This window comes from Globicephala melas, chromosome 21 (assembly GCF_963455315.2).
Source record: "Globicephala melas chromosome 21, mGloMel1.2, whole genome shotgun sequence".
Taxonomy (NCBI): Eukaryota; Metazoa; Chordata; class Mammalia; order Artiodactyla; family Delphinidae; genus Globicephala; species Globicephala melas.
In genome coordinates, this window is record NC_083334.1 from 16,293,524 (window position 1) to 16,365,612 (window position 72,089).

A 72,089-nucleotide genomic window follows, 5' to 3' on the forward strand; every position below is an offset into this window, starting at 1 on the left:
TTTAACTACCACACTACCACCAGTAACAAATTTTAGGTCTTTGAAAGCAGAACCTAATTTCTTATTCACTAGGTAGAACTGTGCCTGAAACATAATAGACTATCAATAAATACTTGAATACATATAGACAAAATCAAGAAGGCAGTGGAATTTACTTCAGTGCCCATCCAATCTTTCTTCAGATCCTCGAGTCCTTGTTCTGGATCATCCTAATCCTCACTAAGAGATAATCAGGATTATTTTAAGGTGTCTGCTCCTAAGTGTATTAGAATTTTAGGAGGAGGTTACCTCTGAAAGGCCTTGCAACCAGAGCTCGGGAGGGGCTGGCTGGGGACAGCCAGGCAGAATCACCATTACCTACAGAGTATCACTAACTAACAAGTACTAAATCTCTCACTTTCCCTCTCCTCCTTTCCCAGTACTCTCCCAGTTGTATTGACAGTGAATCTGGGTCTTGTGTCAGAACCAGAAGAAGTGGGAGCACAAACAAGGGAAAAAAAGCTCTCATGAAAATATGACTCTTTGTGTTTCATGAGAAAGTATAAATTTATGTATAAATAAACACTGCTTTATTTGTACATAAATCCCTTAAACATAAGGTATATTTTCTTATATTAGCAAGGAATGTCTGTTAACCAGGCAGTTGAAGAATCCCAATGCAGATTGTGGAATTTATTGAGATTCAGAAATGATGCTTTCCTGTATTTTCCAGTAAAAATAACATTAGGTTTTTTAAAAAGTACCCTTTTCACCAGAATATAACCCTTTATCCTTATTGGGGTAAGGGAACATTCAATTTCTTCATTTAGAAACAGTCTTACTCTCCCCTCTGAGCAGTATAATCTAGTTTTTAAAAGCTGGCCTAACCCTTGAATGGAATATGCAAAGATAGAGTGCATAGGAAGATGAGAGTCTTAAAGGGGGCAGAATAAAGACGACAAAAGGTCATTCAGAAAAATCACCTTTAACACTTAGGAGTCAGGCTGCAGGTGATCAGAGTGCCATGTGTGAAACAGCTCCTCAGGGCAGAGCAATAAAATCCTGCTCTAAAGAGAAATGTCACAAACGTTTTACACAAATAGACGCTATTTTTTTGGTCTCTTCTTCCCTATCTCCTTTCTTTCATATCTTCTTCATTTTCACTAGACTGATCCCCCCCTTACTTTCATTCTGAATTTAAATAGTCACTTAAAGATCTGTAATGAAGGGCTGCCCATCCCTGGGGCAATGTGCCATCTTATGCCTAGCTGAAATATTTGATGTTGTTCAGATATGACCCTACTATTCAATTTTTACAGATTCTTTTTTATCAAGATTATAATAATGAGTTCCATTCCAGGGCAAGCAAATAATTTGTCAGAGAGCATACTTTATTCCTCCAAGGAATAAACTCTTCCAAGCAAATGGGATCTCATTAACTAACTTAACTGAGAACACATATGCATAATGGCATTAGGCATTTCAAATGGCAAGGTGCCAATTCTGGATCCCAGAAGAATCTAAGAAATAGCACATTAGCCTCTCTGCCAAATTTAAACCACATACACTATAAAATAAGAACACAGAATACAACGGCTATGACATTTTAGTTAGTATGATGGCTAATTTTGTATCAATTTAACTGGGCCATGGAGTGTCCAGATATTTATATTTGGCCAAACATTATTCTGTTTGTTTCTGTGGGGACTTTTTGGATGAGATTAATACTTGAATAGGTAGACTGAGTACAGCAGATTGCCCTCCATAATGGGGGTGGGCCTCATCCAATCAGTTGAAGGCCTGAATAGATCAAAAGGTTGACCCTCACCTGAGTAAGACAGAATTCTCCTGCCTAATGGCCTTCAAACTAGGACACCATCTTTTCCTGATTCCTGGCTGTAACTAAGACATCAGGTCTTCCTGGATCTCCCACCTGTCAACCTTCAGACTGCAGCTACACCATTGGCTCTCCTGGGTCTCCAGCTCACTGACTCACCCAGGAGATTGTGGGATTTGTCATATATATATATTATATATATATATATATAAAATACACACACATCCTATTGGTTCTGTTTCTCTGGAGAACCCTGATCAATACAGAGGGATAGAGTAAGTTATATTACAAAACACAAATCTTTTACTTCTATTTAGATTTTCAAAAGATGGGGTAAATTTTACTTGGTAGTCAGTTTTGCTGAAGTTTCTGGATCCTCCTCTTTCTGTAATACCCCCTTCAATTTCTAATAGGTAATAGTTTAATATTTAGATATTACATTTTTTAAGGAAAAGTGAATATCCTCCTGGTCAATAGAGTATTAACAGTATCATTTCCTGACTCATAGAATTTTAGTTGGAATGAACTTAAAAGAGAAGCTGATCCACAGCTTCTGTGTTTGGAAAAGAAAAGGGGCACCAAAAAGGTGAATATGTCTTCTAGGCAATACAGCTCATCAGAGGTGATCCTCAGACTCAAATGCACTATGTTAATTCAAATCGGAATTGTGCTGCTACTATGCACAGTTTGATGTTTGATACATCCAAATAAAATTTACAAACCCATCTGAACTCTACCCCATTTCAGAGTTCCATGACCATAAATGAGAGAAAAAAATAAAATTACAAAGAGAAATTCTCCCTTGGAACCTTTCAAATCCTCCCTGTCAGCAAAGCAAGGCACATACCTTGAGCAGCATCAGACATTGTCTCTGAAGTTGGTTAGAAATCTGTTGATAATCTTTCATTACCTCACAAATGTGGAGAAACTGGATTCTTGTGGGTATTGATTCATTTACTTCACCTCCTCCTTTGCCCTTTTTCATTTGGCGGGATTGATTTCCTTTCTCCATATAATTACACTTGTCATATTCATGACTTGAGAATTGACCCTCTTCTCTTTGTACTTTCCTTTATGAGCCATATTTTTTTCTCTTAAACAATTGAAATGCACATTAATAAAAATTATTGAAGATGGCATTTATGAAAATGCTTGCATTGGATTATTTTTTCTTACTAACATGAATTGCTGTACTTCCTACACCTATGAAGAAATATCAAATTAACACCAGCACTTAAATAGTGAAACAAAAATTCATGAGGTGTCCAACTCTAGCCCCATCTTATACACACCCCAGCAGCAAATTTAATCTTTAGCTCTCTTTTTTCCTACAGAGGAAAGAAATGGGCTCTTTGCCTCCCGGTTTCTAAGGCGATACCTAAGTTATTAAATTAAAAAACAAAACCTTAAAGCTCCCTTAAGAGCTGTAGGAAAATGACCCTTCTAAAATGCTGGCACACTGGAAGGACCCTGTTTTCTACCCTAACATGAAGATTGAGTCTTCTTGGACCTGAGTATGGTTGAAATAAACTCAGGTCCAAGTAAAGTTTGATGCTTATAAAATTTCCTTATGTCCAAATATTATTAGTGAATATTGTTCCAAACTAATGATGTAAGACCTGGGAATGTAAGGGCAGAGCCAGAGCATGAACCAAGCCTTCTGAGTTGGGCAAGCCTCTATCATGTGCAAATACTGACACTGGCCGTGTGCCCCATCACAGACTTTAGGGAACAAGGAAAGCTACACCGAGATTCACGGCTTTAGCTGTGATCATCGTCTTCTCTTTCTAATTTATCAGATTACTTTTTCTGGTATGGGAGTTCTGAGGTTTTTCTGAGGTAGACATTCCAGTTCCTGGCATCTACTGTCTTCAATTATTAAATAATTGAACAAATTTATTTCTCTCTTTCTTTCTTGGCATGAACATGAGAGCAATAAAAACCTAGGCAAAGCCACAGAGATCTTAATATTTTTCTAAATTGCCTCATGCAGACAAATCAACTGTCAAAAGCATAGTATTCCACTAAGTAAGAGTACAAGTGTACACAGTAATGAAGTATTTTTTAAATTTTATTTTCCAAGCCTTAAGTGACTTGAAGGCACATTACCTAAAGGAGGCTTGAACTATCAGGAAGAGGAAACACTGGTTTGACTGACCTAAAATTCAGGTTTAGTATGTATTTACTGTAATTTGCATAAGTTATTCAAGTATCTTGAGTATATTCAAGTATCTTGAAATATTCAAGTATATTTCTTCATTGGCAAAGTATAGAAATAATACCTACTCAGTAGACTTTCTGTGAGAATTAGAGAGAATGAACATAAGGTCTTAGCAAACTTCTAGACACTAAATGGAAACATAGTTTTCATTTTTAAGAATGTATTTGCAAAATTTGTAGAGAGAAGATCAGTGCAAGGCTTAGGATAGATTGAAGTTAGATATTGTACCTTTCTGGAATCTGAGAAGAATGGAAGACCTGGAGCCAGAACCAGATTTAAGGCAGATAAGAGACATGTTTGGATATTTAAACACTACAGAAGGTCAGCATTAAAAAGTACCAAATGATTTTTTGGTTAGATGGAAACATAAGAAAAAGCATTCAGTGTGGCTCCTAGGAGCCCAATGAAATGACAAAGTAAATATAAAAACTGGATAAAATGGGAATCTGTGCTGGGAAACCAGAAGAAATGCCAGCTATGTACCAGAAATATAAAAAAATTCCTGCTAGATATAGTGCAAACATTAAAAATAGAACAAGTTAGAAAAAGATATTCTTCCTGCCCTCATGAGAAAGCACAGCATTCTGGGAACTCCATATTGAACCTCCTGAACACCTGAAACCACACCTACCACCGGCAGTGAGAGGAGTTAGAAGTCCTGTTACCCCTAGTGCATTCAGAAATCACACCACTCAGAAACCTTGCTAATTATGAAGAGCAGCCAAAATCGCAAGCAGATGTACTCAGTGGGTCGGGTATCCACAACAGCACAGCCAGCAGGAATTTAGACCACTGGGGCCTCTCCATGGTGTAGACAACATAGGACATAGTATAGACAACAGTTTTTCAGGGCATAGCCACAACTTGTGCCCAGCTTAGAGAATTTATCTCTGGATTTACCAACATGGGAGTTTTTTGAGAACCTGATCAGAGCAATTTCATTAAAAATAATATCAGTATCTTTTTAAACTTAAAAAAAATAATTTTAAGACCATATTGAAGAACTTAATAATATCCCATGTTGGCAGTCTTGTTCATCAAATATAAAGAAGGAAAATTTTTGTGGAAGGCAATTTAGCCTAAAAACTCCATAAAATTTCAATAAATTGAAAGTTAGAAATCTCTCAAAGGAAAAAGATATGGATGCACACAAGAATTTATATCCAGGTCGTGTTCTTATTTGCCTGACTTAAAGTGGCAAAAAACAAATTGAATATTATCTGTTAGTCCCGTCCACATATTGCCACTCTATGTACTACTTTACCTGCCAAAACATCTTCTCCTCTCCTAACTTGGGCTTCTCCTTTCTGAGTCAGCTCATGCTTCACCTACTCTAGAACCTTTTCCTGACATCCCAGGCTGGATAAGAGGTTCCTCCTCTGAACTCCTATAGAGGTCTCTGCATATTTTTTCATCACTGTGCTTATCACATTACATTAAATCTGTCTGAGTGACTTTCTTCTATACCAAGCCACAAAATCCTGAAGTACTCAAAAACAGTTTTTGAATTGAACTGAAGTGAATTATATAACAGAATAGGGAATACAGAAGGGACAGTCTGGAGGAAGTCATGTGTTCACTTTTAGATATACTGAGTTTGCAGCAATGGTAGAATATTCAAATGGAGATTTCAAGAACTTCGGAAAACTGGCAGGTGGCAATTCACATCTGAGGATCAGGAAAGAGGCCAGGACAAGACATATTATACATGAACTCCAGTTATTTATTTACAGGTAACACTTTAAATATGGATGAGAATATCTATCTACCTACCTACCTATCTATCTATCTATCTATCTATCTATAAAGAATCAAGAAGGCAGCAGAAACTTTGTGAATGCCTGCACTTAACCAGTTGAAGGAGCAGCCAGAGGATTAGAAAGAAACTTGGAAAGGACAGTGTCACCAAGGCCAAATAACAGAGAGTCTCAAAGAAAAGTAATCCATTTGTCATTTTGTTGTTGTTGTCTATGGTTAGAGCAGTGCTTCTCAGCCTGGGATGATTCTGTCCCCAGGAAAACATTTGGCAATGTCTGAAGACATTTTTTGTTTGTCACAACTGGGAGAGTGGGGATGGAGGGCAGGGGATGCTACTGGAATCTAGTGGGTAAATGCAAGAGCTGCTCTTTCTATCACTTTGCTATGACTGCCATAACCAAATAGCACAGTCTGGGTGGCCTGAAGAACAGAAATTTATTTTCTCACAGTTCTGGAGGCTGGAAGTCCAAGATCGAGGTGCTGCGAGAGTGTAGTTTTCCCTACGGCCTCTCTCCTTGGCCTACAGATGGCTACCCTCTTGCTGTGTTCTCACATGGCCTTTTCTCTGTGTATGCACTGCCCCAGCATCTTTCTGTGTGTCTTAATCTCTTTTTATAAGAATACTAGTCAAATTGGATTAGGGACCACCCGAATGACCTCAGTTTAACATAATTTTTTTTTGCGGTACGCGGGCCTCTCACCGTTGTGGCCTCTCCCGTTGCGGAGCACAGGCTCCGGACGCACAGGCTCAGCAGCCATGGCTCACGGGCCCAGCCGCTCCGCGGCATGTGGGCTCTTCCCGGACCGGGGCACGAACCCGTGTCCCCTGCATCGGCAGGCGGACTCCCAACCACTGCGCCACCAGGGAAGCCCTAACATAATTATTTTTAAAGACCATCTGCAAATCTAGTCACAATCTGTGGTACTGGGGGTTAGGGTTAAACATATGAATTTGGAAGGGACACAATTTAGTTCATAACACTCTTTGGTCCCCTCAAATCCATGACCTTCTTACAAGCTAAATATATTCACTCCTATACCAAAAGCCCAGGTCTTAATCCATCCCAGCATCAACTCTAAATCCCAAATTTCAACTAAATATCATCTAAATAAAGTCTGGATGAGACTCAAGATATGATGTATCCTGAGGCAGAAATTCCTCTCCAGCTCTGATTCTGTGAAACCAGAGACGTAATATGCTTCCAAAATGTAATGAAGTGGCAGGCATAGGATAGGCTTTCCCAGTCCAAAAGGGAGACATCTGAAAGAAGAAAGAAGTCAGAGGTCCCAATCAAGTGTAAAACCTAGCAGGGAGAATTCCATTCAATTTTAAGGCTCAAGAATTATTTTCTTTGGCTTGATGCTCTGTCCTCTGGATGCACCAAGGTGACAGCCCCACCTTCCAGGCCCACTGGAGGGCAGTGCTGACCCCTGAAGCCCAGGGCAGTAGCATGGCCTGCTAAAATGGAGGAGGTCTGTGTTGGGAGTGACAGTCCGGCCAACCTCGCAATTGCCTTCGGGGTCATTATTCCTTTTTCTTGAAAAATAACTCCTGTTTTCAGTCAGATAGCTCTATTGGTCCACCCTGGAGTTCAACAGCCTTTCATTTTGTCCCACCTCTATTCCCTTTAGTCCAAGCTGGCAGTGTCTCTGCGGGCATAGTCCCATCTGTATTTCTGGCTCCTGCAGAGATGGCTGATTGGATCCATGGGTCACATTTGTAGTCTCCTTACGAAGTTCTTTCCGGAATATGCTTTTTCATTTTTTGCAATATGGATAGGCTAAGAATTTTCCGAATACTTAAGTTCTGGTTCCCTTTGGCTGAACAATTCCTTCAATTTAACTCTCTCCTCTCAAATTTTACTGTAAGCAGCAACGGGAAACCAGATTGACATTTCAGTGCTTTACTTCTATATCTCCTCAACTAAATATCCAAGTTCAACATTCACAAATTTTACCTTCTACAAAACATTAGAGCACAATTAAACAACGTTCTCTGCCACTTTATAACAAGGATCACTTTTCCTCCAACGTCTAATAACATGTTCCTCATTTCCATCCGAGGCCTCGCCAGAAACACCCTTACCATTAATATTTCTAATAACAATCTCTTGAATACAATCTATACTTTTTCTAACATGTACCTCAAAACTCTTCCAACCTCTACCCATCACCCAGCTCCAAAGCAACTTCCACTTTTAGGTATATGTTACAACAGCACTCCACTTCTTGGTACCAAATTTTATATATGTCAGCATTCTCCAGAGAAACAGAACCAACAGGATGTGTATACGTACATAGAGAAAGAGAGATTTAGGGAATGGCTCACAGAATTGTGGAAGCTTGGCAAGTCCAAAATATTTCAGATCCATAAGACAATTCTTTTCAGACTGGAGACTCGGTTGCGGTTCAAGTCCGAAAGCTATCTGCTGGCAAAATCCTTCTTGTACTCATGAGGTTGGTCTTTGTTCTGTTAAGACCTTCAACTGGCTGGATAAGGCCCACCCACATTATGAAGGACAATGTGCTTTACTCAAAGTCCACTGAGTTAAATGTTAATCTCATCCAAAAAATACATTTACAGAAACATCCAAATAATATTTGACCAAATATCTGGGCTCCATGGCCCAGCCAAGGTGACACATAAAATTAGCCATCATATGGCCTCATCCAACAATGCACAAGACAGTTACCTGCAACAAAGACTTAACTGGCCCAGAATGTCAATAGTACTGACACTGAGAAAGTCTGGTCTGGAAAGGTGAAGAGAATATTAGAATGGTCATGACATAAACAGCAAAGCCCGTAACAGAAAAAATAGAATTTAGACACCTTGAAGACAAAACTGTTGGTACATTCCCTTTTCAAGTTACTGCCACAAAGGTCTCAACAGAAGTGCTCACAGAATAGTGGGTAATCAAGAAATGTCACTGATTGACAATAAGTGGACTCCATGACTGGGAAAATAAGAGAAGAACTAACGCCAGTATAAATTTTATTTGGTTTCATAATATTCCATGGGAAAATTTTTTTCTTGGCCATGGGTTTAACATATTCATTTTAAAAGCTGACTGTTCAAATAACAGACTTAGCTTATTTTCAACCTTTTAGCCTATGCCACTTTATAGTGTGGTTTTTCGTCATTGTTTTAATCAGTCTTAGAATCTACTATTGCCTTAAAGCTAAATTAGGGGGTTTATATTTGGAAAAAGAATACTTTGGCCAAATATATATAAAACAACAATAACAATACCTATATAAAAACCAGACATTTTATAAATTTAAGAATTACTAGTCTTACAAACCAAGAAGATTCCTCTTTAAAAGGACTTGGGATTTAGTTTTCTGAACTAAAAAAAAAACTTAAAAAAAAATTAGTACAAAGCATGAGTTGGTGCTATTTATTTGGTTTTCTCCCATAATAGCACTGCTTTATAATGACTTAAATTAAAAAAGAAGTGTATCTATTATTCTAAAAATTTATAGCTTGAATATCTTAATTTCCCCTATACAAAAATTGAATAGCTCTTTCTGGTCATTTTTAGTAGATACAAATTGATTACTTTATGTAATCAAAGTCCTTCCACTAGGAAAAAAAAATATGTTGTGCTGCATTCTCTATATAGTCTTTCATAATTCATCCTGATCGATGTAGTAAGCAGAGCTGAGAGGATGCTGAGGCTTCACAAAGTAATCAATGAAGTACCAGTGATATATCAAAAATAGCTGCAAGGCTATCTGTGGTGCTTTATAGTTACAAATATGCTGTCAAAAAATAGATTCTTTTTTTCCCTGAGTATTAAGCACTTGTTTCTAGATATTTGACCCCTTAGTTCTGCATTCCGTAAGTTTCACTCACAGAGAAATTGTTCACTTTCTTTAAGGACCGACTGCTGGCCATACCTTAAGCTATCACTTCCTACTAAATATTTACTGCAATAATCCTCACATTCTTCCCTGAGTCATTCGTATACTTAAAGACAAATCCTAATTTCATAGAACATTACTCAGGCTGGTTAGTCATGCCTAAGTGGTTCTTCTTTGGGCTGAGCAGTGTGAGATGATCGTGGTTAGCATTTCCATATTTTTTAAATTAAAATAAAGTTGCATAAAGTGCACTGCTTTCCTTATAAACTTTGAGTCACGTACTTTTAGTTAAAGAAGACATAAGAAAAAACTATTTTATTTGGATCTTTTTTTTTTTTTTTTTTTAACAATCTTGCCTGGTTATCATTGATGTAACCTTAAGAGATAGGGAAGCAAAACAGTGTAAATTTATATTCAATTGAAGGTCAAGGAATACTCTAGGTGTCACTGACAGCACTGGTTAAGACCACCCACCTTAATCAACTACAAACCAGAGGGAAACTACTGGAGCTCTGAAACACAATGAAAACGCAAGTATGTGAACTTATTGTTTCAAATGTGACATTTGCCATATCAATGTTCCCCATTTGAAAGATTTCTTTTCCAGAAATGCTTGTTTCCATTTGTGAGATATTTAATGGCATAGTAGTCGTATTATTCAAAGAAATATTAAGTCTGACTCATAACAAAGAAGAAGTAAAATCTATACCTTTCTTTGAGTTGAACTGTGTTACTTTAATAAACTTTTTATTTTGGAATAATTTTTAGACTTACAGAAAGTTTGCAAATATAGTACCGAGAGTTCCTGTATACCCTGCATCTAGTGCCCCAATAATTAACATTTTACGTTGTCGTGGCACTTTATTCAAAACAAGAGGCTGACATTGGTATATTTATCAGTTTCCTAAGGTTGCTGTAGCAAGTTGCTACAACCTTGGTAGCTTAAAACACGTTTATTCTCTCACAGTTCTGGAGGCCAGAAGTCCAAAATCAAGACATCCCCAGGGCCATTCTTCCTCTAAAGGCTTTAAGGGAAATTTTGCTCTTTGCTTCTTCCGGTTTCTGGTAGTTGCTGAGATTTCTTGGATTTATGGCTCCAATCATCAATCCCTGTTCCATGATCACACTGCCTCCTCTTCTTCTGTCTCTCTGTGTTTCTCTTATAAGATCACTTGTCAATGGATTTAGAACTTCCCAGATAATTCGGAGTGATCTTATCTCAAGATTAATTACATGTGCAAAGATATTTCTTCCAAATGAGGTCACATGCACAGGCTCTGGGGATTAGGACAGGGACATATCTTTTGAAGGGGCCAACATTCAACCCACTACATTATATATTATTAACTAAACTCCAAAAAAATTGTTCCAATAATGTCATCTTCCTGTTCCAGGATCCAATCCAGAGCACCACAATGCATTTAGTTGTCGTATCTCCCTCATCTCCTCTTGTCTGTGACAGTTCCCTGGACTTTCCTTGTTTTTCATGACCTGGGGAGTCTGGAGGTGTACTGACCAGCTATCCAATAAACTGCCCCCCTCACCAATCACGGTTTATCTGATGTCTTTCTCATGAGTAGACTGGGTTTATAGGCTTGCGGGGAAGAATACCACAGAGATGAAATGCTTTTCTTGTCACATAATATCAGAGGTACATAATATCTACAAGACATCATTGAAGATGTTAACTTTCATCACTTGTTTAAGGTAGTTTTTGCAGGTTTTCTCACTCTAGCATTACTATGTTTTTTTCTTCCCCTATTCTATTCTATGGAATCAAGTCACTAAGTCTAGCCCATGGTGGTTAGGGGGACAGGGATTAAGCCTCACCTTTATAAAGTGAAATAACTACATATATTATTTGGAATTCTTCTGTAACTTCTCCCCCATTTATTTATTTTTAGTCATTTATTCATATAGTATAGATGTATATACATTTATTTTATACTTTGGGTTATAATCCAATATTATGTTACCTATTTTGTCACTTAAATTGTTCCAGCTATGGCCATTGGAAGTTCTTTCAGGTTGGCTCCTGTGTCCCTTTGACAGGCCCCAATCCTTTAGGTTTTATTGAACACTTCTTTACTTTCTGGTACTACAAGTTATCCCAGGCTTATCCTGTATTTGTGGTTTACTTTTTAAAGTCAAATAAAATATTAAATACTCAAGAGTTTAGTTGCTTATCTGGAATGAGGAAGGGCACTCGCCTTTTAATACCTCTTGGAATTGAGTAAGTAAAAACAGTGGCACAGTTTCATAAAGTGATGATTAAACAAACAGCCAAGTTAAAGAGTTATGTGAGATAAGTAACTGCTTTTCTTACAACTAAATGTTCATGCCTCAAGCAGAAGACAGGGATGAAACACTGACTTCTAATAACAGAGTGAGGAACTATGACTCCAGCACAACCTCAGCTGAGACTGTCAATTCCCTCGTGGTGCAAACCTCACTTGGCTGGAGACTTGGCACTCCCTCCTTACTTTCAACTTTCCTCAGTGTTTGTAAATGGAGCAATGGTGTTCTCTCATGAAATCACCAACTGAATAATACATTGTTTTCATATAAGAGTTTTGGCCCTGGAGAACCCAGAAAATTTTACAAAGTAGGTGTAGGTCATGTACCCCAGAAATGAAGTGAAACAGCACTGCCTGTGGAAGCTTATGAGTACACACTTGGAATAAACAGCACTAGACAGGATTTCAACTGTGTATTTGTTTATACTCTCCCTAGAAGAGGAAAGGGAAGAAATATCTCCCTGATTATTGTTGGACTTTCTGGGAGGCAGGCTATACTTACCTAACACTGCTTGGTCAACTGCACAATAAAACAGGCCACAATTAAGGTACTATATAGCAATAAGGATAACTTCAATAACATATGATATTTTACTATTTTCAAAACACACACACACACACACACACATATATTTCATCACCAAATAGCTCTGCCAGATGGGCAAGGAAACTATCCAATATATTATCTCCACTCTGGGAATGATAAAGCCTGCAGGAAGACAGGCTGAATTTCTTGGTGCAATCATAGTTATTTACTTCAGAACATGAGGATTCAGGAATGTCTTCTGAATCATTTTGTATTAACGATATATGCACAGAAAATCACAAAATGTGCTATATATCTAAAATGCTCTTTAATGTCCTTATGGAACATATGAAGTTAATCCCAATGAGAAATATAAAAACAGTTACTAAGCAGTCAACATTTCCTCTAAACACAAGTTGCATTTATGTGACCCAATGTACTTACAGCCTAATTAACCAGACAGTTTTCTAAAGTTTAGTCTGGCATAAATCCTTAAAACATCATTTCAAGGAAATTATGTGTGTATTAGTGTCAAGGTGGGAAAATATACTGTTTCTTCCTTTAAAACAAGAAGTTATTTCAATAATACATATTTTAGAAAATGTGCATTGTAAGATTTTAAATGAAGAGATTATGACATGTGCTCTTTTGTTTTTTGGCATGGAACATTTTAAAAATAGTGTATTTTGCCTTGTTATTTCTACAAAAGCACTTAGCAACCTTTCATACTTTCAACATCATTTCTTGACAAGACAAAGAGAACTGGAGTCTGTGGGTGGCACTCTGAAATAATAATCAGAGGATTGTCATAAGAAAGAACATCATGTCAGCTGTCAGAATGTTCGCCAACTATACTTCTTTGAGAATCAGAAGAAATGTCTTCATGATTATTTATGCTATAGAGTGATTTTACTTTTGATAAACAAATGAAGTTGTTAATTCTAAACGGTAGGGCTTCACGAATGGAGTCAGCTTTAAAAGAGTAAAGGAAGGAGGAAATTAAGCAGTCCGCTTACTTAGGATTTTTTTCCTCTGCTTGTCACTGGTCTTCTTTTATCTTCTCTTCAAGACAACTGTGATCTAAAATATCACTGAATATCAACTGTAGGTAACTCTCGGAAGAATTAATCAAACATATTTTGATGTTTGGTTTTTAAGTGCAGTTAGGAAATTACCATCCCCAAAACTGTTAATTAACGCTAAAACTGACAATTATTCCATTTCCTTTTCTCATCAAAGTGTGGGTGAATGCTTGATTCTCTTTGGAGTTTCAGAGGGTAAAAGCAACAGCATATAAATCTGACTTCACTTCTTTCACTTCTGCCATAGATGAAGCATAAGGGTTGTCATGGTACATCTTCCTGCTTCTTTTTACTTCTCACCTATTTGAGCCTTTATATTTAAAACAGGATTCAAGTAGACAACATAGTTGGGTCTTATGTTTTTATCCATTCTGATAATGTCTTTTCATTAGTGTATTTAGGCCATTCAAATTTAAAGTGAGTATTAATTGGATAAGTATCTACCATGTTTGAAACTGTCCTACTCCTTGCATTTGTTCTTTGTCTATTTTTGTTTCCCCTCTTTTTCTGCCTTCTCTCATTTTCATTGGGCATTTTATAGGATTCAAACTTACCTCCTCCACTAGCATATCAATTATACCTATTTTTAAAAATTTTAGTGGTTTCCTTAGAGCAATATATTTTTTAATTAAGCTAAGTTCACATTTTAAATACCATTCAAGGGCTTCCCTTGTGGCTCAGTGGTTGGGAGTCCGCCTGCCAATGCAGGGGACGCAGGTTCGTGCCCCAGTCCGGGAGGATCCCACATGCCACGGAGTGGCTGGGCCCGTGGGCCATGGCTACTGAGCCTGCGCGTCCGGAGCCTGTGCTCCGCAGCAGAAGGGGCCGCAATAGTGAGAGGCCCGCGTACCGCAAAAAAAAAAATAAATAAAAATAAATAAATACCATTCAAGTACCTTATAACAGAGTGTTCCCAATCGTTCCCTTTTATCCCTTATGACATTGCTATTGCAAAGCACTGAGTTGTATCTCCTTAAAATTCGTATATTGAAGCCCTAACCATCAATGTGATAGTATTTGGAGACAGGGCCTTTGGGTGATAGATTTAGAAGTCATGAGGGTATGGCCCTCATGATGGGGAAAAGAAGGAAGCTGGTAAAAGACCAGAGCTCTCTCTCTTTCACAACCATGTGAGGACACAGCAAGAAGGGAACTGTCTGCAAGCCAGGAAAAGGGTCCTCAACTAGAAACTAAACTGAACTGCACATTTGTCTTAAACTTACCAGCCTCTAGAACATGAGAAATAAATGTCTGTTGTTTAAGCCACCCAGTCTGAGCAGACTAATACACTATCATCTATTTCACTTAACTATATATATGCTATAATCATAGTGTTATTATTATTACTTTTAAAAATGTTATCTTTTAGATCAATTAAGAATAAGGGGCTTCCCTGGTGGCGCAGTGGTTGAGAGTCCGCCTGCCGATGCAGGGGACATGGGTTCGTGCCCTGGTCCGGGAAGATCCCACATGCCACAGAGCGGCTGGGCCGGTGAGCCATGGCCGCTGAGCCTGCACGTCCGGAGCCTGTGCTCCGCAACGGGAGAGGCCGCAACAGTGAGAGGCCCGTGTACCGCAAAAAAAAAAAAAAAAAAAAAAAGGCAAGGAGATCATCCAAAGGAAATTCTGGTTCTTACTGTAACACGAAGTATGAGGAAGAAAATGAATCGGTACTTTTAGAAATCAAGGTGGCATAACAAGAATCTTTCTAATAAGTTCTAATTCAAAAACTTATGAAAAAACAACAAAAAAAGTTATGAACAATAAATGAAAGATTTGCACATGACTAAGGACACATATGGAAGAAAAGGTATGAGTATCACTTAAGATATGCTAAAGCCAGAGAAAAGGAAAAATATAAAAACTAAAAAGTAAAGAGAGAAGGATTTTGGATTATACATATCTGAAGCAATCAGAAACATATGAAATAAACAGAGTTTAAGATCATGCATTAGCATACAGAGCTTAAGATATTCAATACCAGTAGCCACTAAGGAAATGCAAATTAAAAGCTCAATAAGATATTACTACATGCCCACTAGAATGGCTAAAAGAATAAGACTGTTGTCAGCAAGCACTGGTAAACTATGGAGCAACTGGACCTCTTATACATTGTTGGTGGGAATGTAAAATGGTACAACCACTTCGGAAAAACATTTGTCAGTTTCTAATAAAATTAAACATAAACTTACGTTACGACCCACTCCACAGCTGAGTATTTATATAAGAGAAACGAAAACTTATGTCTACAAAACGATTTGTTCCTGCTCTGGAACTTCCCAGCCTCCAGAAAATAAATTTCTGCTGTTTAAGCCACCTAGTTTGTAGCGTTTTGTTATGGCAACCTGAGCAGATTAATACAAAACGAAACTGCTTTATTAAAGCGTACCAGATTCCTTACAGAATCTCTGACAGGGCAAGGAAACCAACTGTGGTTGCCACTCAAGGATCTGCCACTTAAACCTCCTTCAGAACATCCCAGAGAAACCAAGTATCTCCAGCACGTTTTCCAGAGCCAGCCTTCCCTCCACGTGGTCACTGCCTCGGTTACCTCCTTTCATTCTTCCAAGTCTCCCATGGGGGTAGCTGCCTGGCAGAGCCCAGGTGGGCAAATCCACAGAATCCACCCCACCCATGTGCCCAGGTCCCTGTTGGTAAGACCTCTGAGCTGCTGTCAGGGCACTTCAAGCAGTTCTTCAAGGAAAAATTGAAGAAAACCTGAAAATATTCTATAGCTGAAAAAGGGACCAAAGAATCCCAGACCAGACCTGTGAGTCTAATGTTCCTTTACCAAATTTCAAAGAAGACTGATAAAAGGATGATTTTTGAGTCTTTAATGGAAAACAGTAATAATCACTGAAGACTATACAGTTTTATTACGAACTAGGTTTCTCAGAATGGTATGACTGATCTCAGAATGACATTCGAGAGTTTCCCATACTATAACTTGCACAGGATTAAGAAATGTGAAACAAGTTCAAAACGGAAAAGTAGTTAATTGACTGATAGCATCCTAAAAGGAAATTTCTAAGTACCTTCCAGGAGAAACATTTTTTAATATGAACACGAACACACACACACACAAACAGCTTGTCGAATTTGCAAATGACACAGTACAGAGCCACAGGTTAAAGAGAGAGCCTCTGACATTACATTTAATTTTTTTCCTGCTGCTTTTGCTGGTGGACTTCACTCTTGCTCCACTACTCCCCACACCTCCCACCTTGAAACTTGTTAAGAGTGCTGGGCTTGGATGAAAAGATCACTCCCACAATGTATCTGTTTGATCTTAACCAATTCATTTCATCTCTACAGACTTCTGGTTTATCATTCCAACACAAGGATCATTGCCAAGGACCACTGCAGCTCTCAATCCCCACGATTCTTATGAAACCTCTTGTGTTTGGCAGCACTTTTGTTCTTTTCTGAGAAAACAGTTTTTAATCTGCTCTTACCTATGAGTTTCATGAGGCTATCCTATTGATATGTTACTGAGTACTTGGAAATTGTTGGTTACAAAGGACAAATAAAGGATAAAGTATCTTTTCTGAAACATCTTTGTTCAAGACCCCAGCTCACGGCACTGGGCCTCTTAGTATACCCAGGGAATGATTTAAAAACAAACAAAATCAAACAAACAAAAAACTGGAGGAAGGAGAAAGAATGAGGGAGATTATAAATTGTGTTTGAAATCTTCTAGTGATTAGCCTACTCCTGGAACTTTTTAACAACAAGAATGATCTTTAAATTATATTGTGTGTTCAAATCCCCCTGACTGAAATACCAGAAGCTTAAGCTGAAATGAATCTAATGAGAGGGGAAGAAATTCTGGTAACCTCTCAGACTGTGTCCATGGCTGGTATGAGAAAGTGTCACCATGCAATTTTCCTTTCTTTCTCACTACAATCCTCATCACAGTAAGTTCTGCCTTGATATTTCACCGAAGTGCATATACTACACTGACATACTGGGCTCTCTGCAGTTGGACCAACTGGCTATTTTTATTACTTCATTTTATGGCTTTCAGAAAAACCAACTCACCTGAGACATGTGGAGTTTTGAAAGAAGTAAAGCAGTAGATCATATGGGAAGGGGCATTAGCCATGAGTAATTTACATCTTGATATCAGGTATACAACAATAATTAGAAAATTGTATTAGGGGTGATAGAAAGTGAGAACAGAGTTCTTTTGTTTTAGTTTCAGTTTCATTTCTTTCACAGATTCCAAATCTTGAGGTTCCAATAAACACTATTCCCTTTAGTCATCTCTGCACGAGCACAGTCATGCTAGTTCAAAGCTAATAAACACCTACAGTCTACGTAACTTGTTTAAATGATGCATTTATTCTCAGGCTCATTGTGAGATGTTGATAAGCCTCGTTTCATAACCCAAGAGTCTAGGCACTATGAGAAAATTAATCAGAACAAGTAGAAATGCCAAATTATCAAATTCATTTCCCAAATTAAAAATCATCTACCCACAATTTATATTCTATACATCTGTATACTTTCTGGCAAACTACTTTGTACCGTAGTCCCCCCTTATCCTTGGGCGATACATTTCAAGACCTCCAGCGGACGCCTGAAACTGTGAACAGTATCAAACCATATATACACTGTTTTCTCCTACACATACACATCTATGATAAAGCTTAATTTATAAATCAGGTACCATAAGAGATTAACAAGAATAAGTAATAATAATATAGATTACAACAATATCCTGTAATAAAAGTTATTTGAATGTGTGTAACCTAGCAGGACGCTGGGAGGCCTTCCCAGAATAGATCCCCACCCCTGTCCTCAGCCTGCCTTTTGTCTGTAGAAACACTTTAGTCAAAGAATAAATGCAATCAGGGAAATGAGAAAATACAGAAAGAAAACAGTCAAGCAAGACAAAATAATAATACTTTAGCCATTAAACAAAGTCAAGGACCTTTAGTTCCTCCTCAAGGACTATAGATACTGTTCTGAGCCGCGTCCTGTGAGCTGTTTGGTAGATACTAAAACCCCCGCCAGGTGGGAGAAATAAACTGCCGCCCACAAGCACGCAGACGCCAGACTGATTGGCACCAGGTTGATGGTGTTGACTCCTGATTACCTCACCACCAACTAATCAGAAGAACGTCCACGAGCTGATCACGCCCTGCTCCTTGAACACCGTAAGATTCCTCACTACCCCCTCCAGGGCAGGACACACAGTCTTGAGGGCATAATGCCCGCTGTGGCCCCCTTTGCCTGGCAAAGCAATCAAGCTATTCTTTTCTAACACTTCACCCAAAACTCTGTCTCTGCGTTTCTATTTGGCACCAGTGAACAGAGGCCGAGTTTCCGCAACATTTGATCTCTCTCAAAATATCTTATGGTACAAATTTAATGCTTTTTTCATCTTAACTAAGCACTTAAGCACTTGTCACATAACTTTTGCAGTCTGAGGTGTGACAACAAAACTAGCACAAATTTCTTTTACTTCACAATTTCAAGAATAGATTTGTTCTTACCGTAGGTCTTAGCAGCCTCGTCAGACGATTTCTTTTTCCTTACCAAGCCACCTTTTCACTTAAAGGAAGCACTTTACGACTTCTCTTTGGCATATCCGAATTACCAGAATCACTATTCTAGCGTTTTGGCGCTGTTATTAAGTAAATAAGGGTCACTTAACACAAGCGCTGCGACACCGTGCCGGCCGACCTGCTAACCAAGATGGCTGCTAAATGACTAAAGGTCCGGATTCCCCGGACAAAGGGATGATTCACGCAAGTCCGGGCGGGATCACGCGAGATTTCATCACACGAGATTTTATCATGCTACCCAGGTGGTGCAGTTTAAAAGGTATGAATTACTCATTAATGGAATATTCTATTTAAAAATTTTTGTACTGTGGTTGACTATGGGTAGCTGAAACTGTGGATAAGGAGGGACTACTGTAAAATAAATTCATAAGTAATGATCCCTGTGCAAAGGCTGGCAAAACTCTTTCCTGAGGCCATTTGATTTCTCAGATTTGCAGAGGGAAGAAATGATGGATATTAACAGAGAATTTCCAGATTTGGGGCACTGTGTTTGTGAAGAACCCCAATTCATATTTCCATAGAACCAATGAGCCCCTTTCCCACCAACATGTGATGCAGTGGGAACTGAGAACTCACCTTGAACACCAAGTTTGTTCTCTGAGAAGCATAAAAAGACCTTCAAATCCTTTTCCCCAGAATGCTGCACATTTTGATGTAAGACCTCTTCTTACTGAAGCTTGCTAAAACTGTCGAGTCCCTCGCTGTATGACCTGCTCTTCATATTCTACTGAGGCCAAAATGTGTCAAATGGACAGATTGCTCTGCCAAAGACAGTCAGATTTTGTCAAACTAAGAAAATTAAATCCAGGCCCTGCCGTAAAAACACAGCTTATGAATCTGCCGGACGCACCAGCAAAACTGGTCTCACTCACAGCTGCACTCCCTCTTTGCATTTCAACATTGGCCCAATGTTGATTCAAAGCATAACCGAATCAGAAATCTCTCAAGCAACCTCTGCTTCAGCTGACACAGCCGACTGCTTTTGGGTAAGTGGTGTTTGTTAACCCCCAGTCTGAATTGCTGACCATAAAACATGAGATAATAAACAAGAATTAGCTCCAGAAGAGAAGCTCCAATTGTCTGAATTTGTCTTTTCCTGTTTTTTGTCCCCTGGGAAAAATAGGAATTCTTCATCTTTCATCATGTTTTAGTATTTTAGGGGGGTCTATAGTCTCTAAATTGGTTTGGTTTTCAGGTAGGATTAGAATTCTAGTTGCATTATCATTAATAGTGTGATTCTGCAAGTTAATTTATGATGGTTAAGAACTCCCTACTGAAGAAAATAGTCAAAGATTAGATACATAGGAACACAGCCAGGTATTCAGGGGAGATATACCGTCTGGAGCACTTCCTTCTGGGGTGTTTCTGGTTTGCCTTTGTCCTGGGGTATCTAATGTCTGTCTGACGTGCTCTGAAGGCTTATGGGTGAGCTCTGGATGGATTCTAAAGTTTCTGCATAAATCTCAGAATTCTTCATTTCCTCCGCATAAATATTCCAAAGAACAGATGGCTTGGAAATTATTGCATCACAAAGTGAGATAGAAATAGGAATGACCTTTCTTGCTCAATTACTAATCATCATTTGATTCTGGCTAGTTTGAATGTAGCGAAATGGTTGCATCTACCTTTAGTCATAACTCAATTTCCAGACAAATTACATATTGCCAGAAAAGTAAAACCTACACTGATACTCCTGTATATGAGACAAAGGTTTTCTAGAAAGAAAAGAAATGGCCAGTTTTTTAAAGTATCATTTTAACTAATTCTACCTGTGTTTACCTTTTGCTTCCAACCAAAAGGTTAATTTGGATTCAATCTTCCAGAGCATTGAAAAATTGTGTTCATAATTATTATTTTATTCTTCCTGGTTTTAATGTGTCAACCCTAACCTCTACTCCCAATGAGGCTCAGTTATTTATTTATTAAGCAGTCAACTACTGGGATGGAGAAAGAATGGTCCTTACAGCCTGAAACTATGAATGCACTGCTTATTATAATTTGCTAGAATTTAGTATGAACACATATATATGCGTGTCAAATTAAACAGCTATAAAATTACTGTAGAGTTGGAATATGAAATGAAAAAACATACTTCAAGTATCTCTCAGAGTTCATTCTTCCAAGAATAATTCTCTTTAATTAATTGGTCAGGTGCTTACTTAAGTCATTTCTTTAAATCTCAGGGCAGAAGCAACAATCTATGTTTAATCTGTTTTCCCAAATGCAAGTGGACTTGAACTGAAAATTTAAAGGTGAAATAAAGCTGTCAAACCTATTTTATGATGATTTGCAATTAACAAATTAAATGAATACTACAGAACTTTGAGGTTCAGCTATGACTGAGACTTGTGTTATTCGTATGTTTGCTGATTTTCCTCGTTTCTAATCTTTAAATACTTTACTCTCTATCCTTTTCATCTTTTTTTCCGCCTGTTGAAATAAAACAGAAAATCTGTTTCAAAAACTTATTTGTTCTAAAATTAAAGCTACCCAGCTATTAAACAGTGCCTTTTGTGTACACTTTGCCTTTTAATTCTCTCAAGGCATCTAGGTAATTATTCATCTGACCTTGAAGTTTTGACAACTTTTATTTGTTATGAGCCTATGAATTCAAGATCTAGAAAGATGGTCATTACCCCTACATTACATTGAACCAAATTACAGAAACAGAAGTGGTAAATATAATACAGCAAAATATAAAACAGTGGTAAATATAATACAGCTTTCTACTGAACGGGCCCAGACAACATCAGGTAAAGCACAGGAAGGGAAAAGAACTTTAAAGTGGTCATAGGTGCAAAGAAAATATGTGAATGTAAGTTCTGATCTATGGAAGCTGAAGGAACTAGCAAGGACATAAACCTGATTTTATAGCTTGAGCATTTAAGGTATGGAAGATAAAGCAGAACTGTGATTTGTAGCTACCACAAAACATACCTTTGCTGCTAATATCTGGCATCTTAACTACCTTACTTGGAAAGCACTTTCTGTACTTCAGATTTTTTGTATTTCTATGCTAATTGACAATTGAGTGGAGTATCTATTAACCTCATAGGAAAAGGATCTAACCCAGTTGGTTTTTTTTAGTAAAATAACCGTTAAAGAAGTAACAAAGTGTTTTTATTTCTCTGGTTTACTTAAGAGTGAATGATTAAAATATTCATCTTAAAAAAGTATGTAAACCAATAGAACTCCAATCACCCTAGGCAATTTGGGTTGTGTTCTGTCTAGTTTTTAAACAAGTCTTTTAGCAGCTGAGCCTCTTCTTCAACTGAAATCACACACAGGGCTTTAGTTTGTAGAACTGATTAAAATAAGGTCAAGGCCTACCCCACTCTTCTCCAGGACTTGTAATGGACCACACACACACACACACACACACACACACACACACACACACACACACACAGAGTGAGTGTGGTCCCTGAGGAGATCCAAGGGGCCCACCCAATTTAGGGTGGTTATTTAGAAAATAACCCTACTAAATGGTCTCTCAAGATGTCTTCCAGCCATTGGTTAAATGGTTTTTTCCTAAAGTGCTGCTAGGGCTAAAAAAAATCATGTGGATGGACAGTACTTTTAAGTGTCATTTGTTATTGCCAATTTTAAGATTAAATGGACAGTACTTTTCAAGTGTCATTTGTTATTGCCAATTTTAATTTTCTCTCTAAAGACACAATCCCATGGTCCATACTCTGGAGTCAGACTGTCTGATTCCAAAACTTAACTGTGACATTTACTAACTGGATGACCTTGGAGAAGTTATTTAACTTCTCTGAGCCTGTATGTCCTCATGGATGAAGTGGTATAAGTGTAATTACCTTCTTAGAGTTTTTTTCTTTTTTTTTAATGAGTTAATCCATATGGAGCCTTTACAAAAGAGCCTGGCACATAGTCAGCACTAAGTATAGCCTACTATTATTCAGTTCAATAAACCAAGTACCTACAATGAACAAGGCACTAAGAGTTTTAAGACAATGAACAAGGCACTAAGAGTTCTAGGCAGTAATGAGAATTGGTAATACAAACTCCTAACCCACACTAAATTTCCAACATCCCTAGATAAGGATCCATGTGAGTGCTTAACTTATAAGCACTTATATAGCTAAAGAAGAGTTTCTAAGTCTTATGAGGCTCAAGATACCCAAAACATTCACCAATTTACTTGGACCAAGCTAAAAGAGAACAGATGCAAGATGCTAAATGTAATTCCAGGGTCCATTTCATTAACAATGACACGTAAGAGCTCAATTGCTCCTAGGCTGTGGACTCTCTGATACTCTAGAACATAGAATGGGAGCCCTCTGCCCTCCCTGCACAAGCCTATCAACAGGACCTGTATAAGCCCAGGCAGAGACGTTGCTGGCCCACTGTACCAAAGCATAGAGCAAGAAAAAAGAACAAACAAGTAGGTCCTGCCTGAAAAGTGTGTTTTAGCTGGTGAGAATGCAAAGTGGTGCAGTCTCTTTGGAAGACAGTTTGGTGCTTTCTTACAAAACTGAATGTACTCTTACCATACATTTCATCAATCACACTCAACAATAAAGTCTTAATTTTTTAAAAAATGAAAAAAAAGGATGAATGATTTAAGAAAAAGTGTTTTTATATATACAATGGAATATTATTCAGCCTTTAAAAAAAAAAAGGAAATCTTGCCACTTGCAACAACATGAATGAACCTGGAGAACATTATGCTAAGTGAAATAGTAAAATAAATCAGACAGAGAAAGACAAACACTGTATGATCTCACTTATATGTCTAATCTAAAAAAGTCAAGCTCATAGGACCAGAGAGTAAGTAGAACAGTGGTTGCCAGGGACTGGGGTTGGGGGGGTGGGGGGGTTGGCAGTAGACAGAAGTTGGTTAAAAGGTGTAATGTACAGTATAATAACTATAGTTAATAATACTGTATACTTGAAATTTGCTAAGAGTAAATCTTAAGTGTTCTCATTACCCACACACAATGGTAACTACGTGAGGTGATGGATGTTAATTAACATAATTGTGGTAATTATTTTGTAATGTACATGTATATTAAATCATCACATTGTATAGTCTAAATATATATATATAGTTTTTATTTGTCAATTATACCTCATTAAGATGGGGTGGGGGGAAAAAGTGAATTTTACCATCTCAACGCTGCCCATTAGAGAACCGTGGCTAATGAATGCTGGGCTGTCATCAGCCTCACCAGGTGATCAGTCCATCTCCCAAGAAGAGGAGCAAGTAAGGAGACTCAGTGGTTCTCAAGGGGGTCAGATAGCACCATTGGGGGAAAGAAAGGGTTTAAATAAAGGGAGTGTTTTGGGTTCACACAATCAACAATCGCAGGGAAGCTACACTGTCCTGAAATGAGAGTCACAGTTCTATACAATGAAGAATTGTCAAGCTCAATGCTCCTCCAATAAGAAATGGTAGAAAGGTAATAGAAACAGCTTCTCAACACTTCCACTATGGACTAAAGGTAATGGCAGAAAGTCCTTTCTCTGTGACCTTAGGAGGAAAGTAGGGAGAGGAGGAGAAGCATCCTCCATGCCACCTCTAACACACACACACAACAAAGGTGGCTTTCAGCTGGGATCACAGAAGTCTCCCCAGGAAAACGTTAAGTACCTAGAAGCACCAATTGTTTTTATAAATGTTGATATGCAAGAGGCAGAGGGTATAGCATGGAAGAGGAACAGGGACAGAAAAACAGAAAACAGTTGAGAAAGGGTAGATGGGAAATAATGTGTAAGTAGGTGCCAGAGCTGAAGAAGCACAGGGATCCTGGTGGGGTGGAGGGATAACCATTCTGTAAAGTTGAAACCCAGTCTGTAGGTAATGGAGAGCCACTGACCTCTTTGGGTTGGAGAAAGTATACACTCAGAGAAACAACAGATAAAATGGATTCAACAGGTAATAGCACAATTTGGAAGGTTACCCTAGCTGTCTCAACAGAAGGTATCACAGCCTTTCTTCCTTATCTGCCAACCCACATCTCCTGCATTCTGCAAGACTCAGAGCAACACACTTCTTCATAGTCGTTAGCATATAAATATACAATTTGCCTTATGATTTTCATAACCATATCGATCTGAAATTACTCTCAACCCTGAATTATAGAGCTGAAGCAAACCTTGGCAATTATTTGGTCCAACCCTCTCATTTCTCATAGGAGGGATCTGAAGATGAGAAAGTTGAAGGCATTTTTAACAAGGTCATACAACTTCATATGCATAATTTACTTCTCTAATTAGTTTAGTTCCTTGAAGACACATACTATACCTAGGGGTTCTAATATGTGGTTATTCAACTTTTTTAAACACCACTTAATCCAGTACTTTGAAAGTGACCAGTCTTCATGGGAATATGTGTTGCCCATATTGAATTTTGGTGAAGGACATCTAGTTAAAAAAAAAGTCAAAAAAAAAAATAAAAAAGATTCAGTATAACAGGATTCCAGTTCATTCTCAAAACTAATCCCTACAGAAAATTCTAAATTCTTGTGTTTTCTCTGTGAAAATGTTTATAGACACTTCCTAAACAGCCTAACTAGATTTTCATAGTCATGTAATAACAAAAAAGTCAACCTTCTTCCAGTCACAAAGATTTGCAACATCAAGAGAATATTTCACACAATTATAGAAAATATTGAATAGAAAAAATAAATTCGTGAACAGCAGCTATGGAGCTAGCATATTAAATCTAAGATATTTGGTTCTATTTGCAATACTTGCATTAGTGATGAACTACCATTTCTACCCTGGGTATAAGATTTCAGCCCTCCTTTCCTTCTGAAACCTCTGTATTACTAGTACTTAACTTTAAGAAGTCAATTCTTAGAATAAAAATATAACAATGAAATCTTCAGCCAACTTTGAAGAGCCTCTGGGAGATCTGCATACCTAAAAGTTACCAAGACTGCAGCTTCTAATTGCCAGATTATACCTTCTGCTGAATAGCCACACCTCTTCAAGAATAATCTCTGTAAACCATGACAGACACCTTGGAATGTGACTTTTAGATAAAGCTTAAATAGAAAGTTTCATTAATTAAGTATACAATGTGCTTTAAATATCTGTCTTGGTTTTATCCTACTTCCAAAGTGAACTCTAATCAAGCTTTAGTAAAAGTCTTTAAATGTTAATTATTTGATGCATGAATGCATTTAACTGGCTGCCATCCTGATTTGGCAAAGAAAGAAAATGTTTAGATGATTTTCTCTAACCTGTAGGAGAAAACCTCTTTTGCTCCTTCAATGTTTCTAAATTCTACATTTTGGTTTGAAGATGTTTTAGAATAACAATATCGTGGGGTTTTTTTTCTTTCTTTCTTTCTATTTATCTTGATTTAACTATTCAGAGGCAATATTTTGTATATTCCATGACTTTTCCTCAATTCTAATGATAGAGATGATGTCCCACTTCCAGAGGTTTCCCAAGAAGGGTGAAAAAACTTCTACCCCACTCCCAGCTGAGAAAAGTGTAGGAGGAACATTGCTTGTCTTTCTCAAACTTACTACTTTACCCCAAGGAAGCAGGAATGACTAATAACTAGGGCCCTGGAAAAGAAACTCTTGAGTTTGCTCTTTTTTTTTTTTTTTCTCAAATCATCTTGCTCAAAGGAGGAAGTCTCACTAATTGAAGAAAAACATACTTGCTAAAACATAGTAACTTTTGTTATTCTATCTACCCTTTCTCAGAAGTAAGATTGAAAGAGCTGAGTGATTTTGTAAAGCTAAACACAACTCAATGCAAAGCTGACACAGACTCATACAGAAAACTGCATATGACATTGCCTCTGCTCGGATAGCAGAGACACCTTAAATTCACAGGTGTAAAAGTGAACTCTTGTTCACACCACCTTTCAGACAAGCTCCTTCCTCTGTGTTCCCCAGCTCAGGCAATAGCACCACAAACTACCAAGCAGTGGTAGATTTCTCTGGCCCTGCTGCGGTATAGTAAAAGTAGGCATGGCCCCCAGGCCAGATATGTCTTCTTAAATGTAGTTACCAGTCCAGATTAATCAGCATATAGAGATATTTTGATCTCCATCTATATAATTTCTCATTCTTTTCCTTCTCCCTCACATTTTAAATGGTTTAGAATTTGGAGATATACGGATTATAATACAGTGAATTTAATAACAACTTTACAAGGAAAAATAAAGTACCAAATTAAAGACCCACTTTAGTTTAAGACATATTTCAATCTAAAAATGTTCAAATGTAGGGGCAAAGGGAGCCTGGAAAATACAGTAGTTTGGAAAATATCTACCAGTCATATATGTTTACTTATCTATTAGCGAAAGAAGTATCTAATTAGTAATAAATATTTATTGTCTGAGGAAAGATTATATTTGAATTTTGTTACAATGTATTACTGTAATAGTAGAACCTTCTACTACTGAAGTCACATGGTTTCTAGAATTATCTTTCTCCTAGCACCATCATGCATGACTAAAACTTTGAGCACCATTGCATCATTCCTTCTGAGCTGACACAACACTGCTCATCAAGCTTCACTGATGCCATCCCAGTCTACTGGGAACAAAGTATCTTATTGCAGAGATGGAATTGTCATGCAAAAAGCAAGTAATGAAGCACAGGTGGTCCTTGGACTCTGGAGAAAAGGTAGAATTGGGTCAGGACCAAACCCTGAAATCATAAACTAGGGGATGTGACCACTGTGGGGGGAAAAGCCTCAATCATTCACAATCCAGAATTTTCCAATTTTCAGTCCCATAAAAAGGGTGACTGCAAAGCTTTGTATAATTTGCTGGATGGGAAGAAAAGCCTCTACAGGAGTTAAGCTTACAAATTTATCTTGCAAGAAGAGTTGTTAACAGTCTAGGATGCTCTAGTGTTATATAAGGATACATATTTTTAAAGAAACTATTTATTTAAAATGTAAATTTGTATCCCTCAGAAAAGAATTTAAGATAGCTAACAATTATAATTAGCTTCAGGAACAAACAAATAAATACAGAATAAAATATAAAATTGTCAATTAATGACCCCATAATAAATAGCCAGCAGTTGAATAAAATCCCTTAGGCTGAGCCGTAAAGTATCAACACAGGCAAAGTTAATGAATATTTTATACACTTTAGTTAATAATGGACTTTAGATGTGACAGGTGTGTATTCCAGAAACAAGCAGAAATTTGAGTATTGTAAGGCTCTCTATCCCCGTTCGCTGATATTATGTCAGCTATGGGGCCATTTACAATGAAGGTAGCTGCATGCCTTTTGATTGATGATTTGAAGTTTTTCAAATTTATTTGTATATACTGATGACTCACAATAGTTGTTTTAGGCTAAATAACACCCCGAAGAAAGGTAACAAGTAGGATAAGACGCATAACTTGCTCATTGAGGGTTTGGGCTCCACAATCAGACAGGTTGGATGGGAATGTCTAACTTGCACAGCTCTAGGTCCTTAGACAAATTACTGACTCTCTGTCTCAGTGTTTTCACCCGTAAAATGGTCAAAATAATGGTACCTATTTCATGGCTTACTGTGAGGGTCAGTTCATGAAGGTAATGACCTAAGAACAGTGCCTGGCACATATTAAGTCCTCAGTAAATATAGCATTAATAATATTGTTGATATTAGTATCTGATTTACCATACCTCTTGCTCAGCTAGAGAAGGAACAAAAGAGAAAAAAAGTCATTCTGTTTATATTCAGCTTTGGTTGATATGGCACAGACTCCATCCAGTTGCATATAATATGAAATAGTAAGTACACTAACTTGCTGACACTTTGGTGTTTAAGAGTGTCAGTCAACATGTCCAGTGGGATCTTGATCATCTGAGAACACTCTTTTGTTTTTTACCATTATTTCCTTTAATACTGTGATATAGGAGGCATCATTTACAAACCACAACGAGATGCATAAATCAAAAGACCCTGTTTTTCAACGTACATGTTTTCTGGCCTTTCCCAGATCATGGCGTTCTTGGCTCGACAGCAATGTAATTTCTCTCCTGAGCATTTCTGTGTATACTTCATGGCCTTCATTCCTTGTCAGGTTTGCTATTGCAGTTTCCACTAATCCCTGTGAGCACATTCCCTGACAAGGAATAGAGAGTCTGGGTCATTAACCCAGTCAAGGGCACTGGGCCACATTTTAGAGATTTTTTTAATCACACACCTTTGATCCCAAGCAATACTTCCCAGCTGACAGTTCACTGAGCATTTAATACATATTAAATGATCTTGACAGAGAAATGTCCACCCCAGCTGCCCAAAAAGGATTCCCTACCCCTGAGATTACGGTTGATCCCAGGAAAGCCTGTAGCCTGCCAAGAATGCAACTCAAAAACATAGTTTCCATACAGAAAGTGGCTCAAACATGTTTCTTTTCCTTGAGTAGGTTATATGGGCAACAAAAAATAAACAGAGTAATGCTATCCTGAATTAGCCTGTAGCTTAGGTCACTATCTTTATGCTATATGACCTCTTCACTCTAAACTTGAAGAAAGACTCATCTCCTATCTTTTGCAAATGATTCTAGAAAAAATAGACTGAGCTTGAGTTGTGGAGCCGGTTGGTCCAGATCTCGGAGGTGTGTCTGAGTACACAGTTTTCCCTCATTAATGAGCAATCAGAGGCCACTAGATCCATTTATCCTTTACTCATTTATTCAAAAATCGAATGCCTACTATGTGCTAGGCACTGCTACTGGGGCTGAGAATACAGTAGTAAATAGAAAGGAGGCTTAGCTTTCTAATGCATTTTGCCTTGAAGAGGTGGGTTTTATGGACCTGATAGTTAAGCTTTTAAAACATTCTGACAAAGTCTGGGCTTACAGATAAAGAAGAAGGAGAAGAAGGAGAAGGAGAAGGAGAAGGAGAAGAGGAAGAGGAAGAGGAGGAAGAGGAAGAAGAGGAAGAGGAAGGAGAAAAGGAAGAAGAAGAAAGAAGGAGAGGAAGAAGAAGGAAGTTAGCTTGCAAACGGGAAGCATGCAGGATTTCTTCCCTCATGCTCTTTTCCTTAAAAAAAAATAGCTAAAAAAGGGAAAGTGCAGAAAAAGAAAAAAGAAATAGAAATGGTAGCCCTTTCAGATAAACAAAAATGCCTATTCTATATTTTATAAGAAATAAAGAACCTTAATCAAAACACTACCCATAAAGAGAATAATTCAGGATCAGGCAGAACACTGAGAAATTTAGTATTTGAAACATATTCAGGATTAAGAATACTGATTTTCATGAGTTGAGAGCTATTTTTCTTCAATCAAAATTTCTAAAACAATAAGTAATAGTCTATCAACAGACAGGAGTCAGCATGAGGTACGGTTGTTATTTATACTTTAAAATGTTAAGTTAGCTGAAATCCAGGGAGTGTTTTAACTGTCATTCCTGCAGAGAAAAATGTCAAAGAGAAAATCCTCAAGTTACTCAGAGGCTGTGGGAGGGCTGTAATACATGATTAGAACCCAAGCTTGTCCATCAAAGACAGCCTGTGGCCCAGAGTGAGAGCTCTGGAGAGCTATACCAGGCTTGCTGCTCACAGGCACTGTTTTCAACATCAGGTAAAGTAAATTTAAGAATTGCAAACTACGAAAATAGATGTGGACAATAAGTCCCCCATTTTTAATCAAACAACAGTTATCATGCCTTTCTGTGAAGGCACAGATGGTAGTAGTTAACAGATTTCTTCCATAATCGTTAAAATGAAAGCATGGAGCCAGATTGCACTAATTGAAGAAGAACATACTTGCCAAAACATAGTAACTTTTAATTGTTACTCTATCTACCCTTTCTAAGAAGCAAGATTGAAAGAGCGAGTGACTCTGGAAAGCCAAACACAACTCAATGCAAAGCTGAAACACACTCATACAGAAAATTCCATAAGACTTGGAATAGCAGAGACACCATAAATTCACATGTACAAAAGTGAACTCTTGTTCACACCACCTTTCACACAAGTTCCTTCCTCAGTGTTCCCCAGCCCAAGCAGTAGCACCACAAACTACCAAGCTGCCTGAGCTACCATTCTGGCAATCAACTTCACTTCCTCACATTCTTTTGCACCTGGACACCTAACCCATCATTCACCCAATAGCAAATTCTGCTGATTCTATAACAAGAAAGAAAGTATCTTGAATCCATCTGTTTTTCTTGCCACTACATTAGCATATTTCACCTAAAGGAAGAAAGAGTAACATAGATGTACGTTACAAGAGTATCTGGACGAACATCATATGGAGATGCTACAATTATTTTATGCACAATAAGTGGCATCAATTAAAAAAATACTAGGAAAGACAAGAAACAGGATTTTATAGCTAAAATCCATAAAACTACCATAATTTCCAAGTAGTGGGTGATGGGCATAAATAATATTCGGGGATATCAGCAACAACTGTAATGTGATATGAAAAGATCCATGATTTGATTGATGACAGTCACAGATTCTGCTAAAAACCACTGTAGTTTGCTGTCTACATTCATAATGGAAGGAAAGGCTAGCTTTGCAGTTAGAGTGGATGTAAATAAAGATGTCATTAAAACAAAAACAAAGAAATAGACCTACATCTAAATGAGATATTGGGCTTAGACAATGAAAAATCTAAAATAACTGTAATTATTATGTGTAGAAAATAGAGGAAAAGATGATGGAAGTAAATTAAAAGATGAATTTCTTCAGATTGTGGGAGTCACTAATAAAGAACACAATATAAATTCTAGAATTGAAAAATACCGTAACTAATATGAAATCCTCAGTAAATGGATTTGTGTATTTGATATGGAAGAAAACAGACTTTCCTCTGAGAAGCATCACATGAAAACCCTGGATTAGGAGCCTTCAAGAGCTAAGGAATCAGTGGCACACCACTGAGGAAGCTCAGATCTGTTTGTGTGCAAACTCAAGATGTACAGCCCAGGTCCATCCATGTTTATTACTTACAGCATAACACTGTTTCTAACCAGAAGTAGTGATTCTCTAGTAGAGAAGAAATAGGCTACTTCAGTGGAGAGAATATCCCATTGCTTCTATTAAACCTATTAAATAATTTCAAGCAAGTTCTGATTGACCTTGAAATATGAGCATTTTTCTCTTACAGGGCTGCGAGGAGACATTGTTTTCTATTTGTTTGTTTAATTGTAGCTCCTGGGTTGTCACTGTGTAAAGAAACTTTCAAATACAGAGGACTATCTCTCAGGCACTTTGCTGTTTGTCTTGTCTCTGTGACACATTCAGATCAGGTTCCAGATCCTCGTAAAAATGTAACATTTTTAGTCTTAATGAGCCTCTTGAAATGGAAGCAGGGACTACAGAGGCAGATGATTTATACATACAGCCTACAACCACACTGACAGAATACAGAGCACATATTTGTTGAAGAGGCTCATTCTGTCCACACTCAGCTCCAAACCAATCCCTGCAGGTGCTAGCTGAGCATTGGCGCTCACTACCTATAAAGGGACCCAAAGATGGGAAACACAATGGTCAACGGAGAATAAATGGGGTAGAGGACAGGTTCCCAGAGAAGAAACCACAGCGAAAAGGTGCATATATACACATACAAGAGGTGAAAAGGAAAAGGAGATGAGACTAGTCATTCATTTGTCACCAAGCAAAAGGAATAAGATTGAGTAACAAACTGCATTGGAAAGGATCTTCGTAGATCGTTTCAACCCTACTCTGATTAGGAAAAGAATTGTTCTGTTTGTTCCATTTTGGTTTTGTTTTTTCAAAATATTAGTCTAGGCTAATACTGAACGTGAACAACAAGCATTTTCATTTTTGTCTCATAAATTTGCCCTGTGATAGCTCTTCTATACCTAACATCTCGGAATACCTCCTCCTGCTATCAGAGAATTCAGAAGTCTGAGATTTGGGATATTTTTTAAAACTTTTATATATGTATCATCTCATCAAATCCTTAAAAAGGCATTTCTTCTAGTTTCCTAGATGACTAAACGAGGCAGAAAAACAAAATAATCTATTATGGACATTCAGAGTCTTCCTTATTTGTCCCTACTCAACCCTAGCTCCCGTCTCTATTTGGTCAGGTGACCCAGTCACCTTGGTATCACTGGGACTGAATTCCTGTCTTGTCCCTCTATTTATGGTAAATATTGTAGGAGAGTTAATGCGGCACCCATCTAAATCCATTGTACCCTTGTCTTTTTCAACTATCAAGACTGGAAAGCTGAAAATGCACCCTCCCCAGACTTTCTTTATTGACTATGTGACACATTTCTTACCAATGAGATTTATGCAAACACCCAGATATTTCTGTGAAAGAATTTGCTTTTCTGATAAATGGCAGGGGGGGTGAAAGTGGGGAACAGGGTGTGTGGGGAGAGGTCCACGCCACTAGGAATATTTTATCACCAACGTTTTTTAAAATTGCCAGCTTGTGGTGATAATGAAAAGCCCATGGACTCTTAGTTATATTTACTATTTTTAAAATTATGCAGACAATATACCCCTCACTGCACCTGGGCAGACCACTTCCTTTACCCCCCTACCTTGGCATGTCTCTGCTCCTGACACAGGTATCACTCTTTCCTCCTCACTGCCTGCAATCTGACATTTGGCTGGAGCTGGAGCTGCAATTGCCATCTTCTAACCATAAGGGAAAAGCCAAAAAATCACAGACACTACCCCACTGACATCCTCTATCCTCTGAAATAATACTAGCAACCATCCTCCCAAGATATCTGGTACTTGAAAAAAATAAAACCTCCAACTTCTATAAGGCACTAAATATTCATATTATCTGTTATTCATAGTTATCTGTTGTTACACCTAAACGTGATCCTTACATTTCAGATGTCTCTTGTAAGGTGTACATTACTTTTTATTCAGACGGACAATTTTATTTTTTAATTTTGATATTTAATCCATTAATACTCATGTTATTATGGCTCTATTTGAACTTGTATCTACAATCATACAACTTGGTTTCTGTTGTTATCCTTTGTTTTAGCCTACCTAGATGACCTCCTTTGGTTTTCTTAATTAGTTTTATTCCTTTATTATCTCATTTCCAAATATATTAGGCTGTGAATTATAAATTCTTTTACTATTCTTTCAGTGGTTACTGTAGAGTTTACAACAGACATCCCTACCTTGTTAGAATCAACTATTAATTAGTGCTTCTACCACTTTTCAGACAAGTTTAGGTTCTTTAATGCAGTTCACTGCATTCTCCCACTTTGGGTGATTTTGTCATTCAATTTGATGCTACGAATACTTTACAATATTGGAATATATTTTCACAAGGCATAATTAGCATCGTTTAATACAGTCAATATGCATTCACTTATATGTAAACACATATTTACAATTTTTCTTGCTCCCTTCCCTCCCTTCATTTTTGTTTTTCTGTTGGGGAAATTTCTTCTTTGTCTGAAGAACTTCCTTGTAATGCCAGTCTACTAATGACAAAGTCCCTTTGTTTTTGCTTCTCTAGAACTATATTTATTTTGTTCCCACTTTTGAAAAATATTTTGCCAGGTATAGAATTCTAGGTTGACAGATGTTCTCTTTTATCTCTTTCTTACCATTCTTTTTGAAAAGAGATAGTAAAAAGATACAATATTAACACTATATAAGTTAAAAAAAATCCTTACATGCTATCTTATTTGAGAAAACTTGCATATAATTTTGTTCTTTTCAAATGTGAACCTCAATGGAATCAGAGACAAGAGCAAACCTCCTGCATCCCTCTCCAACCCAGAAAAGCTCCAGACATGTACCATCATCCCCCCATGATATGTATACACTAAACTTCATTAAAGCAAATTTCGATTTACTTTTTATTATTTTATGGTTGTAAGAACTTTTATGATTGGAATTAAATACTGATATCCAGGATAATATGTTTTGTTATCAGAGTGCCTTTACCTATTCCTTGTTTCCAGCAAATCTAAGTATACTTGTTAGTTAATGGTCCTCATACCAAGAAAAATGTGCAGGAATCATCCATGTTTCACTTACAAGTAGTCAATCTGCCTAGTTCATTCTCAGACCGATGAGAGCACTTGAAGTACAAATAAATATCTTCGAGAACTAGAGTGAAATAAGGCCTAGGCGCAAGAATTTCTAACCTTGAATACAGAAATAAAAAGAACACATCTGTATTTCCACTATGTTCTCCTGAGAATGCCAGATGATTGTTTCTGGGCAACTAACCTATTCTTACCTATGTTTACATACATACATTGTTTATCCCCACCTGATCTGTTACTGAATAGTTTTGTGAAAATCAAAACATATTTCCAATTATCCCAATGAGAATTCTGTTTAAATGAACCATGGGTTAAATCATTTTCTAAATGAAAGAGGCTTTCAAATTAGTTTTCAGACATACAGATGGCCAGTAGTATAGCAGATATTAGTCATGTTAGTGCGTTCTGGGCTTTCCTTTACTCCTTCTTTCCCTATCTATTAGGATTTAATCAAAGGGTTTGAAAGTATCAATTCCTTGTTAATATATTAAACCAAGGCTGATTGATAACTCTCCGTGGGAACATTTTTTTTTTGCAAGTCTTTCTCACTAGATTACACCTTGCCCGATAACTTATCCTAGCAGATAAGTTATCACTGTAACTTGCAATATGAATAGCAACCCTTGACCTCTCTGTATTTATATTAACCAATCTGCCATCCTTCCAGGCAGTGCACAGGGTACCAAACTGAAGAACATCAAGACTTCCCCAATGCTTCAGCAAGCAAAGCACTAGGCTTGATCACTATACACAAGTGATCCCACTGGGCTGCCTTTCTCTAGACAACCCACCCAACTTGGTCAGCATTAATTCAAGAATGCATAGTGTAATGGGACTAATGCAGGATGGAAAGGCTGACAAGCCAGATCTAATTCTTAGCTGTGTCTTACAAACTGTGTGGTCATAGGCATAATTCTTAATCACCTAGACCTCAGTTTCCTTACTACCAAAATAAGCATTAATATATGTTATATAGTTTTTGAGAATTATTTTAAAATTCTATGTGGATCTACTTATAAGCTCTAAATAATGTAAAAAGTGAAGAATGGTATTTATGTTACTATTATTCTTATTATGTCTGCAAGGTTAATATAAAAGTACAGCTAGTTATCTCAAAGAGTTATATAGTATTACTGTCTATGCTACAACCAGTTACCCAGTTCTTTCAAGAAATATGCTATGTGAAATAGCTCACTGCCACAAAATAATTCAATTCCTATAAGATTTATAGAAGGTATATTTCTATTTATGAACCTAATTTAAATCCTGCTGTATTTAAATTGTGGTTAACTGTATTCCAGGAAATAGCCACTTTGAAAATAGGTACGTGTTCATTAAGGAAACAAAACTGCATTAATCTCACCATTACTCTTACACTGATTTCTCATCTGTATTCAAAGCTGTGTTCAAAGGAAGTCAACATGGTAAAAATGCACTAGAAAGTGAGAATTGAATAAATTAGGTTCTATGACCCAAACCATGCCTCTAAAAGTGATTAAGGTATCTTGTACTCACAAAATAAACTCTGGGATCAAAAACGAATAGTAAATCACCTGTATTATTAAAGACTGGCATCTAAAGGCTGAATGCTTTCTTCTCGCAAACGAAAAAATGATATTTTCTAATTCTTTCTTTCTTCCTTCCTTCCTTCCTCCCTCCCTCCCACGCTTTCTTTCTCTTTCTTTCTTTCTTTTTTCCTTCCTTCCTTCCTTTCTTTCTTTTCTTTCTTCCCCCTTCTTTCCTCCCTCCCTCCGTCCCTTCCTCCCTCCCTTCCTTCCTTCCCTTAACAGTTCTCTTTCTTAAAGCTACTTTACTCAACCATTCATTATCTGACTTTATCTATAAAGTCACACGTGACTCCCAGAAGGCCAAGTGCTATCTGCTACAGGAATCTGAGGTTGCACAAGGGATTTCCTCTACGGCAGTGACAGGCAACAGATTGCAGTATACCAACCACTGATTGGTAAAAACATCTGTGGAGAGTAAGTTCATTTACACCACACATCAAACCCCTCCAGTGCGTGAGAAAATGTGAAAGTCGAAGAGTGTCTAAGAATAAAGTATTGCTACAAGTTGGAATTGCCATATAAAAAAAAAAAAGGATTGTATCAAAGCCTGATCTACTTGACCTTGCCTAGGGCTGCTGATGTCATTAACATCAGATCATAGATTGTTAATCATAGTTAAGCAACATGTTATATAAGAGAAGCTACTTAGTATCTTTGGGCCTTGGTTTCCCTCTCAGTAAAAGTTTCTGAAATCTCTTCCATGTGTATAGCACTCCATATGCCTTATCTTATCTGGTATCCCTCTATCTATTTAGGGTTTGTTAGAGTCAAATATATATGTTGGTATATATTCTTAACTGTCAATTGTCACCAAATATAAGTAGTAAATATTAAGGGTAGGGATGGGGAAAGTTTACCAGCTATTAAAATATTAATGAAAGGAACAGGTTTTTTTTCTACTTTGGCCTAACTAAAATATAAAGAACTAGTATAGTGTCTACAACAGAATAGATACTGGATAAATATTTGTAAAATCAATTAATGTATTTATTAACTAGAAAATAATGCCTGGTCAAAATATTTCAATAGTAATTAAGAATGGCACTCATCAACGTTTTTATGATACAACAGGTTAGTTCATATTGTGGCAAATGCTTTTCAACAATGAGTCCACAGACACTATTACCTATACTTATAGCCACAGGAAAAATCTCTGACACCTTTAAAATATTCCCTGGAGTCAATTGTAAAAATAGTCATACGCTCACCTTACATAAGGTTCAATATATAGCCTCCACAGTGGTGTAATATCAGGGATTGAAGAACTCTGAATCATTTTCTTTTCCTGTCCCCTGTATCTCTGCAACCTGCAAGTTAAATATTTCAATTACTTGTAGTAAAGGCGAAGCCTTTGATTCTACAGTCAAAAAAATAGTTTAAGATATTACTAATAGAAGTACCATCGAATTAATTCTATAAGTCACAAGTTACTAAAACAAGGGTATTTATTAAATTATAATATGGGAAATAAATTCTGCCTCAGATTAGAAAATTAGCAAATAAATTTCTATTAATAGAGATTTTCAAAGCCATACGGCATATATAAAAAGAGTATGCTTTTTACTTCTCAAGTTGCAAATAGCAAAATATGCTGGAAAATATTTTACCAGTAGAGAAAAACAAGAAATGAGCACATAATTTTATTAAGCAAATGCAGCTTTCAGAGATGTATTCAGCAAATATTAGGAAGGGGCCCACAAAGGCAATAGTGACGACGAGGAGGAGACAAGTTGTCGCATCAAGAATTCCCAAAATGGGGCTTCCCTGGTGGTGCAGTGGTTGAGAGTCCGCGTGCCGATGCAGGGAACACGGGTTCGTGCCCCGGTCCGGGAAGATCCCACATGCCGCGGAGTGGCTGGGCCCGTGAGCCATGGCCGCTGAGCCTTTGCGTCCGAAGCCTGTGCTCCGCAACGGGAGAGGCCAAAACAGTGAGAGGCCCGCGTACCGCAAAAAAAAAAAAAAAAAAAAGAATTACCTTCCTAGGTTCTTTCTATGAGGTCTCATTAATATTCACAAAAACCAAGGCCCAGAAATGTTAAGCACCTTTTATGCAAGTCCATTCAACTAAAGATTGGAAGAACTAGGTTTTCGTAAGACAAAGCCCAAAGTCATTCAGTCAAGCCACCCTCTTTCTCTCATCCTTGATGAGAATTGAGGGATTTGGCTTTGTTTTGCTTTGTCTTATCTTAGTTTGGGGATTAACAGAAACACCAAGAACACAGTAAGCTTCTTCTCTTGCTATTTTTGCTATTTTAAATAATATAATTTTTCTGGTTATTAAAAACCTATACTAGAAAAATAAGGAAAATAGTGCAACAGAAAGAAAAATGACTGGGAATGCCACTATGCAGATATAATCAATATGAACATTTCAGTACCTGTTCTCCTCTTTTTATGTATATGTATATGTGTATGTATATTTGTTATATATGTTATATATGTTATATATATGTTATATATGTTATATGTTATATATTTGTTTGTTTATATGTGTTAAATGTTGTGACCTTTTACTTACATTTTCCTTTGCGATTATAGTTTTTAAAAACAGGATTTCTAATGGAGGCCTTACTTCTACTTTTTTGTTATACTACCATTTCTTTAACCATTTCCCTTTTTTTCGGCCTTTACTTTGTTTCAAACTGCATTTACATTACTTCTCTTGCCTTCATTTTTCAAAGTTATTTCCTCACCTAGAAGTCAGCAACTGTGCTATTTAATCCATGAAAATGTCAGTATTTTTGAAGAAAATTCTCTTGCAAAAAATTTAAAGAAAAGGTGGAAAATGTTTGTTATTTCTCACAACTCATTAGTTGTGAGTTTGATGAAAAGGCACACACACACACACATATATATATATTTTTTTTTTAACATCTTTATTGGAGTATAATTGCTTTACAATGGTGTGTTAGTTTCTGCTTTATAACAAACTGAATCAGTTATACATATACGTATGTTCCCATATCTCTTCCCTCTTGCATCTCCCTCCCTCCCACCCTCCCTATCCCACACCTCTAGGTGGTCACAAACCACCCAGCTGATCTCCCTGTGCTATGTGGCTACTTCCCACTAGCTATCTATTTTACGTTTGGTAGTGTATATATGTCCATGCCACTCTCTCACTTTGTCACAGTTTACCCTTCCCCCTGCCCATATTCTCAAGTCCATTCTCTAGTAGGTCTGTGTCTTTATTCCCATCTTACCCCTAGGTTCTTCATGACTTTTTTTTTTTTCCTTACATTCCATATATATGTGTTAGCATACAGTATTTGTTTTTCTCTTTCTGACTCACTTCACTCTGTATGACAGACTCTAGTTTCATCCAGCTCACTACAAATAACTCAATTTCCTTTATTTTTATGGCTGAGTAATATTCCATTGTATATATGTGCCACAACTTCTTTATCCATTCATCTGTCGATGGACACTTAAGTTGCTTCCATGTCCTGGCTATTGTAAATAGAGCTGCAATGAACATTATGGTACATGACTCTTTTTGAATGATGATTTTCTCAGGGTATATGTTCAGTAGTGGGATTGCTGGGTAGTATGGTAGTTCTATTTTTAGTTTTTTAAGGAACCTTCACACTGTTCTCCATAGTGGCTGTATCCATTTACATTCCCACCAACAGTGCAAGAGGATTCCCTTTTCTCCACACCCTCTCCAGCATTTATTGTTTGTAGATTTTTTTATGATGGCCATTCTGACTGGTGTGAAGTGATACCTCATTGTAATTTTGATTTGCATTTCTCTAATGATTAGTGATGTTGAGCATCCTTTCGTGTGTTTGTTGGCAATCTGTATATCTTCTCTGGAGAAATGTTGATTTAGGTCTTCTGCCCATTTGGGGATTGGGTTGTTTGTTTTTTTGATATTGAGCTGCATGAGCTGCTTGTATATTTTGGAGATTAATCCTTTGTCAGTTGCTTCATTTGCAAATATTTTCTCCCATTCTGAGGGTTGACTTTTTGTCCTGTTTATGGTTTCCTTTGCTGTGCAAAAGCTTTTAAGTTTCATTGGGTCCCATTTGTTTATTTTTGTGTTTATTTCCATTTCTCTAGGAGGTGGGTCAGGAAGGATCTTGCTGTGATTTATGTCATAGAGTGCTCTGCCTATGTTCTCCTCTAAGAGTTTTATAGTGTCTGGCCTTACATTTAGGTCTTTAACCCATTTTGAGTTTATTTTTCTGTATGGTGTTAACGGAGTGATCTAATTTTATTCTTTTACATGTAGCTGTCCAGATTTCCCAGCACCACTTATTGAAGAGACTATCTTTTCTCCATTGTATATCCTTGCCTCTTTTGTCATAGATTAGTTGACCATATGTGCGTGGGTTTATCTCTAGGCTTTCTATCCTGTTCAATTGATCTATATTGCTGTTTTTGTGCCAGTACCATATACTATCTTGATTACTGCAGTATAGTCTGAAGTCCGGGAGCCTGATTCCTCCAGCTCCATTTTTCTTTGTCAAGATTGCTTTGGCTATTCAAGGTCTTTTGTGTTTCCATACAAAATGTGCAATTTTTTGTTCTAGTTCTGTGAAAAATGTCATTGGTAGTTTGATAGGGATTGCACTGAATCTGTAGATTGCTTTGGGTAGTAGAGTCATTTTCACAATGTTGATTCTTCCAATCCAAGAACATGGAATATCTTTCCATCTGTTTGTATCATCTGTAATTTCTTTCATCAGTGTCTTATAGTTCTCTGCATACAGGTCTTTTGTCTCTTTAGGTAGGTTTAATCCTGGGTATTTTATTTTTTGTGTTGCAGTGGTAAATGGGAGTGTTTCCTTAATTTCTCTTTCAGATTTTTCAACATTAGTGTATAAGAATGCAAGAGATTTCTGTGTGTTAATTTTGTATCCTGCTACTTTACCAAATTCCTTGATTAGCTCTAGTAGTTTTCTGGTAGCATCTTTAGGATTCTCTATGTATAGTATCATGTAATCTGCAAACAGTGACAGCATTACTTCTTCTTTTCCAATTTGTGTTTCTTATATTTCTTTCTTCTCTGATTACCACAGCTAGGACTTCCAAAACTATTTTGAATAATGGTGGTGAGAATAGACAACCTTGTCTTGTTCCAGATCTTAGAGGAAATGGTTTTAGTTTTTCAACATTGAGAACGATGTTGGCTGTGGGTTTGTCATATATGGCCTTTATTATGTTGAGGTAAGTTCCCTCTATGTCTACTTTCTGGAATGTTTTTATCATAAATGGATGTTGAATTTTGTTGAAAGCTTTTCTGCATCTATTGAGATGATCATATGGTTTTTCTCCTTCAATTTGTTAATATGGTTTCTCACGATGATTGATTTGCGTATACTGAAGAATCCTTGCATTCCTGGAATAAACTCCACTTCATTATGATGTATGATGCTTTTAATGTGTTGTTGGATTCTCTTTGCTAGTGTTTTGTTGAGGATTTTTGCATCTATGTTCATCAGTGATATTGGCCTGTAGTTTTCTTTCTTTGTGACATCCTTGTCTAGTTTTGGTATCATGGTGTTGGTCGCCTCATAGAATGAGTTGGGTAGTGTTCCTCCCTCTGCTATATTTTGGAAGTGTTTGAGAAGTATAGGTGTTAGTTCTTCTCTAAATGTTTGATAGAATTCACCTGTGAAGCCATTTGGTCCTGGGCTTTTGTTTGCTCTGTTTACATTTTGTATTTCTTCCTGGTTCAGTCTTGGAAGGTTGTGCTAGTTCTAAGAATTTGTCCCTTTCTTCCAGGTTGTCCATTTTATGGGCATAGAGTTGCTTGTAGTAATCTCTCATGATCCTTTGTATTTCTGCAGTGTCGGTTGTTACTTCTCCTTTTTCATTTCTAATTCTATTGATTTGAGTCCTCTCCCTTTTTTTCTTGATGAGTCTGGCTAATGGTTTATCAATTTTGTTTCTCTTCTCAAAGACCCAGCTTTTAGTTTTATTGATCTTTGCTATCATTTCCTTCATTTCTTTTTCATTTATTTCTGATCTGATCTTTATGATTTCTTTCCTTCTGCTAACTTTTGGTTTTTTTGTTTTTCTTTCTCTAATTGCTTTAGGTATAAGGTTAGGTTGTTAATTTGAGATGTTTCTTGTTTCTTGAGGTAGGATTCTATTGCTATAAACTTCCCTCTTAGAACTGCTTTTGCTGCATCCCATAGGTTTTGGGTGGTGGTGTTTTCATTGTCATTTGTTTCTAGGTATTTTTTGATTTCCTCCTTGATTTCTTCAGTGATCTCTTGGTTATTTAGTAGTGTATTGTTTAGCCTCCATGTGTTTTTATTTTTCACAGATTTTTTTCCTTTAATTGATATCCAGTCTTATAGCATTGTGATCAGCAAAGATACTTGACACAATTTCAATTTTCTTAAATTTACCAAGGCTTGATTTGTGACCCAAGATATGATCTATCCTGGAGAATGTTCCATGAGCACTTGAAAGTGTATTCTGTTGTTTTTGGATGGAATGTCCTATAGATATCAATTAAGTCCATCTTGTTAAATGTATCATTTAAAGCTTGTGTTTCCTTTTTTATTTTCATTTTGGATGATCTGTCCATTGGTGAAAGTGGTTGTTAAAGTCCCCTACTATGATTGTGTTACTGTCAATTTCCCCTTTTATGGCTGTTAGCAGTTGCCTTATGTGTTGAGGTGCTCCTATGTTGGGTGCATAAATATTTACAATTGTTATATCTTCTTGGATTGATCCCTTGATCATTATGTAGTGTACTTCTTTGTCTCTTGTAATAGTCTTTATTTTAAAGTCTATTTTGTCTGATATGAGAATTGCTACTCCAGCTTTCTTTTGATTTCCATTTGCATGGAATATCTTTTTCCATCCCCTCACTTTCAGTCTGTATGTGTCCCTGGGTCTGAGGTGGGTCTCTTGTATACAGCATATATACAGGTCTTGTTTTTGTATCCATTCAACCAGTCTATGTCTTTTGGTTGGAGCATTTAATTCATTTACATTTAAGGTAGTTATCAATATGTATGTTCCTATTACCATTTTCTTAATTGTTTTGGATTTGTTATTGTAGGTCTCTTCCTTCTCCTGTGTTTCCCACCTAGAGAACTTCCATTAGCATTTGCTGTAAAGCTGGTTTGCTGGTGCTGAATTCTCTTAGCTTTTGCTTGTGTGTAAAAGTTTTAATTTATCTGTCAAATCTGAATGAGATCCTTGCTGGTTAGAGTAATCTTGGTTGTAGGTTTTCCCCTTTCATCACTTTAAATATGTCCTGCCACACCCTTCTGGCTTGCAGAGTTTCTGCTGAAAGATCAGCTGTTTACCTTATGGGGATTCCCTTGTATGTTATTTGTTACTTTTCCCTTTCTTCTTCTAATATTCTTTGTATTTAATTTTTGATAGTTTGATTAATATGTGTCTTGGTGTGGTTCTCCTTGGATTTATCCTATATGGTACTCTCGGTGCTTCCTGGACTTGATTGACTATTTCCTTTCCCATATTAGTGACGTTTTCAACTATAATCTCTTCAAATATTTTCTCAGCCCCTTTCTTTTTCTCTTCTTCTTCTGGGACCCCTATAATTCAAATGTTGGTGCGTTTAATGTTGTCCCAGAGGTCTCTGAGACTGTCCTCAATTCTCTTCATTCTTTTTTCTTTATTCTGCTCTGTGATAGTTATTTCCACTATTTTATATTCCTGGTCACTTATCTATTCTTCTGCCTCAGTTATTCTGCTATTGATTCCTTCTAGAGAATTTTTAGTTTCATTTATTTTGTTGTTCATCATTGTTTGTTTGCTCTTTAGTTCTTCTAGGTCCTTGTTAAACCTTTGTTGTATTTTGTCCATTCTATTTCCAAGATTCTGGATCACCTTTACTATCTTTACTCTGAATTCTTTTTCAGGTAAACTGCCTATTTTCTCTTCATTTGTTTTGTCTGGTAGGTTTTTACGTTGCTCCTTCATCTGATGTGTATTTCTCTGTCTTCTCATTTTGCTTAACGTACTATGTTTGGAGTCTCCTTTTCACAGGCTGCATGTTCATAGTTCCCATTGTTTTCAGTGTCTGCCCCAAGTGGGTAAGGTTGGTTCAGTGGGTTGTGTAGGCTTCCTGGTGGAGGGGACTGGTGCCTGTGTTCTGGTGGATGAGGCTGGATCTTGTGTTCTGGTGGGCAGGACCACATCCGGTGGTGTGTTTTGGAGTGTCTGTGACCTTATTATGATTTTAGGCAGCCTCTCTGCTAATGGGTGGGGTTGTGTTCCTGTCTTGCTAGCTGTTTGGCATAGGGTGTCCAGCACTGTAGCTTGCTGGTCGTAGAGTGGAGCTGGGTCTTAGCATTGAGATGGAGGTCTCTGGGAGTGCTCTCGCCAATTGATATTATGTGGGGCCAGGAGGTCTCTGGTGGACAAATGTCCTGAACTTGCCTCTTCCACCTCAGAGTCTGAGGCCTGACAGCTGGCCGGAACACCAAGAACCAGTCAGTCACATGGCTCAGAAGAAAAGGTGAAAAAAAAAAAGAAAGAAAGGAAAAGAAGGGCTTCCCTGGTGGCACAGTGGTTAAGGATCCACCTGCCAATGCAGGGGACACGGGTTCAAACCCTGGTCTGGGATGATCCCAGATGCCACGGAGCAGCTAAACCCATGTGCCACAACTACTGTGCCTGCGCTCTAGAGCCTGCGAGCTACAACTACTGAAGCCTGTGTGACTAGAGTCTGTGCTCCAGAACAAGAGAAGCCACCGCAACGAGAAGCCAGCGCACTGCAGAGTAGCCCCTGCTCTCTGCAAGTAGAGAAAGCCCACATGCAGCAATGAAGACCCAACACAGCCAAAAATAATAATAAATAAATAAATAAAATTAAAGAAAATATATTGTTAAATTAAAAAAAATAAAAAGGTAATAAAAAAAATAAAGGAAAGCAGAGAGCAACCAAACCAATAAACAAATCCACCAATGATAACAAGTGCTAAAAGCTATACTAAAAAAAAAAAAAAAAAGGACAGACAGAACCCTAGGACAAATGGTAAAAGCAAACCTACACAGAAAAAATTACACAAAGAAGCATACGTATATGCACTCACACAAAGAGAAAAAGGAAAATAATATATATATATATAAATAAATAAGTAAAGGAAGAGAGAAACCAAATCAATAAACAAATCTACCAATGATAATAAGCTCTAAATACTGAACAGAGATAAACATACAACCAGAAACAAATAAGATGCAGAAAGCAAACCCCAAGTCTACAGTTGCTCCCAAAGTCCACCGCCTCAATTTTGGGATGATTCGTTGTCTATTCAGGTATTCCACAGATTCAAGGTACATCACGTTAATTGTGGAGAGTTAATCCACTGCTCCCGAGGCTGCTGGGAGAGATTTCTCTTTCTCTTCTTTGTTCGCACAGCTCCTAGTATTCAGCTTTGGATCTGGCCCTGCCTCTGTGTGTAGGTCGCCTGAGGGTGTCTGTTCCCCCGCCCAGACAGGTTGGGGTTAAAGTAGCAGCTGCTTAGGGGGTTCTGGCTCACTCAGGCCAGGGGGAGCGAGAGGTACAGAATGCGGGGTGAGCCTGCGGTGGAAGAGGCTGGTGTGGCGTTGCACCAGCCTGAGGGGCACCGTGCGTTCTCCCGGGGGAGTTGTCCCTGGATCACGGGACCCTGGCATTGGCGGGCTGCACAGGCTCCTGGGAGGCAGGGGGTGTATGTGGATAGTGATCTGTGCTTGCACGCAGGCTTCTTGGTGGCAGCAGCAGCAGCCTTAGTGTTTCATGCCCGTCTCTGGGGTCCGTGCTGATAGCTGTGGCTCGCGCCCATCTCTGGAGCTCGTTTAGGTGGTGCTCTGAATCCCCTCTCCTGGTGCAACCCAAAACAATGGTCTCTTGCCTCTTAGGCAGTTCCAGACTTTTTCTGGACTCCCTCCTGGCTAGCCGTGGTGCACTAGCCCCTTCACGCTGTGTTCACGCAGCCAACCCCAGTCCTCTCCCTGGGCTCTGACCTCCAAAGCCTGAGCCTCAGCTCCCAGCCCCTGCCCACCCCAGCGGGTAAGCAGACAAGCCTCTCGGGCTGGCGAGTGCTGGTCGGCACCGATCCTCTGTGTGGGAATCTCTCCGCTTTGCCCTCTGCACCCCTGTCGCTGCGATTTCCTCCATGGATCTGAAGCTTCCCCCTTCCACCCCTCATCTCTGCCCACGAAAGGGCTTCCTAGTGTGTGGAAACTCTTCCTCCTTCACGGCTCCCTCCCACTGGTGCAGGTCCTGTCCCTATTCTTTTTTTTTTTTTTTTTTTTTGCGGTACCCGGGCCTCTCACTGTCGTGGCCTCTCCCGTTGTGGAGCACAGGCTCCGGATGTGCAGGCTCAGCGGCCATGGCTCACAGGCCCAGCCACTCCGCGGCATGTGGGATCTTCCCAGACCAGGGCACGAACCCGTGTCCCCTGCATCGGCAGGTGGACTCTCAACCACTGCGCCACCAAGGAAGCCCCGTCCCTATTCTTTTGTCTCTGTTTTTTCATTTTTCTTTTCCCCTACCCGGGTATGTGGGGAGTTTCTTGCCTTTTGGGAAGTCTGAGGTCTTCTGCCAGGGTTCAGTAGGTGTTCTGTAGGAGTTGTTCCACGTGTAGATGTATTTCTGATGTATCTGTGGGGAGGAAGGTGATCTCCACGTCTTACTCCTCCATCATCTTGAAGGTCCCCCCGCGCTTATATACTTTTTAATCTCACGTACAACCAGACAAGTTTTTCCAGCTCAGAATGTGTTGTTATCATTTCTTTTGTAATGCCTTTCATTGTTTTCTTTGGATTTCCTTTTATACACTTTCACGTGAGTTAGCTAAACAAAATAACCACACACTGAGATGATAGGTTGTAAAAGCCACTCAAAAAATTACTTGTAAAAAGTGCTATACAGGTTTGGCATGTCTGACATCCAAAGAGTAATCAAGCTAAACGCTGGGGCTTTAAATGGTACATGATAGTATATTGTCCAAACATTTACAGTCATCAAAAACATCCTTGTGATTTTGAAATGTACAGCAAACAATTTCACTGGCCTTGAGTGCCTTAACGTAAATTAGTCTCTTTCTTAAGCAAAAAAAACCCACAAAAAACAAGAGGATAATCAAGAGGATTTCATTATTTTTATCATGGGAGAGGGAAACAATAGGACCCAAATCAGTGAGACCATTTTAAAAAATATATAAAGATATATTTGGCAGATGATAGTACTGTGCTAACAAAAATAAAGGGGAGGGGAGAAAATTCAAGTATAATGAATGGTAGCTTTATGAAAGGATTAGACAGAAACTGCAATTCATTTTAGGTCCTTATGGTTAAAACATCTCTCAAGTTTCCATTTTTGACCCCAGTACACACCCTAGACATGGAGAAAAGAAACTAGAACTAATTGAAGAAGGTGGAGTTGAGAGTACAAGAGTGTGAACAGGTTATGAAATAAAAGGCACAACTAATCAAATATTGATGCATCTTTGGCATCAATGTCATTTTATGAACACTGGAAGTCAAAGAAGAAAAAAGGTCACGAGACCTTCAAAGTCACTCAAATACTCCAACTCATTTGGAAATTTTAAAAGCATAGATCCTTAAAAAAAAACTATCGTTTAAAAATTAGAGGCCTGATACCTAAATGAACACTAAGGAGCAATACAAGCTGAGTGACCAATGTGACACCCTATTTCATATTTTGCTTTGAGGGTTCAGAATGCCAAGAAAGTTTGCAAGAAACAGCTTAAAAATCTGCCCTGTTCCAGAGATCCACACTGGCAAAGGAAAGATTTCCAAGGCCAGATTTGGAGAATTTGATATCTAAAGAACAACTGCAATATGTGTTCCTTTGTTTGGGCTTTTCTAGAATTTCTTTTACTCCTGGGACTTTTTTTTATATCAAATTACTGGTTGTTCTTACATCCTTTGCAAATCAGATATATGATTTTCTTCCTTCCTTCCTTCTCCCTTCTTCCCACATCTCTTCTCTTCTTTTTTTCTTCTCTCCTGTGGTGGTCTTCTTCTCCTTCTTCCCCCAGCCCTTCCTCTTCTCATCTCCTTCTCCTTCTTCCTCTTCCTCTTTCTCTTTTCTACTTCTCCTTCTCCACTTCCTCCTCCTTCTATTTCTCCCTTTCTTTCTTTGCTTGAAAACAAAATCATACTGGAATTGTCCATATTGTTGTGGAAAGGTCATGTTAATGGTAAGATATTGGCTGATAGTTGTCAATTCTGACAAGATCCTTTAGGGTGGGCTTGAAATTGGGTTTGTGACTGTAGCACTCCAACTTAAGAAAGCACAAATAAAAGGGTTTCTTTCTGGGTGAGATTATAGGTGAGAGCAGTGCATCTACAGTTCCAGATCATGCCATTCAGATTCTTCTGGAAAGGAACAGACGTGATGAACAGGAGGATTTACAAACACTAGTATTGGAAGTTTGCCTATTTTTCCTTTGCTAGTGGCTTTATTTCCAATGTAAAATCACCATGAACAGTTAGGAAATATTTTATGCAAATAGCATTCAAGATGAAACATTGTTTTTATTATGTAACTTCTGAATTCATTAAAGAAAAATGCAAATTGATTGCAAATGAAGCTGCCAATTAAACTTAGAAAATATTTTTTAAATATTCTCTTGGTGACAGAAGCATTGTTTTTTTTCTATTTAACCAGATTCTAAACATGATAGAGGCCAACTTATAGAGAAGCATTAGGAAATAGTATATAGGAAAGACATAGAAGGTAAAGTTAAGGGTCTTAAAATCAATCTGTTTCTTTCAGGGATCAGTGATTTCCTTAATTCATAAGTTGGAAAGAAAAGTATATTTACAGTGAGCTACCACTGTTACCAGTATTTTGTGTAGAATGACAATATTACATGTTTTAAATTCAGAATATGAAACAAAACTATGACGTTCACAATAAAAATCAAATCACGTATTCATAATTTAGCTGGATTTTTATCTTTCGAAATTTACTAAAATATCTCTTCATCTAGATGCAGGTGTCACTCATTTTCAAGTTTTTCCAGGATTGACCCCTTTGGCTTTTTAATCCTAGGTCAACAGTGGAAATGTTAGCACAAGAAACGTTAATACTGATTTTCTCACCTTAGACTAACAAGATTTCTGGATTGCATTGGCAAACAATTCAATAGAAATTTAGAAAGGATATTTTAAGAGCAGGAAATCCCTTGTCAGGGAGAAAAAAACTACAGGCAGACAATTCTCATGTCCAATGACTTCTACATTAAAAACAAATGTTTCATACTATTGAAATCATTTCATTACCCAGCTCATTCCTCTTATCTGGAGGTAATTTTTTACAGATTCCAGCCTACTTTGCAGACACAAATTTCCAGCCACTCTCCTTCATGCCCCAAGAGGCCGTTTCATAAGCAAGCTAACATCAATTCAAATGAGATTCGTTTTTTCCATCACTTTACACCCTAGAAAACTGATACAGACTTCCCCAGATGAAGTTTAATACAGAACACAGCTTTATGAAGTGTGGAACCTCATTTCAAATGTACACATAATATATCGATATAGACTTTGGGAACATTTTCAAAGAATACAAATGTGCTGGGTCCAAGGCTTAAATGGTCATTTTCACTGAAATAAAGTTCATAAAAGATTTCAGAAGTCCAGAAAACTTTAACATTTAGTGCCTTTTTCTTGAGATGTCCCAGAATATTCTAATTTAGTAATTAAATCGTATATCCAGCATGTAAATGTGTAGTAGAAGCAATTCATTATATTAAACAAATTTGACAATTGAGGACCTGATTATGAATTTCAAAGCCTGAATACTTAGAGAAAAGATGCATGAGTAAAAACCATGATGACAATAAATAATATATAATACTCTATGAACAATAAAGTGTCCTCCAAACTGAAGAACATGATTAGTCTCAGTGAAGAGCAATGCCTTCAGGGATGTGGTCACTCAAATTCTGCATCCTGTCTGAGAAACTTCACTAAGGGATGTGATTTAATAAGTGGAATTGTCTCATACATTATATATTTCTTAAAAGTTTGGAGATACACCCTCAATCACTCCCAACCTTCCATATGGGTATGATATCTGTTATCATAGCCTTCCTACATAAATTAATATTTTATCCTGAGTAATGAGCTCCATAACTGAACTAGACTATGCAAAAATAATACATCTTTTTAACTTAGCCCTAAACTGCTTTTTCTGTTTGAAGGTTTCTCACACTTCAAGGTATCCATCCCACCTCATTCACTGACAAAGTGTTTATTGGGTGTTTATTTTATGCTAGGGGTTGAGACACAAAACTGAAAAGAAAATTACTTTGCCCTTCAGAAGCTAACAATTAAGAAATCCAGAATTAGGTTTAAAAAATGGGGGGGGGAGAATTTTCAACCCTCCATCCATACCTTCTATAATATGTTTATTTTACTTATGTCAACCATAATCATTTCATGTTGATTTATAAACATGATTCCTTTTCACAGAGACAAGTCTAAGAAGAAAACACCATCTATGATTTTACTACTCAGAGAATCTCTGTGAATGCTTTGTGTATTCTCTCCAGTGTTCCCTCCCCACCATCACCATGATGTTTATAAGTTATCTAGTCACAGGGTCAAGAAGATATGAACATGCTTAGAATAAGACCATCCTTCTGCCAACTTCCACGGAGAGGGGGCGAAGAGTAACCAAGTCAAAAGTAAATTGACCATCCTTCCACTGACCTCCAGGTCTTTATTAGTAGAAGTGAAATGGGACACTCAGAGCTGTGCAAACTCCTGGCAAGATCTCATCACCACTGCATGCCTCGGCTCCATCATGACTAATTCTCATTGTGCCCTGTACCCCTATTTATTTCAGACACACAAGAAATCCAGCCCTTCCTATTTTTCTTCTAGTACCCCAGCCGCTAATCTGTTTCTGGACATCTTCTCTCTCTGCCTGGAATTTATACCCTTAACTTATTCTTAACTTATACTTTCCCATCTCTTTAAATTTGTGACTCCAGAAACTCATTCAGTCTCTCATTCATTCTCTATATCCTTAATATGTTATAGAAGTAACTTCCTTTACTTTTTGCTCTGAAGACACTGCTTCCTAGGCAACCTTCTTGGAACTGAAAAATGTGTCTTCCTTAACCTCATTGTTGCTTCTGAATCTTTCTCCTTCCCTTCTCCCTGTAAACACTGATATTTGAATCTCATGTGATTGGACTAAACAAGCCAGTACACCTCTAAAACTTGAGTCACCTCCCCTTATTCTGAAGGAGGGTAGGTATTCCCTTGACTTCCAGTTCACAACATGCTCCTGGTTTTCCCTCTAATTCAATGGCCACTTCTCAGCCTCCTTTGCTGATCTGCCCCAGTTGTTATCTCCAAACTTTGGAGGTCCTTGGGGCTTAGCCCTTGGATCCAGGTCTAATCGTAATAACCTCCCAAAGATCCTTCTCAAATGTTTCCATCTAAATTAAAAGTGATTCCATCTTTTCTGTTGCTCAAGCAAAATCCAAGTCATCTTGTAGCTGTCATTGACTTCTCTATTTTGTTTTCCTGCTCATCCCATTCATCAACAAGTCTACCTCCTGAATACTGTGTTCCATCTCTAAGATATACCATTTTTCACATTTTAAAATTCTCTGAAATTTGCACATGACATAAAACAAATGGCAGGTCATATTTTAATTGGCAGTTCTAATTTAGAACCTAAATTATGTCATTTCTTTCTTGGTTAAAATTTATATTAAAGCATGCTTCTACCCTGCCTAAAACCGTCCAGTGGGTTCTATTTTGTGCTAGATAAAACACAAAGTCATTACAATAACTACAAAGGGCCTATAATTTTGGATGCCCTTACTTCTCTAAATTAATTTTCCCCTTGCTCAGTCTGTTCAGCCCTCTTGGCCTCTGGGCACTCCCGTCTCAGGTACCTAGCACTTACTGTTACCTCAGTTTGGAATGCTTTTCTTTCAGGTATTACACACGCATCACTCTCTCACTTCCTTCAGACCTTTCAACAAATACCACCTTCTCAAATCAAGCCTTCCCTGCCTGCTGTATTTAAACTGCAACATCCATCCCACCAACATTCCCTATTGCCCTTCCTTGCTGTATTTTTCACCATAGCATTTATTACTTTATGACATAGTATAAGGGGCAAAACTTTTTCTTTCTTTCTTTCTTTTTACTCTTTCATTCATTTCTATATCCTTAGTGCTAAGTCTGTACCAGGCCCAAATTTGGTGCTCAATAATTAGTTATTGAATGAATGAATATATAACATAGATGTAATTTCTCTTTTACAAAATTAGACCCAAGTAGAGTATATGTCTACTCCTCTTCTTCAGTAGTAATCTGGGCAACATACATGTTCTTGTCTCTGATATAAATTAAACAAGTATTTTCATTTAATGTCTATTAACTTAAACATAACTATTATTAGAGATGGTATTTATTGAGCACTCTTTATATACTAGTCATTATACTAAATGTTTTTATGTATCATTTAATTTTCATTACAAGCCTATGAGTTAGGTAATATTAGCCCTATTTTAAAAGTTAGGAAATCAATTCTCAGAGAAATTATAATTGTCTTAAGGTCTCCTAATAGTAAAGAGCTACAGAACTAGGATCCAAATTCAAATAGTCTGATTCCAAAGTTCATTATCCTGGTCTTCCCTGGTGGCACAGTGGTTGAGAGTCCGCCTGCCGATGCAGGGGACGTGGGTTCGTGCCCCGGTCTGGGAAGATCCCACATGCCGCGGAGCGGCTACGCCCGTGAGCCATGGCCGCTGAGCCGCCATGGCCGCTGAGCCTGCGCGTCCGGAGCCTGTGCTCCACAACGGGAGAAGCCACAACAGTGAGAGGCCCGCGTACCGCAAAAAAAAAAACAAAAAAACAAAGTTCATTATCCTGCCTCTGAAGGCCAAATGTGGAATTTATGGAGGAAATCACACTAGTTGTATTTGCTATACTTATGTAGATTTACATGGCTTTATTGCTTATCACAGGCCTTTTATCCAGAGGCATCCTTGTTCACGGATTCTTTATTTGAGTTCTCTCACCACCAGCCCTGTGATTTCTTTTAAGGAACTATATATGTGTATGTGACATTCACCTTTGTACAAGAAAAGCTGGGATCCAACATCTTTATGATCTTTTTAAATAGTTTTTTAGGATCCATGTTTGGAATCGAGGATGGGGTGACCTTCCAGAGAAAAGACTTGAGGTATGTGGTGGGAGAGAGGAGGATTACTTAACAAAATTAGAGCTATTTTAGGGAGGAGAACGTAGTAAGGGATGCTAGATGGACAACTGCCAATGTACATGTAGGTAAGCGCTCTTTGCTTCTCTGGACTTAGCTTATGTCAAAGAGGAATTGAGGGCTCATTAGTCAGAGATCACTATGGACCCCTGTTTATTTCATTCAGATGCAGCTTCCAGAAGAAGGGGAAGTTTAAATCTACTTTGCATTTTCATTATCGTTTGAATATTTGGTAGCCTTCAGGGAATAGTGAGGAAACCAAAACAGGAAAAAAATCATAGCAAGAATTTTAGTGTCTGTACTGAAAGCTCTCATCTAGGTTTGGTGCAGCAATGAGAAGTTACTTCCATCAGTGCCCCACTCTTTTCTCAGTACAATTTTCAATTCCTGGTATATGCAGTTATCTCCTGCTTTTCAAAAGTTTGCTCTATGCCACTTTGCTTTTATGAAAGACCTACATTAGTACCTATTTTCACTAACCGAAAGAAATCTGAAGAGAATTTTCACTTTTACAAAAAAAAATTGTGAAAAGGAAAAGACTGTTTAGCATTTGCTTTTCAGCAAGTTGTTTCAGAGGCAGTGGGCACTCCAGTATCTAAAGTGGCACTGCCAAGCTCCTTCCCCAGAAACTACACTCAGCATCTTAGCATCAAGCTGCCATTTGAAGTGTCTGTGAGCATTGGTGCTTTATCTCGATTTATTTTGCGCATTCCTTAGCAAGATGTGTCCTAAGGCAGTTGCTTCTTTGCTTTACCACATTTCTGCTTAAGGAAGTTTTCATAGGAATGCTCTACTTTCGGATAGCGGGGGAAAACCTGTATAATGTTGTCCCCTGCCAGGGTCCCTGATGTGCTCATGATAGCAACAGCACAACCCCTCTCTCTGGTCCAGTCTCATCAAGTACCTCACTGCTCAGAGGTTAAGCGTATTTCCAGAAGCCCGTTTAGGCTTCCTCCACTAATTTTCCCACTTTCGGATTCCTCAAAATGCTTTGTGCTATCCTGCTCTATCTGCCACATATTTAGCAGAAATTATTAAGTTTCTACCATGTGTACAATGACCTTTACTAGGAACCAGCAATTCAGAAAGTGTTCACCGCTTTTTTCTCCCTGTCTAGCCCACTAGTCATGCCAACAAAAAACTGAAAAAGAAGAAGGAAGAATTGGAGAGCTCAGCCCAGGGGAACCGTGTGGTACACTGGTTAAGAGGGAGTCTCTGGAACCAAGAGATAAGGTCAAATTGCAGTTCTGCCATTTACCAGGATGGACAGTCATTTACCCACTTGGGCTTTGTGACTAATTCTGCAAAATGGAAATTATAGTAGTACCTGCTCTACAGGGTGGTCAAAAGGATTAAACAAGTTCACACATACAAGCTCTTAGAAGTGAGACGGACCAAACAATGAGTTTTGGATATTATTATTATTATGTCAAAACTGAAAACAATTTAAAAGGTTTTTTTCCTTAAAGTTTACATTATACAGTATGACTCTGTTTCTTATATTATTTTTGTTGGCCTTTCCTAACCTACTGTAGTTTCCATAGGGCTTTTTTGATATATGGCAACTAAAATATATATGATATGCCAGATGTTTAACAGTACTCTAAGATACCTGCTTTGTTTCTAATTATTTATTACACTTTAAAAATACCAGGTATGGTTATCTTGAAATAATTAATAATTAATTAGGGACATCAGATATATGAATAAATTGGATATCTGAAACTAGTTTTTTTTTTTTTTTAGTTTGGTTTATATAGCAGTATTGAAACATAGTTCTAAGTTCTCTGACACACCTCCTATCTACCTCTTATCAAGAAGTGGGTCGATGCTTGATTAACAGAATAGTGTACAATTGATGATGACCCAGACAGCTTCCACTTTCTACTTCTGCGAAAACTCACTCTCAGAACCACCATGCAATAAGAGAAAGTCCAAGTGGCCTGTGGCAAAACATGTGAAGAGAAATAGAGACCCCAGCCCATAGCCCTAACTGACTTTCCAGCTACCAGCCAGCCCAAAGTTGCCAGCTATGTGAGTGCCATACTGGAAATGAATACCCCAGTGCCCAGTCAATATGTTCCAACAGATGATACTTGGAACAAAGACAAACTGTCTCTACCAGCCCTGCCCATACTGCAAATCCATGAATACTATAAATGACTGTTGTAGTTTTGGTACACAAAGTTTTGGGGTGGTTTGCAATTGAGAACTAGAACATATTATAATGTTTTATTCCTACCTAATTAAACCTTTGATATATAATCTTAAAATACTGCAAATTATTGCAAAAAAAAGTAACTTTTTCAATCTCTGCTGAGCCTCTCTACCTCAGTGCTTTCCAACGTAGGATCTATAAAGTGAAAGAGACAAAATAAGGGCACCAAGTCTGATGCAATGCCTAGATAATCCACAGACTGGATAATCAACACTGTGTCATTGAGATATAAATATAATTATCCTGAAAGTCAGCGTGTGAAGAAATAACAGCAGACATTATAGCACTGCACATGCTTCAGAGAACATACATTTTCTGGTAAGTCTTAGAATCAAAGTTGTGCTCTTCGAGTTGTCAAACTACTTCTTAGAAGCAGTACAATGGATGGTGGTCATTGAAACTCAAGCTATTAACAGGCTAAAATCTTAACTATTACCGGATCACAGAGCTAAAGTTTTGATTCATGTAAAATATACTAAACCATGGTGCATGCCAGCCATCAAGTTGCATGCTTCCCCATGCATCTTTGTTATCTAATTTTCTTAGGGTGTTGTGTCATCTCATAAAATCTTTGCTTGCAGGGAGAAATGTTCTCCTTTCTGTCTTGCATTTTTTCTTGCATAAACATGAAAATATAAGGACAGCATAAATATTTTCCAAACCAAGATTACTATGCTTTGCAATTTGGAAATAAAGTTTTGTTTTGACAGTTACTTGACTATGACAATCATTCTGTTATCCAGGTACATTTGATCATTATTATTATTATTTTTTGGGCGGTACGCGGGCCTCTCACCGTTGTGGCCTCTACCGCTACGGAGCACAGGCTCTGGACGCGCAGGCTCAGCGGCCATGGCTCACGGGCCCAGCCGCTCCGCGGCATATGGGATCTTCCCAGACTGGGGCACGAACCCGCGTCCCCTGCATCGGCAGGCGGACTCGCAACCACTGCGCCACCAGGGAAGCCCTGATCATTATTTTTTAAATGGTAATGATCACGTTACTAAATGACTTCAAAGGAGAAATTCCTTTTAGAAAATGTCATCCTAAGAAGCGCTCAAACTGCAAAATAAGGTACTCAGGATGGTCTATTATTTCCTTCAAGACAGTGGGTGGGGAAAACAAAATTATACTTACCAAAGGGAAAAGGGGGGGAGGGATTAATTAGCAGTTTGGGATTAACATATACACACTACTATATATAAAATAGATAAACAACAAGGACCTACTGTATAGCACAGGGAACTATACTCAATATTTTGTAATAACCTATAAAGGGAAAGAATCTGAAAAAAAATGTATTATAACTGAATCACTTTGCTGTACACCTAAAACTAATACAACATTGTTAATCAACTATATTTCAATTGGAAAAAAAGAAAAAGAGGAGTAAGAAAAAAAGTCATTGTAAAAAAAATAAAAGACACTAGGCGGATAAGGGTTAGTAATGACAGCAACAAAAGTAGTAGTAATAATAAAAAGTTAATGATTTATTCATAGACATAACAAGTAAATATTTAAAAGGTAAACAGGGACTCCCCTGGCAGTCCAGTGGTTAAGACTTCACCTTCCAATGCACGGAGTGTGGGTTCTATCCCTGGTCGGGGAGCTAGGATCCCAACATGCCTTGTGGCCAAAAACCAAAAACATAAAACAGAAGCAATATTGTAACAAATTCAATAAAGACTTTAAAAATGGTCCACATCAAAAAAAAAAAAATCTTAAAAAAAAATAAAAGGTAAACATATTAAATTTAAAGTAACTCATATAAGCTTATTGAATGTTTTCAAATAAAGGCAATAATTAATAAATATAAGGCCACATATTGAAAGTGATTATATTTATGAATCCCCATAAGCCAATTATACTTTATTCCTGAGAATATATACAAAACCCCCTGAGGATTTAACCACTTCTGACCCTGGGAGTCTAAAGACCAGCAAGTTCTAATAAAAAAACAATATACAAGCTCTCTGGGAATTAATAAATAAAATAGTGAAAGTTACTATGGTCCCATCTACATTATTTTTTGAATCCTTATCTAGAGACTATGCATATTTTTAAAAAATGATGCCCAACTTGGATCTCATTTTCTACAAGTTCTCATAAATTATATGTTTTCAATTCATTATATATCACAAATTGCTTTAGTTATTTTTTTAAAGACCTCCAAGTTCAAAACAATAACATTTGAGAATATATGATTCAGCACCTTTCATGATGGGGCAGCTGGAAAAATAAAAGATGATTGATGAAGTGGTGAGGTCCATTTAAGTCACTGGTAAATATCATGTTATCCCTTGAGATAAATGGCATTACCACCTTTCTCATATGTATGCAGAGTCACAAGTACACATGTGAGCAACTAACAACGTATGTAAAAAAAAAAAAAGAATGTCCTTTGGGTGTTATTAAGTAAAGAAAATCCATTAAATCAAAAAGCAGAAAATAATTAATCCTGTAATTTACTAGTTAGCTTTCAAACTGGCAAGATATGATTCTGGTTAATATTATTTAATGTGAAAATTAATTGGAGAAGCCATTTATCAAAGACAAATTTTGAATGTGTATCAAAAATGTATGTAAATTTGTATGAGATACAAAACCATACATGCATGCCTACTTTGAAAATAGCTTAATGAAAATAAAATCAGTGGTTCCACTTATAATTGTTAATTATTTAGTTTCTTTTTTTATAACTTGGTTATCTAGTTGATTTTAATTTTCCTTGATGTCATTCACTAATGTCAAATTTTACTGCTCTATAATTTCCCTTCTTAAAAGCAATGCTAATTTAGTTTTGCTCCTTTGTAGACCTACATTTTTCTGAGTGTTTCATATTCCCAATCCATTGTTTTTGTACAAAGCCCACAACAGCTATCACTGTAATAGAGCATGTTACAAGCAGAAACTTGAAAGACAATGTGGGGTGGGAGAGAAATAATATAGGCCTTAGAATCCGAAAGAACAGAATTGAGTTCCAGTTTTTCCTTTACTAGCTGTGAGACCTTGGGAATATTTAATCTCTCTAATCTCTTCTTCTTCATCTCTAAAATGGGCTCCAAACACCTACTTTGGAAGTTCTAAAAATAACTAAGTGGACTAAAGTTTGCTAAAATCTGAACTGGGACCCTAGCACATAAAAGTTGATGAATATATTTAATTGCTACCATTCTGATAAATATGGTACTAATTCTACTTTAGTATTGATACTAACAATAAGGCAGTATAATGTCAGTTAAGATCATAGATTCTGCACCCAGACTGCCTGGGTTCAAATCCTGGATTACTACTTACTAACTATGCAACCTTGGGAAAATTACTTTCTCCATGCCATAGTTTCCTTACCTATAAAATGGGAATAATAATAAAGCCTATCTTATAGATTTGCTTTGAGGACTAAATGAATTAATAAAAGAAAAGTATGATGTGTAGTGTTTATTACAGTGACCCTTAATAAGTGTTTTCTATTATTTTTATTCCAAATTTTGAACTTTATTTATTTTTTTGTACAGCAGGTTCTTATTAGTTATCTATGTTATACATATTAGTGTATATATGTCAATCCCCATCTCCCAGTTCATCCCACCACCACCGCCCCACCTCACTGCTTTCCCCCCTTGGTGTCCATACATTTGTTCTCTAATGTTTTCTATTATTATTAAGTAACTAAGGCTATTTTAATTATGATTTTATAGATTGTTAATAGACTGACTGGGCTTGAATCCCAACTCTTCTTTCCACTTACTTAGTGGGTAACCTTGGGCAACATATTTCTGTGGCTCAATTTTCTTATGTGTAAAATGAATATAATAATAAACCTCAGAGGGTTTGGGATATACATATACATATATGTATAACTATAAGTATATACATATATATGTTTTTAAGATATGTATGTATATTTCATGTATGTCATATATCTGTATCTATATCTATATATCTTGAACAACTCCTGGCAATAAGAGGTATTACACAAATGTTAGCTATTATTCTGAAAATAAAGACATAATTTTATCAGTAAAAATATTATTAAAATCATAATTACATATAAATCAAACCCCTCCCACAAACTTAAAAAATAAATTGGTTTATTAATGATAATTACAGTAATAAAGTTGATCATTTGGCTTGTCATTTCTTTGAGGCAGGGCCTTAGCTTCCATATTTTTATCCATGGGTAAATGAGTTAGAAATTAAAATATGGATTTATGTCTAAATAATTCCTTATGCTCAGTAGCAAACCCTTCCCCAGCCTCTTGACAGGCATTAATTAAGTGCATGGGAAAAAAAATGATTTCCTTAAACTTAGCCCATGTTTAAAGTCTGAGCACTCACAATTTAATCCACTTCTGCAGTTGTATGGAAATCCAGTGCAAGTGTTGGGATTAGAAAACCAGATTAACTGATTGTCTCTGCTAACTACAAACCCATTTCCTCAAGGAAGATTTTCTTCCAGGTTGTGAGAAATACCATATGCCCAGAGTAAATAGCCATTCGAATAAGAAATACCCCATCAGATTTTATTAACCCTGTGACATTCTAGAAGGCCTTTTTTGACATCAATGAAAGCCATGGCTCCAGTCTTTAGGACACAACTCGGAACCAGACAGTAAAGAATAAGTAGGTAAACACCAGAATGCTGGAAGTCAAGTCAAAACACGCATCCCAGTGAGATGGAATGCTGGAAGCCAACCACCATGCCTGGACTCCCTTTGCTGAATTCAATCTGAGGATTCTATGCACTCAAATCTGAAAATGGATGGGTTTCTTCTATTGCTTTCTGTGAGTAAAATGTTTAATCTTCCTTTGGCTTTTTAACTTTTTACCTGATATTATTTTGGGAAATCTAAGCAGTTTCAGAAACAGTTATTTCTGGTAACGAGAACCTAGAATAGACATACTTACTCTAAATTCCTGGAGCATTGTTACTACCTGGAGTGTAAATTATACTTGTGGATACTTTTAAACATGTGTTCCTCTTTTCATAGGCGAGCCAGAGCCTATCACGTAATTGCTTTACTTTAGCAATTGCTAAATGCATAATATTTGGTGCCCAGACCTAGGGCTTTTATGTTTTACTTTACAATATAAATATAATAAAATAAAAATTTTAAGCCTAATATGTAATCATCAAGAAGAACATAGTCCAACAGCTAAATATCTCAATGTATTTCATTCCTTTCAAAACTAATTTAGGTACCTTATTTTTTAAACACTTGATAAATTTCCTGATTGAATTTTGATCTAAAAAGTTCTCTTCAAGCATACTAAGTTAAATAGGTGCTTGAAAGCTTCAATTTTGAAGTGGAGTTTTCTAACAATTTTTTAAAATGGCGAATAATGATGGAAGAGACTAAATAAAAACATCTCAGCCTAAGAAGCTAAGAAACCGTAATGACGTCCCATATGCTGCCCTAAAATATAATCAAGTGTCATCATGTCCAAAAGCATCAGCAAGAACTCTGAGTTATAGGTTAAGATTTTAAAATCATAACTCTTCCAAATCCAGATACGACAATAGTTATAGATAGTTCAGATAGATGATAGACAGATAGAGAGAATAGATAGATAGATAGACAGATAGATAGATAGATGGATAGATAGATGGATAGATAGATAGATAGACGGATAGATAAAGTGGTGGGTAACTAGATTTACTGACAAGAAGTTGCAGCAGAGAACAGATTCTGAGGAACTGTTTGTAAGACAGACCTTCTTCAACCTATTGGAGCTTTCCAGGTCATCCTTGTATGCTCAACATACAACATAGAAGGCTTCCCCATAGATCCCTGGGTTTCTAGGAGGGTTACAAACACTGAGATAATACAAACTGGCTCTGGGTTTTCCAATTCATGTTAGTTCATATTTCTATATGGTAATTATGGTGAACAGTGAGTGATAAGGGACAGAAATAGGTAATACAGACTAGTTTGTATTCAGAACCCAGGTTAGCATTAAACCTGGAAAAACATTGGTAATAACTGGAGTCTGAATCCAGGTACCCCAAGCAAAAGAGCACAGGCCAGTGAATGATCTGAGAATAGAAGCTGGCCATGAGAAACAAGGCAAGGAATAAAATCCTGTATATGAGGAGCCTGAAAATATTAGATCTGGGCATTTCTGCCCATCTCAGAATACAAGATATTTGCCCAGTGGCCCACTAAGGCCAAGGAAAACTATGCTGCTCCATAAAGTGAAGCCAGTTCTTAGGGCCAATGGGCAGGTGAAGTAGGAAATAGTCATTGTAACTTTACAACTGCAGAAATCTGTCGTTTGCCATTGTAATAGGAGTTTTCTTATGTGGTGTTTCAGGAAAACTGAGAGAAGAAATTACTCATTTGTATGTGAGGCTAGGATTTACCACTCTGTGATTCTACTGGGTCACATGCATCTGGGGTAGGATTTACAGTTTTATGCAGGAGGAATGTTCTATTTTAGAGAAATGATCCCTCACTTTTATATGGTACTTTAGAGCTTATAAAGATAGTTTACATTCATGATTATATGCTGTGGTAGATAGCAGTTTTAACAATAGCCCTAAAATGACTGGATTGCAAATGAAAGAAAATCCAGCTCAAATAAATGGAAATTTATGTAATTATGCTAAAAAAAAAGGGAGTTTCTAATTTCAGGCAGAGGTGGCCTTCAGAGGCTAAATAATAGCACCAGGATATAGTTGCTCTATCTCTCTGTCTCTCTCTCTTGACTCTGTTTTCTCTCCACTGTGTTTATTCTCAGTTAGGTTCTCCCTGTGTGGTAGCAAGCATGGTCACCAATACTGCGGGCTACCAAGCACTCCACTTAATAAACCTATCTTGGAAGTGGAAGAAAACACCTCTTCCTTGAGAGCTGCGGCAAGAGTTCAAGGTGTGGTCAGGCCAGGGACATGTATCCATCCTCAACCCATCTCTGTGGCCAGGGGCATGTAGAATTCCTGTTGGTCAAGAGTGGAGGTCAGCTCCTCCCAACCCACAGGGACTGAAAATGAGAAAGGCTTAATCCGTAAAAAGAAAAGAAGAGATGCTGGGCAGGCAATAGACCAGATGTCCCCTATAAAATTATAATGATCTTTTTCACACACGAAGCTGAGGCTTGCTCAATATTACACAGAAAACCTAGGTTTCTGACTGGCTAAGACAATACCTAATTCCCAACCCATTCTCTCTAGCCTACTCCTAGTAAAGAAGCTAAATACCTGCTTCCAAGTCCTCTCTTGGAACTAGGGATGGCTTTTTGGCACTTCTGGTCAATACAGATAAGGTGAAGACTGCTGGGCTCTTCTAGGGCAATGTTTGCATTCTTGATAAACAGGGGCAAGCAAAGTAGGGGACATCCTTTCCCCTTCTTCCTGTCTTTACTGAAGACATGAGACCTGGGGCTGCAGCATCACAAACTCAGTTATGAAACAAGGAGTCAAATCAACACTTAAGATAGCAGAATAGAAATCTAGAAGAAAGCTGGGTTTTAGTAGCATCATCAAGGCACTCCTAACCCTGAAATGTCAGTCTAAACATCTTTTTTTTTTAGGCCATGACACATGGCTTGCGGAATCTTCCTGAACCAGGGATGGAACCCATGCCCCCTGCAGTGGAAGCATGCAGTCTTAACCACTGGACCACCAGGGAATTCCCCAGTCTAAACATCTTGTTGTGACAGATTGTTAAATGGCTTTATTGCCATTTTAGGCCACTTTTAGGTGAAGTTCTGGTTTTTGTTTGTTTTTAGTAAAAGCATTCCTAATATATATTTCTATCAATAGCTAATCTAACAGGAAGCTGATGCCTTGGGCCTAGGAGAAACTGTGTCTCTTTATACCTTAGAGACTTAATTAGTTTAACTCTTTCAGAGAAATTGCATTTCATGTATTTCCAAATTCTTAGATGAATTCTCACTGTAACTCCCATGTACTAACTGCATTACCTGCCTTAAAGGCTTATTGTAAAGGTGAAATTGCATTTTTTAATGCCTTAAAACTATAAAAATCTTTACAAAAGAAAAGTAGTCTTATTATGAGAACCATCTGTAACATCTTTCCAATTCAAGAGGATATAAGAGAATGTGAGAAATCATTTGTGGCTACCTGAATTAAACAATGTTTTGTAACATCCAGAAATTGCTGTTTTAATTTAATTCCAAGATTTTTACATAGAATTTATATACACTAAGAAATCATTAGCCACTTTAATTTTACCTTGCATATTTTTTAATGTTTTAATATGAATAAGTATTTAAATAAAAACAAAGAAGGCATATCAGGGTGAACAACCCACTGTATTTCCCAGGACTGTCCCAGTTTTAGCAACAAATATCTCATATCCTGGAAACCCCTGATTCCCAGGCAGCCCTGCTGGTTGCTCTCCCTGTGACCCTACCAATTCTGTTATCTTTCAATCTTTTAAGTTATGTTGACTTTCACTGTTTCTAATGTTAAAGGTCCAATAATTCATCTACAGGCATACCTCCTTTTATTGCACTTCATTTTATTGCTCTTCGCAGACACTGTGTTTTTTACAAATTGAAGGTTTGTGGCAACTCTGCGTTGAGCAAGTCTATTGGTGCCATTTTTCCAAGAGCATTTGCTTAGTCTCTCTGTGTCACATTTTGGTAATTCTTGAAATATTTCAAATCCTTCACCATCAAAAAATCACAACTCACTAAAGGTTCAGGTGATGCACATTTTTAGCAATAAAGTAGTTTTAAATTAAGGTATGTACATTATTTTTTAGACATAATGCTATTGCACACTTAATAGACTACAGTATAGTGTAAACATAACTTTTAAATGCACTGGGAAACCAAAAAATTCCTGTGATTTGCTTCATTGTGAGATATTTGCTTTATTGTGGTGGTCTGGAACTGAACCCAAAATACCTCTGTGGTATGTCTGTATTAATTCACTCAACAAGCATTTGCTGAGCCAGCTCACAAATATGGCAGGTGCCATGGGTACATCCAAACTGCTCACAAGCCTAGTGGTAAGACCTGACCTCAACACTTAATTGACTCACTATAATACCGCTTCAGACTGACCCTAGCAAATTTGTTCACTAACATCTATGGGGTTATACATCTTTTTTTTTTTTTTTTTTTTTTTTGGCCGTACGCGGGCTTCTCACTATTGTGGCCTCTCCCGTTGCAGAGCACAGGCTCCGGACGTGCAGGCTCAGCAGCCATGGCTCACGGGCCCAGCCGCTCCGCGGCATGTGGGATCTTCCCGGACTGGGGCACGAACCTGTGTCCCCTGCATCGGCAGGCGGACTCTCAACCATTGCGTCACCAGGGAAGCCCTATCTTTTGAAAATATCTGTTTTCTCCAGCAATAGGAGGCAGGTAGGAACTATTTTTTTAACCAGGTAAAAAATTACATTAAAGGCAAGTTGCAGACCAATCCTGATGCAAATTCAAACATTTAAAAGCAAAGGTGCTTAGAGTCTGTCATACAGAGTGAATTAAGTCAGAAAGAGAAAAACAAATACCGTATGCTAACATATATATATGAAATCTAAAAAAAAAAAAATGGTACTGATGAAACTAGTTGCAGGGCAGGAATAAAGGTGTAGACATAGAGAATGGACTTGAGGACACGGGGAGGGGGAAGGGTAAGCTGGGACAAAGCGAGAGAGTGGCATGGACATATATACACTACCAAATGTAAAATAGCTAGCTAGTGGGAAGCAGCCGCATAGCACAGGGAGATCAGCTCAGTGCTTTGTGACCACCTAGAGGGGTGGGATAGGGAGGGTGGGAAGGAGACGCAAGAGGGAGGGGATGTGAGGATATATGTACACATATAGCTGATTCACTTTGTTATGCAACAGAAACTAACACAACATTGTAAAGCAATTATATTCCAATAAAGATGTGAAATAAAAAGAATGATGGAATAAGTATTTAGAAAAAGTCTTTCACTGATAAATCATTTCTAAGCATTCTGCAAAAAATAAATAAACAAACAAATAAATAAATAATAAAAGCAAAGGTGCTTCAAAATAGTCATGCACTTAAAAAAAATACTCAGTGATGCCCTGCAATCTGTCCTAACCACTCTGACAAGCACTTGATGTGAAAGGTTTCTCTAAGAGGAACACAGTTACATTCTAATGGCAAGATCCGCTAATCTTTGAGTTAGATTATACAGAACAGTCCTGGCAGGACTGGGGTGAAAAGACCAAATGGGCACTGAAAACTTGGACTCAACACTAAAGGTATGACCCTGGTGTATTTGCCAGATTCCAGTACTTCATTTACACAGTGGCAGCAAAGTCCATACATTTTTTTCTAGCTAACTATTTATCTTGGGAACTGTTAATTTCAACAAGGAAAAAAAACCCTATTTCTAGTACTCTCTATGCTAATTAACAAACTCTCTGCTGTGGAGTTAGACAATACTTGAACTACTTGCCATCGACACCTCTAGAGTGTGAAATCCTTACTAAAGTCCTTCAAATACAAACTAACAATCACTAGACTATGGAATGAATTTAACACACACACACACACACACACACACGGGAGAGATATAAAATCCTAAGATATTTTAAAATAAATTATCTTGCAACAAATATGAGCGATACCTAGTGATTATTCTTTTAAAATGTAGAAGAAATCCCTATCACCAAACAAAATACTTGGGTGTCTCAAGGACTTGACAAGGTGACCTGTGAATGAGGTCTTAAAAGATAATATGAGGGCTTCCCTGGTGGCGCAGTGGTTGAGAGTCCGCCTGCCGATGCAGGGGACGCGGGTTTGTGCTCCGGTCCGGGAGGATCCCACATGCCGCGGAGCGGCTAGGCCCGTGAGCCATGGCCACAGAGCCTGCGCGTCCGGAGCCTGTGCTCCACAACGGGAGAGGCCGCAACAGTGAGAGGCCCGCGTACCGCCAAAAAAAAAAAAAAAGTCCATTCAAAGAAAAAATGCTATAAAATCTCAAAAGAGCCTTAGGCTTCTTCAGAAACAGAAGGACAGGTGACTCACTGCATCCTTTCCTCCAGTGGGTCAAGGAGTAAAGAGTGCATTGCTGGAAGCTGCAGTAGCAGTGGTAGAAAGAAGAGCAGGCAAACTAGTTCCATGTCTATTTTATTAGAAAAAATGGAGGCGTGGGATGAAAACAGGGAGCTGACACAAGACTGAGAAATAGCCCTGAGAGTTTTTAATTAGAGGAAAATCCTATCTGCCCATGATCTTCAATCCCTACCTGGTAGGGGTCTCCATCTCTACTCACCTGGGGAACACTTGAGCTGCTCCTGTTCCTGGCCATGGGGGTCATTGGATACCTAGGAAGGGGTGCTTCTGTGTTCCTGGCCCCCCAAGTCAGAACACAACCAGAGAAATTCTGTACAATTCCTTCTAATTAGGCTTTAGGATCCAAACAGTCCTGGAGCATAGCCCACTGGCAAATTAGAGAATGCCATGGACTTTATAATAATTTTACATATGACAAAACCAAGATTCTTTATGAATATAAACAACAGCACAAGATCAAAGATTATATCCCAAAGGTCCTGATTCCTCCTCTTTATGGAGCTTGGCCTTATGAACTTTATCCGCAATTTAAAGGTACGTTTTGCATATTTCATTGTCAAGCCGCTAATATATTCCTTCCCTGGCAGCTCAGTTTTTCTAAAAGAGCCCAATTCCTTGCTTTATATCCCTTCTCTTTCTTCTTATTAAAGAATCAGTAGGTTTCTGTTGCTCAACGTTCTACACTTTCAAAGCACTGGTCTTCCTAGTTAGTATATTCCTTAAATAATTACAGTTCTGTTTTATAATAAACTCTTCCTGACTTGTTACCAGTCTACATTTTTATCAGCTTTGGTTCTGCCTTTAGAGTTGTTTCAGCAACACTAATTATAAAGAAAAAGATAAGGTTGAATTGTTTTTCTTCCCCACTCATAGCAGCTCAGAATATGAACTGTAGCATTCTACTTTCTTATTTGTACAGGTAATGATGTATTCATTGTGGCAAAGTCTTCACAGGTAATAAAGATGACTTGCTTTTTGTAGATGTGCTAATTATCTTTTCTTGATCAAGAAAAAAATATTGGATTAGCTTCCAACGACACAGTTTAATTTACACCAATATTTGATGCTGGCAAGTAGCCTGAGCTATTTTGTGCTACTTCATTTTTTGACTAGGAAATAAAAGTATTCTGGAAAATTATTATTAAGAAATGTGTAAAATAACTAATATATATAATTGAGTGTGGAAGGTCACCACCAGTTACGCTATAATACTGACGTAAATGCAGAGAAATGGTGAGGAAGCCAAAGGACAAACAGGATGGATGGTTTACAATATCCAACTTGAGCAATGAGGACTAATTCAATCCACTTTGGACATGCAGAGATTACTCTGCTATTAAATGACTATTTGCACCAGGAAGAAGTAAGCTATACCTTTTTAAGACATAAAAACTACATCATTTCCTGGTGGCAGAAAGACGCCAACATTTTCATGATGTTCCATTCATTTATTTCTTTTTACTTGTACAGCATTAAGACCAGAATTGTTTGTGATGGCGGACTAGGTTTAGTGGATTCTGTTACCTTTGATTACAGTTCTTTGTTATTTTCTGAAAGCCTATTTAGTTGTGAAATTTGATGTAAGACCATATTGTTGGCAGGAAAAAACCCTGATCCTTAACCTTAATTTACACATTTCAACCTCAAAGCGATCACTATGATTTATGTTTATAAAATAATAACTTTAATACTATGAAATATTACAACATAAAAACCAATATTATTCACTGTCAAAAGAAAGAAAATGAGAGAGAAAATGAACTTTTCTCTTTATATTTTGTTTTAGTGGAAACCAGATTTCTCTTTAATTCCAACCAAAAGACATTTTCAAAATAAATAGAGAAAACTGGCTTGCCCTTAATTCTAATGCACAGAGGTCATAAACCAAGTAATCCACACAGTTCTCATTCCCTTTCTCTCCTAATCTTATCTGTGCAGAAATACAGACTTCCATAAAATGTTAGTGAGATGTTTAATATGAGCCCACTGCAAGATCAGAGGATTGCTGAGACCATTTCTCCAGGTTGGTCTGGATATTGGTGATCCATGGTTAAAAAATGATGATAAGATAAAAGTAAGATATGGAGCTAGAATTAAAATTCAAGTCTTTTGATTCCCAGTTCAAAGTGCTTTTTACCAAAATACTGTAGCTCTGTGACCTTGGACAAGACTTTCAGCTTTTCTGAGTCTCTTTGTCATTATTAAAATTAATGTTATAACACTACCCAAACCTACTCATTGAGTTTTGCTCACATTCACATAAAAGTACAATGTAAAATATAAGATATTCTGTCCTTGAAAATAATAAAAAATCTCAATATCAAACCATTATGAATGTGCCACTCATACCATGCACTATACTTCTCTCTTACCTGATAAAAGTAATAACTTGTGAAAACGTCCATGGAGAAGAAAAGTGACTAATTTATGTGTGAGCCCAGGCATATGCATTTGGCTTGTATTCTGTCCAGAGAATCCCTGGCAAGAGATTGTGCTGGTGCCTTGATTCTAGAGCCTGTTGCTGCTGCCAACACAAGATGCAGGCGCCCCCTGTGGTGGCTGCACCACACGCCTCACATCAACCATGAACTACACCTGATGGCACCCACCTGATACCTATGCCATGCACCTCTTCTCTCCCTTGTCAGGGTGTTTGGTTGACGCTAAAGTGCGAGATGCCACAGGACGCTCTCAACATCCGTCTACCTGGAACCCAGCATCGTGAGGGAGAGGATGCTCCATGGGGTGAAATTTGACCAACGGAAGACAGTTACTAGCAGGTAAGTTCTGGTGCTTTCTACTCTTTGGATGGACTGTTTGCAGGGGCAGTACCCTCTCGTGGATTCTCGGATGATATTCTGTGTGAGATGGCTGCGACCAGCTCCGTAACAAGTCCCTTGTATTTTTAGTCCATCCTTCCCAGCCTGACTCACCTTTCCCCTCACTTTTGCATTCCTTGAGCTGCACTCATACTGAAGCATAGCCCCTAATACGTGCCTCAATCGCTAGTTTCTAGGAAAACTAGGCAGAGACACTATCCAACTAGGAACAAGAAAAAAAGCCTAATTACAAATTAAGGGCCCAGTTGAAGACAGAAATTATAAATTTATATTCAGTCAGTAAGTAGAGACATATGTTTTTCCCAGCATTCCAGGAATAAAAGTAGAGAAAACAAGGAGTTAGGTTCATTTATTCATTTAACAAATTGAGTTTTTCCTAAGTATGAGTACTAGACTAGTCATTAGGGATTCCAAGATATAAAAAATTATAATCCATCGGGTTCTAGTTGTTTCTTCTTTAGGAATTAATTTTATATGGTGAAATTTAAGTTGAGATAATCCAAGACACAGGTGAAACAGTATTTGTGAAGAGTCAAGAGGGAAGTAAATAATACATTAGAAGACAAGGAGGGGTGAGGAAACTGAAGGTACAGATGAGATCAGAGAACAAGTCAGTAAGAAGGGGGAATATAGGCAGTGGGAAAAAAATGTCAGGACACATTTCAGATATTAAGCCATTCTGGGTGACAGCAAAGTCCAGAGTATAAGCCTAAGAGTGAGTGGTGCTTACAGAGCATGGGTGAAGACTGTAAAAGTAGAGGAGCTAAAAGACAAAGAACTATAAGACAGATGTGGTGGGTGCTTCAACAGTGTAAATTGAAAACATATAGGATAAACAAGAAGATGTCATATCCCCCCTTAGCCTTTGCTCTTCCCCAAATTTGGCTAAGATAGGAGCAAGCTGCAATTAAGAGGGGAAGATGCTAAACTCATCAATTGCTCAATTAAAATAACCATCAGTCCAGTAATGGATGAAATAAGATTTCACTGGTCTTTTCTGGATATAAATATCTTAACCACAGCTATGCTGTTAAGCCAATTCCCATGGTGAGAAGTGATACAAACAGGAAAAACAGCAGGTAGAAGTGAGAGAAAGGAAGGAAGAAATGATTAGGAAACAGAACAGAAAGTTCACCCCTGTGTAATAAGTGCAATAAATGTGGTGGGGAGGTGAATCAGAGTGGGGAAGATGCAGGGAAAAGCAGTTGTACAGAACACTGTGTTCCATGGATAATGAGAAATGCAGATAATGAGAACTATCATTACAAAAATGGTGGGTGGGCTTTCCCATTCTCTGACTAAATTACACCAGAAATGTAGTACCATGCAGGGTTAATGTTACTGCTTTCTTTAATTATGCCATTTCCTTCTGTAAGCAATGCCAAATCCCTCAAACTGAGAGATACTCAACTTTATTAGAAGATTCTAGAGTACTTATCTTGTGGCCACACAGCCCTGTCCTACCCCTCGGCAGCCTCCCAGCATCCCCTGCATCCCCAGCTAGCAGAGTTGCCTATGAGAAGCCCTTGTGAGGATTTGGAATGGAGAAGAGAGGGAGAGGCCATTTGAACTTGTCTTTGGACATGGCAGGCAAATATGTAGGCATGTGGCAAATATGAGGTTTTTCTGGTGGCTTCCAAGTGTGCTCCTGAAAATCACCTTCCTAAATGTTGGAGAAAGATATGATTGTTGGCATTTCTTTCCTGGGTCTGTGACCCCTTGATTCTCTAAAAGCTTACAGTGCATCTAAGAGTTCATATAGATTGCCCTCACTTTCACTTTGCCAGCACTTCATAAAGTCTGAAAGCATTTAATTCCCTGAATTAAATACCATCCTGTTTAAAAAACCTGAAGTGACTTCTGGTTTTTGGATAGAACTCTGATACACTTTTTTCTTCTCTATAATACCCATCTTAACATGGAAACTGGTTATTTCTTAGTGCCATGATAAGTTTTAAAAACTTTATTTTTTCATAAGCTATAGGTTCTTTTTACTACTTCCAATGAAAGTGTCAGAGAGTAAACATAAAAATAAGATATCTCTGAAATATTATGAAGATCATACTATGAGAGCTTATTGATATGCTATTTTGCTATTACAAAATCAAATGAATTAATAATATATTTGTTTCCT